Raw genomic sequence first — 72,089 nt, forward strand, 5'->3', positions numbered from 1 at the left:
GGTAATGTTATGATGGCTTGCACTGGAAAATATGGTGAGAACACCATAAAATTTGTGGAAGCCATGGGACTATTCTGGGAGGTCAAGTCTACTAGCTCAATCCAGATTCAAAATTTAATTATTGAGGGAGACTCTTAGGTCATCATTGAGCTAATTAAGAGACAAAGTGAAAAAATAGAAAATTTCCTTAATAATCAATGATTTACATGCCCTCATATCAAGATTTTGGGAACTTTCCATTCAACATAAATTCCATGAAGGCAATCAGGTCGTTGATGCGCAACAAACGATTGGTCATGAGATTGTTGACACATGTAATTGGGTTAATATTGACAATCTATTAGCTAACATACATGCCCCTATGAAAAAAGAAATAAATTAACCTTTATGGTTAGAATTAATGAAATAGAAATAATAATTACATACACATATGACCAATATCAAAAAATATTAAACCACATAGAAGAGAACACAAGACACAAAGATTTAACCTAGTTCACCCAATCTCTGGGCTATGTCCACCAACACTGAGTCCAATATTGTTATTATTCAATGATTACAATCTAATTACAATTTGTAATTTCTAATAAATCAATACTATTGCAAGAAGCTACAGTCTCATTATACATAATGAAATCTGTATTCCTAAGCCATTTTATACAAGCTTTTTTGTTGCTTACAAATGTAGGCCTAGAATAATCCTACCAATAGAAAAATATAACTGTGCTAAATGAAGTAGGAAAAAATTAACCTCTGAGTCTTATTAGGCTCCACATCACAATATTGTGGGTCATCATTATTATGAGTGCATTTTTAAAAGGTGATATGGGTAGGAATAACTCTAATAAATTGGAAATGGCTATGATTGGTCCTAGAAATAACTAATTAAACTATTGGGTAATAAAATTAAGATAATAAAATATGATTTCTTACAATTTTATTTTGAGGACACTCATCAATGACCTTTAAGAGAGTACCTTGAGTGTGTTTCCATAGTAGTGTGATGGCCTCCAAGGGAGTACCTTGAATTTTTCTTTGCACTAGATTTAGCTTGGGAGTACTAGGCACATTACTCCCTACTATAGCCCCTACATCGTGACCCATTGAGTGTCTAACTAGGACTTGATCCACTTGCATTGTCTCATGATCTTGGTTGTAGTCCTCTTACTATCTAGCATGCGTGATAGCCATGGAAATTTACTTTATGTGTATTTGTTGTTGGATCATTATCTCCATCAACATGACGGGAGTAGACCTATAGGTTCCATGTGGTTGGAAGGTGTAGCTACCTATAACACTACTGGGGATTGGTGTAAAAGATGGTCTATTTTCAAGTTGAGACCGATGCTTGATGTTCACTTGGTATTTTAGGTTTTCAGAGTATGTTTCCTTGTGATTTATTCTTTTATTGGAATGTATGGATATCACGTTTAGATGATTTTAGTTTCATTGATGCATTCCTTTATTATGATGTTATAGCATATGGTTAGATGATGTGATTCACTACTAGTTGGAATATCTATGCTTTGTTGGATTAGCATGTTAGATCTTCTTGTTCTTATGATGTTAGTTAATTTTGTAGTAGTAACGCCCTCATAAGATAACTCTGAATATCTAGTTGGTAGTTTGGGATGTTACGTGCAAGGAATGGGTAGGGCCTTTGAGGTCTCATGATGCTATTATGGTTGGGAGGAACTGCACATGAGTTTTGGTTGTGTTGGTGCTTAGATGCTTATGTTTTCCTTTATATGATGTTTAGTTTATGAATCATGTATGTTAATCGTGATGTTTCTTTCCACATGTTCTTTCATATGCTATTATGCATTAGATGGATAGATGTTTTCTCCTTCCTATTGGATGGTGTCTTGTCTTTTATGCTCTTGAGTAATCATTCCTCGATTTATGTGGATTCAGTACTCCTTGGTGTCGAGGTTTTATATTTTATGCATTTTTGTCTTGTCTCCTTTTTGCACTATTGCTCAGATGGGAAAGGTAGTTCCTAATGTGATAATGTGATAGTGTATTGTCTTGCACAGACATTCATTCTCCCTTGTGCGAGAATGTACTTCCTCATGTGGAGTGTGTACTTTCTCATGTGGCATGATGGGAATCCTCATGTGGAGTTATGCACTTCCTCATGTGGAGTAATGCAATTCCTTGCATGCAGTTATGCAGTTCCTCATGTGAAACTAGACACTAGTGTACTTCCTCGTGCGAGATAAAAGGGGCATTGAGGCTTTGTTGAGCAAGGTTTGAAATTTGGTTTTCGACACCTTGTTGGATTTCACACCTTTCCAGTTCAAAATAGTCTTTCTATGGGGTTTAAACTATATCATTTAAGTATATTTAATTCCTTATACTTAAGATATATATTAATATATGTGATGCTTCATTTGAGATAAGTTCCAGACCTCTCTGAGTTAAGATAAAGATTCTAGGAAATTTTAGGGCCTTAGGATTTTAGACTTAGCCAAATTTTAGGAATCAAAAATTATCTTTCATCATGGTGTTTAGTAGATGAGTGGTTGTAACTTGAGCCCTTTCCTTCTACATGACCATTGTTGGTCTCTACTTGTGAATTCTTGATTATGTTTTGTTTAGAAAATATAGACTTGTATGTCTAACCATGCTAGGAGCTTTTACTTTCGGTTTGAAAGAGAACACCCCATTAGTATTTTCCCATGAATCTTGTGGTCTTGGTTCATGAGTTGTGTTTTAGAGCTTGAAGATCTTTGGAAGTAGTTGTAAGGCTTCCAATGGTATAGGTGAACATGTGAGTCTTTCCATGTTCCCTATCTTCATCACCTTGTCTGGTATGAACCATTGCACCAAAACCTCGAGGTGCTGGTGAAGGCCACCCACTAGGATCATAACATCCCACCAATCTCTGTAGTCTAGACTTTGAGGTATATGTGCACCCATACGATGGTCCCTCACTTTGCCATATGAGCCCTAGATGAACACTGCAATGCTGACATTGCCACCTGCTCTGAGACTCAAACTTGGACAGAGGCTCTGATACCACATGATATGAACCATTGCACCAAAACCTCGAGGTGTTAGTGAAGGCCTCTCACTAGGATCATAACATTGGTCCTAATTTTTTCAAAGGTGTGAAGTGGTCAAGTCTATAATGTTCACAAGGTCACAAAGTTAGAGGCTAAAGTGATTTTTGACTGCAAAGCGACAATATGACATGAAATAGTGACATCGTAGTTTTGCATGGCCAAATAGTTAAAGAAGAGAATGAGTTTTGAAGATGCAAACAAGTGCAAGTCAACATAATGGATAGATGTTGGGTGAGGTCGAAAAATTATTAAAAGATATAAGGCCACGTATTGAAGGTGGATCGTTGAATTCAACTAAATTGGCATGGTTGAGAACACAAAACAAAGTAGCTCTTTGATAGTGAATAGGTCCTTTTGATCGTCTAGAATCACTTTTTAGCATTCCCCATTCTTGGTAAATGTAGTTTTAAATCTTTTGCTACTTTTTTTATCTGTCTACTCAATCAAAGCATTTATGGCTGTCATTTCTGCCTCTACAAGACCATGATTTACATGCAAAGATAATATTTTTAGCATGGAAATGTGTATCCGATCAGATTTCTTTCCAATTCTCAGTTATTGGTCTCCTTCACAATCTCAATTCCACCTAGTTAGGGTTTGAACTCAATGTAATATTAGATTTATGCCTGAACTCTATAAAAGGTAGTTGTAAACATGTTTCAAGGGTTCTTCCATGTTCTATCATGTCTACTTGCAGTAGCTTTATGCTCTACAATTATATTCCTTGCTTTCCATTAATGAAATAACTCTCTTCTTTACCTCTTCTTGTCATTCATTATTTGTACATGTATCTATCCTTGTTTTGAATGTCTCCTAGTTTTTTAAGTTTTTATGTTGTGTTCAAACTACTGATCATTGTTGTATTATGGAGATGTATTTCCATTCAACACTTGATTAGTTCTAAACCTGCATGTGATTCTTTAGGAGTAGAATAGAGTTAGGATCTATGTATTTGTTAAATACAATTGATTAATTATGTGTTGTCTTTGATGTTACAAAAAAATTGTATCGTTATCAGTTAGTGCATACCGAGCTCACTCAGATAGTGAAGACAATTTTTTGTGTCTACTAAGCAATCTTGTTCTAAAGACAGTGTCTACCAAGTTCACTCGGGCATCGAAGGAAAGTCTGTAGAAGATGAGTGTTAACCAAGCTCACTCGGTCAATGAAGGAAAGGTTGGATGGAATTAGTGATAACCAAGTTCACTCAATTACTAAAGAATCATTGTGAGTTTGTAGTGTTAACCGAGCTTCTATTGGTTAACACATGAAATCATTTCTGGGCTAGTGTCTACCGAGTTGGGTCGGCTAAGAAAAGGATTTCTTATTTTGACATATTAAGCTTATTAATTTATCTAATGATTCCAACTGACTAATATGATGAATGTTAATTATTCTAAGTTGTATTCTAGCCAACTTGACAATAAGAAGGATATAAGTATAAGGTCAAGTTGTAAAATAGAAAGTGTGTATGAAAAAAAAAAGGATAATTAATCAAGACTTGAAGATTTCTTTGAGAAAGAAAATCTAGAGGTTAGAAAGATGTGTTTAAGGAGCTGAAATGATACATTCGATCAAGATGGATCATGTACAAGCCAGAATAGAGATCAATAATCTATAATTCAGTTGTATCTAAATTAGGTCATCTTATTGTTACTCTCTAACCATTGTAGCAATGATCTAAATCTCTTAACAAAGTTGGCTTAATAGCTATTTGTAAATCCTCTAACAAGGTGGCAGTTCTATTGAATTGTCTAAAGACCTCTAACAAGGCCACTCCTAAAAAGGTGATTAAATCCTTTAACAGGGGTCACACTTAACAGTGTGTTTTGTAACCTTTAACAAGGTAGGCTCTTAGGAGGGCTCACTTCAGAAGAGTGAAAATACACTAGTTACAATTGGTAGTTTTTTCCAAATTGGGTTTCCACGTTAAATCTTGGTGTCATATGTGTTCATGCTATTTCTTTCATTCTTGCAAATAAGATTAAGTAATGATAATTATTGATAAAATTTTAAGATTTGCAAAGTTAATTCATTGCTGAGTACATTTAGTATTTACCGAGTTACACCATTAACTGTGTGTATGACGAGCTTCAACATTTTAATCATTAGAGTTTATTTTGTACTGACATCTAAGGGATTTAGAAAATATTTTGTAGTAATTGATTCACCCCTCCCCTCTCAGTTACTCCTCTTACATTTCCAATAATTGGTATCAGAGCATTTGGTGCTTGCAAGGAAAGTTTCAAGGACCTAAGCTAAAGATTAGGATGTCTTACAAAAGAGAGATTCTCAAGTTGAACAGAGATAATTTTACAGCATGGCAAGGACTTATGAGGTTACATCTGGCTACTATCAGTGATTTAGGTTGCAAATATCTTGATACTAAATATAAAAACTCCCTCTGGAACATTATCAATTGAAGATATTGTTGAAAAGAAGAATCATAACATCATGGTGATTGATAGTGCATCTACTCTCAGTTATACTAAATTTGATGAGGTAAAGGACTGTAAAATTGCTCATGCAATATGGATCAAACTGAAAGATATCTATGGAGGAGATGACAATGTAAGAAGAGCCAAAGAAGCAAGTTTTAGATGATAATTTGAGCAAATGAGGATGAGAGAAGATGAAAACATTGCAAATTAATATGTGAAAAGAATCAGGGCGAGTGTAAGTGCAATCAAAGCATCTAGAGGAGACATTCAAGAGGAAACTATTGTAAGGTACTCATAACTCTTCTTCCTATCTATGCAATTAAAGTATCTATTATTCAAAAAATGAGATGTGATCCAAATAACAAATTAACCTTGGATGTTGTAGTTGGAAGACTGATAGCCTTTGAATTAGAAAACTATGATAACTATGTTTCTGTTTCAAAGAATATTGAATCTGCATTTGAAGCCAAACTCTCACTCAAGGAAAAGAGCAAGAAATCAAAAACCAATCAATCAGGAAGTGAGGAAGAAACTAAAGAAAGTTCTAACAATGATCTTGAAATTGTTGAAGCCCTACTTGCAAAGAAATATTCCAAAGATAGAGGAAAGTACAAATGTAAAATTTCTCTAATCTATTTCTCTTGTGAAGAAGTTGGTCATATTGCTGCTAGGTGTCCAAATAGAGAAAGAAAGGATGAAAAGAAAAGCCACTAGCATAAATGAAAGAAGGAATTCAAAAATCACAAAAACTACAAGGACAAAGGTAAGAAAACTTGTTTTATGGCTAAAGATTTTGATAATAATGAAGATGAAATGGTGTATATTGCTGTCAAAGATGAATCTGATGATGAAGGAGATAAGATGGCACTTCTCTATCATGTTAGCAAAAATGATACATGGATTATTGACAGTGGATGTTCACACCATATGACTAGAGATAAAACAAAATTTGAACATTTTGAATACTATGATGGAGGTAGTGTAAGGTTTGGAAACAATGAACCTTGTTGCATAAAAGGAAAAGGTCATATTTCATTAACCAATAAACTTATATGTGATAATGCATATTGGGTTGAAGGACCAAAGCATAATCTATTGAGTGTGGCATAGTTGAACAACATTGGATTCAAGGTAGAATTCATGAATGACAAGGAAAAATTGCTGGATGACAAAGGAAATTTGATTGGATCAGGCAAGCAAACAAAAGGTAATCTATTTTATCTTGATCTCAGTGAATGCTCATGTTTTATAAGTAGAAGAAAGTTGGTTATGGCACATGAGAGACTATGTCATGTAAACTTTGATAATCTGGTCAAGATAAGAAAACATAAAAGAGTAAGATGTATTCTTAGTTTAAAGAAACTTGATGTGGGTTTGTGCAAGAATTGCCAAATTGGTAAAATGGGAAAGACTAGTTTTAAAAGAAAAAACTATCAATCAAAAGAAGTCTTGAAAATTGTACATATTGACTTATGTGGACCCATTGAAATAGAGAGTTACAGTGGAGAATTTTTTTTCATTCTTTTTCTTAATAATTATTCTAGAATGATGATTGTGATGTATCTAAAATAAAAATCAAAAACTTTTGAGAAATTCAAATAGTTTATGGTAAGAGTAGAAAAAGAAACTGGAAAGAGATTGAAATGTTTAAGATCAGATAGAGGTGGTGAATCCATCTCTAATAAATTCAATAATTTCTGCATGGAAAGAGGAATCAAAAGATAAGTATCAGCCCCTGGTACACCTCAGCAAAATGGTATAGTTGAAAGAAGAAATAGATCCATCTTGGATTGTGCAAGGACACTGATGATAGAAAAGAATGTTGCTATCAAATAGTGGAAGGAAGCTATCAGCATTGTATTTCATACTTTGAACCGAGTTTAGTTGAAGAAAGACTCAAATCAAACTCCCTATGAACTATGGTATGGCTACAAACCCAATGTAAGTTATTTGAAAGTATTTGATAGAAAATGTTATATCTTGAAAGAATCTAGAAAAGGAAAATTTGATGTAAAAGGTGATGAAGGCATATTTCTAGGATACTCCTACAGAAGTAAAGCATGCAAATGTTTGAATTTGTCTACTCATAAGATCATAGAAAGTGCACATGTGAGAATTGATGAGTTTGCAAAAAAGAGTGAAAAAGAAAGCAAAAAGGAGCTAGAGGATTAAAGAAGATTTTCCTACTATGTACCTGATACATTTCCAAATCCATTTGAAAGAAAGGAGACTTCATCTCCCAAGTTCCATAAATCTCCAATGATTATCAAGTTATGGAAAGTACAAACTAAGTCACAGTCAGAAGCTACCAAGCTAGTTCAAACTGAGTTTGAAGGACCCAAGTCATAGATAGTGGAACCCGAGCTCAATACTAAAGTTCATAATGAATATAGTGGAACTCACACCAAAACCAAGGAACCTATTTTAGCAAGATATGTCAGAAGGAATCATGCACCTGATCAGATCATTGGAGACAAATTTGATGGAACAATGACAAGAAGCAAATTGAAAGGTACATGTTTAATTGCTAAAGTTGAACCAAGAAATATTAAAGATGCTTTAGACAATGAAAGTTGGGTTGAAGAAATGAATGAAGAGATAGAATAGATAGAGAGGAACAAAACTTGGACTCTTGTTCCTAGACCCAAAGATAAAAATGTAATTGGTACAAAGTGGGTATTCAGAAACAAGATGAATGAAAATAGAAAAGTATCTAGAAACATAGCAAGACTAGTATGTAAAGGTTATTCTCAAGAAGAAGGTATTGATTATGGTGAACCTTTTGCACCTATCGCAAGATTAGAATGTGTTAGAACTCTACTTGCATATGTAGCTCACATAGGATTCAAAGTGTATCAAATGGATGTTAAATGTACATTTTGAATGGAATTCTTGATGAGGACGTCTACATAGAACAACTAGAAGGCTTTGTAAATCCTAGCAAAAGAGAAATGGTTTGAAAATTAAACAAAGCACTATATGGTCTCAAAAAAGCTCCCAAAGGCTGGTATGAAAGACTACAAAACTATTTGATACAGATTGGTTTTCAAAGAACAAATGATAACAATAATGTGTATATCAAAGAAGGACCAGACAAAAAGGTTGTGTTGGAAAAAATATTCATTGATGACATATTTATTCATAGGAAATGAAGACTTGTGCAAAAGATTTTCAAAAGATATGAGCAAGGTATTTGAAATGTCTATGTTTGGAGAAATAAAATTCTTTGCTGCATTACAAATTCAATAGAAAAAAAATGGCATCTACAACATTCAATCCAAATACATCAAGGAGATACTAAAGAAATTTAGAAAAGAAGATTCAAGACCAGTTGGAACCCTATGTCTACTGGACATAAGCTTTCCAAAAATGATGATTCCAAAGAAGTACATTAGACCACATACAGATCAATGGTTGGGAAATTGCAATATTTAGTACATAAAAGGCCTGATATTGCATTAGTAGTTGGTATGGTGGCAAGATTTTCAAAAAATCCTAGAGAAAACCATATGATGGAAATCAAAAGAATCATGAGATATCTGAAAGGTACTAAAGACTATGACTTATGGTACAAACTTAGAGGCAATCTGGACTTGAAAGTGTTTACTGATGTTTATTGGGCAAGAAATCTTGATGACAAAAAAAACACTAGTGGTGGAGAATTCTTTCTTGGCAAAAGACTAGTGTCCTGGACAAGTAAGAAAGACAATTGTATCTCTCAATCCACAACAGAGGAAGAATATGTGGCAACAATAGTCAATTGTTCTAACATTGTTTGGTTCCAACAACTGTTGAAGGAATGAAGGTAGAGATCAAAGGTCCAATAGTCATATACTGTGATAACACCAGTGAAATCAATATATCAAAGAACCCAGTGATGCATACCAAAACAAAGCAAATTTCTATAAAATATCACTTTGTAAGAGAATTGGTGCAGGAAAAAGAAGTCAAATTGGAATATGTAAACACAAAAGAGCAAATTGCAGAGATATTCACCAAGCCATTACCTAAAGATGCATTTATATATCTAAGAGGTAAGCTAGGGGTTTTTCCCCTATCTGAAGCTCACTAAATGAAGATTTAGTGATGCATCAACCAGAGAAAGTTGAAGATTAAATAATTGATGCAACATTGGCAAGGGCACATTACAAATGAATTAGTACTTTAGGTACATTGATATAATCATAATTGTTCTCTTTGGAATGTGTTGTAAAAGAGGGAGAAGTTTACTATCATATCTCTCATAGATATTTGTTATTACAAAGAGGGAGAAGTTCTATGAAGAAATATCAAAGAGGGAGAATGAACTTGGTAGAAGACTGTTGTAGATAAAAGTTTTTTGATAGAGGGAGAATGCTGAAGAATTCACACTGATAGAGGGAGTCTTGTTCTAAAAATTTCATTATGCTATGACATGTTGTGTTGCTATCAATGCCAAAGAGGGAGATTATTGGATATAATTGATTAATTATGTGTTGTCTTTAATGTTACACAAATGTCATATCATAATCAGTTAGTGCATGTTGAGCTCACTCAGACAGTGAAGACAATTTTTTATGTCTACCGAGCATTCCCATTCTGAAGACAATGTCTATCGAGTTCACTTAGACATTGAAGGAAAGTTTGGAAAAGATGAGTGTCAACCAAGCTCACTTGGTTAGTGAAGGAAAGGTTGGATGCAATTAATGATAACTGAGTTCACTCGGTTACCAAAGGATCGTTGCGAGTCTGCAGTGTTAACCAAGCTTCTATTAGTTAACAAAAGAAATCATTTCTAAGCTAGTGTCTACCGAGTTGGGTCGGATAACAAAGAAATTTCTTATTTTAGCATATTAAGCTTAATTAATTTACCTATTGATTCTAGCCAACTAAGATGATTAATATTAATTATTCTAAGTTGTATTCTAGCTGACTTGATAATGAGAAGGATATAAGTATAAGATCAAGTTGTGAAATAGAAAGTGTGTGTGAAAAAAAGGGAATCATTATTGAAGACTTGAAGATTGCTCTAAGAAAGAAAATTTGGAGGTTAGAAAGATGTGTTTAAGGAGTTGAAAGGATACATTTGATCAAGAAGGATCATGTACAAGCCAAGACAGAGATCTATAATTTTCAATTCATTTGCATCTAAATTAGGTCATCTTATTGTTACTCTCTAACCATTGTAGAAATGATCTAAATCTCTTAATAGAGTTGGCTTAAGAGCTATTTGTAAATCCTCTAACAAGGTGGCAGTTCTATTGAATTGTCTAAAGACCTCTAACAAGGCCACTCCTAACAAGGTGATTAAATCCTTTAATAGGGTCATACCTAATAGTGTGTTTTGTAACCTTTAATAGGTTAGGCTCCTAATGGGGCTCACTTCAGAAGAGTGAAAATAGTAACTAGTTACAATTGGTGGTTTTTTTCCAAATTGGGTTTCCACGTTAAATCTTGGTGTCATATGTGTTCATGCTATTTCTTTCATACTTGCAATTAAGATTAAGTAATGATAATTACTAATAATATTTTAAGATATGCAAAGTTAATTCATTACTGAGTACATTGAGTATTTACTAAGTTACAACATTAACTGTGTGTATGTCGAGCTTCAACATTTTAATCATCGGAGTTTATTTTGTACTGACATCTAAGGGATCTAGGAAATATTTTTGTAGTAACTAATTCACCCTTGACCTCTTAGTTACTCCTCTTACATTTCCAACAGTATTTGGCCTTCTCATTGATGTTTTGTGCATCCCTTAGTAGAGTTTTAACAATTTCTATCTTGGGGCATCACCCCTTTCCCTTTAGCAATTTAATTTTTATGCATTCCTTCTACCTTTTCCTCTCAAATGGTAGTTTAGGTGCATCTTAAGAGTAAGGAATTCAGCCTTCTCTAGAGACTCAATCTCACAATTCAAGTCCCATAGCTTTGAGATTGTTTCCATGTTACACAAAGGTCACTTGAGGGTCATTCCTCAAGTAAGGGTGTAGACTCTTTTGTCAGTAGTAACACTTCTTGTGTGTATGTGAAATTTGTATCTACCATGAAACAAATGTCTTCATAGTAGTGATCCACCACTGATTGTGGGATCCTCATTCTATTCTTCATTTTCTCCTTAAATTCATCAAATAGTTATCCATTATGGTCTCAAAATGTTTTACCAATTATTCAATGAAACCATTGATATGCTCAGTAACTAGTCTTGTCCTATCTCATACAACTATACCAACATTAGGAAATGAATTTTGCACATAGAAAAATATATAGACTCGTGAGGATCCAAACTTACACAAAGTATTCTTGGCCTTTCAAATTGCTCCAAACTTTTATGATAATTGTTGTAGTTGCAACTCGGCTAGGTCATAACTATGATCTTTATTTACAATTTTGTAACCTAGGTCAACTACAATGCACATAACATTTTTCAATCGACTTGACTAATATATTTTCTGTGTAATTATACACACTAAAAACTCAATAACTAGATCTTCAATTCCATCAATGAACATTCTTCAACCATTCCATTTTGCCTTTGTTTTATCCTCAACAAGATTCTTTGTTTCACATATCATCATCTTTACTTTGTCCAAGGTGGGATAACCATTAACTCAGTGAAAGATTGCTTTATTGATCTGTAACCTTCCACCTTCCAACCATAATTTCATGTCACGCACTTATCTTAGTAGAATATTTATCCATTCCACTTTGAATACCTTAGGAAATTCTAGGACATGAGTAAGCCCTTTCTCAACAATAATCTTATTTTCATCTTTCAAAATTCTATTATCACATAGCTTATCATAAGTAGCTCATAATTCATAGTCTTCAATCTCTATAATCTTGCACATGTAACATGATTGAACATTGTGAACCATCAAGAGTTTAGGTGGAATCGATGACAGGGCACCAGATGCATCTCAAGTCATCACAATGTTAGGGTACACCATAATTTTGGACAGAGGACATTGGTCATTCCTCATAATCTATGCATTGATTTCCTTCAACATCTCTTTCCTAGATATAGATGTAGTAGATGCATTTCAAAACTTGGGCTTAAACAACTTCACTTCAACAATTTCAAAATCAAACAAACTTGGCACTTTAAATCTTTCTTACTTAGTTCTCCAAATATTATTGATGGCACCCTATGATTCACTTATTCTTTCACTGAAATCACCTTTAACTGCCTTTGAATCACTTGTGTCCACTAAAATTTATTGGTAAACGAAAATGAACATCAAAATTTGATTTATACCTTCAATCTATCAAATTAGGTCTACAATAAATGTGTAAAACTGAAGTAGGTGCATTATAGTTGTTTCAACCTTCACATAGCAATGTGTTCACACTTATTTCCTTCAAATACTTGATCTTCATTACTTGGATCAATCATCATATTCCTTGGTTTTGTATGAATGCTCACCTCAGATGACATAATTCGGTCTCTATAGGCTATAATACTAATACTTGACACTAATTATGCATTGAATTATTATTTTTAATTCTTCCCTTAGATCTATCCTAGTGCGTCTTGATTCATGCATATATGGACTTTCAATCCCATTTCTTATTAGGAAATGATATGCAATTTTTCATTTAATTGTACATTTCCTCACATACATTATTTTCTTAGTTAGATGTGGCGTAATCCCCTGATCCATTAGATTGGGTTATCTCAACTTTGCTTGATCCACTACCTCTAGCTTCTACTTTCTTTTTCTAAGTTTGATTTATCTCCTTCTTTGTTTTTTCTATGTATACTTTGCCTTTTCCTTTGATGTGTCCATTTCTTGGTGCTGTTTCTTGGGTCCTATAGTTCTTACTAACATGTCCAACCTTGTGACACCTAAAGAAAACTAAGCTTTCATTCAACCATTTCTTGTAATTACCTCTAAAATGTATCCTAATGCAATTTTCTAGAATGTGACAATATTCTCCATAATAATGACAACTATACCATGTGTTAGAATCCCAATTGTAAGAGTCACCTTGCTTAGGTGCATGTGCTTGCTTCTTAGATGTGTAGATGGATATTGTCTTAGATCTGCATTCTTGAGCTCCATGTCCATATTTTTGACAGATGTAGCAATATCCTTCAAATCTAGGTGCAATAGGTGCTTCACTTGCCTTTGACCTGCACTCACATGCTTGATGTCATTATTTCTTGTAGTTAAAGCAATTAGCAATAAACTTAGGCTTAGGATTTTTCTTACCATTATTTCCTTAGAAAAATATTTTCTATGTGTCCTTTTCGACAATGATGACATGTAGGTTTACCTTTAGGTTTTGTGTTTCTTTTCTCCACTCTTGGATGACTCTCCTTCTTTAATATATGAAGAGTGCTTGATATTTCCTAGACTAGAAGTATCATTAGATGACTTTGGTGATCTCATCAGTTCTTCAAAGTACTTTATAGCTTCACTTGTCTTATTCATCATATTTAGAAGTTATTTCTCAAATCTTAACTTATTCCTCAAGTGGTCACTTTGTGATTTCAAATTTGTAATCTCTATATCCTTTCTGTTTAACTCCTAATTTGTAAGTAACAATTGATTCATCATGTCTATCTAATTATTTGTATGCTTCTACACATTAGATAACCTTTCTTCAAGTTTGGTAGTCATTTTTCTCTTTTCTTCTTCATTCATGGTTCTGTCTTCTTCATCTTTCTTCTTATGTTCAATCACTTCACACAGTCCTACTGATTAGATTTCATGTTCTCTCTTCAATCCTTTTACTTCTTCACTCAAAATGTTGTTCTTCTCCAATAGGTCTACTATTATTGCATCACTTTCACTTGAATTCCCATTGTTAAGAAGTCCTTTAGTATCTAATTCTTTATAAAGTATATCATTCTTCTGAATTGACATATCTTTTTTTTCTTTAAGGATATCCTTAACTCCTCTTTTTTTGATTCAATTTGTTGTAGTATGATCTTGATGTCAATCATTTGATTCTCAATAATCTTTCCCAATTCATAATCCTCCATCTCCAAGATTGGAACTCTCAAGTTGTTAGACTTCTTTTAAGAGGACTTGGCTTAGATACCAATTGCTGGAAGTCTTATTGGGAAGAAAGACACTGAGATGTGGAGGGAGTTGGGGGGGTGAATCAAGATCTAGAAAACTTATCACTTCTTGAATAAATTAATTGAATTCACTCCTAATCCATCTCATATCTAGATCATATAACTATGTACTGTAAAACTGAAATAAATCAAACTATGTATGACATCCATCAACATTAAAGTGTAAACACATAAAAAAAGATTTTGGCTACCCAAAAACCCTCCAAGGTGAAGGTAAAATTGGGGTGGGGATGACACCCATAAATATTCACTGTTGCAACAACAAATTTTATCTATTAGGGTTATAATTTTCACCACTTCTAATGATCTACCTTGTGAGGGATCTGATCGTTAAAATCATTACAAGACTTTTAAGTCTACCTTGATTAAAGGATTTAAACTTACAATGAAGTAAGCACTATGCCAAGAGATTTAATTAGCTTTCTTAAAACCACTCTCTTAAGAAATTTTCCCTAATATACTAGGTATAATGTCTCAGTACCTAATCCTTTGGTTTTCTCTCATTAAGATGATTACATATCTTCTCTCTTCAATATCTAAATTTGAGCTCCTTATTTGATTTTCTTTATTATGCCCTTCATTTCTAGATTTCTTTGTTTGATCACTTTATCAAACTTAGCCTTCCTTGTTATATCCTTAGCCTTTTTGCACATCCACGATCTTCCTTCACATACATATTGATTTAGGCTTTCATCCCTTCTTAAATAGACAATCATGGAAGGATCAAGATAAAAATCAATGATCCAAAATTCATTTTTTTGCTGCTATCCTTCTATTTTTTTGATTGGTTACTCTACCTCTCTTGGGACTAATGTCCTCTAACAAAATGTGTAATTATCTCCTTAACTATTTCTAAACTCCATAGATATAGTATAGAATTCAGCCAAAATGATTTACATAAGTGTTTATGCCATTACAATCACATATTCCAAAATTGGTTTACTCGTCAATTGAATGTCCTAATGCTCAGACATAACTAACATTCATGTTGTCCCTCAGCTTCTATAAACTTGGCATGTATTGACTCACTTGACATAAACTAAATTTACATTGCTCAGTCTCCATATGTTTCACTCGACGTATATTCTGACTTAGTCTATATTGGGATGCTCGATAACCTTTGACTTGTTCAACATGTAGTAAAGATATAAACAAGTTCATGTAGCTTAGCCTTAATTGGATGCCTCGGTTGTAGTGATGACCAAACAACAGTGCCTAAGAAATGACTAAGTGTTGGACATTAATAGGAAACATGGCTTAGAGATGAACATTAGATGGATGAGAAAATAAAAATAGAGATTAGAATGAGAATTTGAACATTACAGATTTTATAAAAATAGAATAAGTATGTAAGAAAAATGAAAGAAACTATATCGTTAGAAAAAACATAAAATATGTAATTTAAAAACATAATATGTTGATCACACATGAGAAAAATAAGTGTTCCCATGATGTTTTTAATAACAAGTCTGAAAGGAAAAAAATCAAATTGGGTTCCTTACAAAGTTTTTCCATGGTAGGTACAGTTGTGAAGAAAATCAAATTCCAACATCTACCTTTCAAACCCTTCAAACTGTAATTCCTGCTTAAAACCCAAACTGTAATTCCTGCTTGATACCCAAACTATAATTCCTCATTCACCATTTTCACGTGATCAATCCACATGAAAAAGAAGAGATGGACACCCAACTACGTGGAGCTATATGTATGCAAAAGCCTCTCCCCCGATTTTGATCTGTGGGTGGCTTTACTGGCTGGTTGAGGAGGCTAATGTGGGGGGCTCCAGCCAACAGTGGGCCATTGGATTTGACACTGGTAAGAAAATTTGGATGGAGCCCATCTATGTTTCCAAAGGATTTGACACCCTTTGTCTTGGAAAACTTGATGGGAAGCTTGTTTTTCTTACAGTGAAGGAGTCCGAATTATCAGGTGAATTGGCGTTTCACATAAAAATGAAATAGGGTGACCTGCGACCTTTTTCATTTTAACATTATGAAGCCCATTTTGGTCAAAATTTTGACCAACATGGGCATGGATTTTAAAAAAATAAAAAAAATTCTTGCATATTGTGACCAATCTAAAACATTTTAATAGATGGTTGAAAATTTTGGTCTAAAAATGGGGTCAAATGTACTAGTGAGATTCTCTTTGTTTTAAGAATAATTTAACATTATATCCTTAATAGGGCCAACCATGTGAAGGTGGAAGTTCATTTTCCCTCCTCCCAACACCAACATCACTCTAAATTACCCCTATCAGCATACAACATTCATTATCATACAAAATATTCATTCATTAACAAATAAAATTCATTCATTAATATTCAATAACACATAACATTAATTAGAATTCATTATCATATATAATATTTGTTTTTTAACACATAAAATTCATTTATTTTAGATCACTTCTATTTTGGTCTTTTTTTATTTAATGAAAAGACAAAGGGGCATATCATGTTCTTCATCATCTTTCTCCTCTTTTCTTGTTGTGCCTCTTGCTCATGTTCTTATCCTAGTGATACAATATGGAGGATGCCTAGGCAAAGATAAGTATGTTGCAACAAAAAAGAAATGGGTTAAATTGATCAAATTTTTAATTATTTCTACAAGTATTTTATTAATTAAAAGAACATTAGAGAGATTCTGTTTACCTGAAGGGCCCATAGAAACTTCCTGATCATGTTGTATAACCTCATCCTTAATAGGTTGAACACCACCTAAATACTATGAAGGTGAAACACATAAGTTTATATTAATCAATACAATATTTGCAATATAATTTATTTAATAAACTACATTAGTCCTTTTCACCTAGTGGGGACACATCACATTCTTCATGTAGTTACCTAGCCTAGGCATCCTCAATCTTTTCATCATGCTCTACATGCTCTAAAGTAAAAATAGAAAAGGTTACATTAATTACTACACTAATTACGATGAAAGATGTTTAGTTATTAATACAAAATTTTTTTATAGAAAATAAATACCATTATTATTAGGATGCACACCATGACCTTCTTCATGTATAGGTTGCAATCAACCTCGGTAGTTTAAATTTCAACGTCATGTGCATTTTCATCATTGCTTTCATATTTAAAAAACATATAGTAAGGTTAAGATGGAAATCAATATCGAATAGATTGTTTCTCAAGTATTGAAAATTGAATAATAATACTTTAGGTTATTTAGCTACACATTGGATGCACTGGTAGCTCATGATTCCCTACTCAAGGCTCTCACGCATTCAACCACATCTCCATAGCCTTGTTGGATGTCATCTTGTGTGAGTACTCTATTGCTTTAGAGCCCTACATTTTTATATAATATCATATTTTTTTCTTGTATAATGTGATTAGAGAAATTTTGTTTGCAATTTATTATTTTGATGCAATACTATACTTATTAATACTTATATTTCATGTTCTAAATTTCATGTAACCACCAGTGCCAAGTTTGTATTGCCTATGTTTTTCTAGTCTTTCCTTTATTGCCTTTGATGTGTCTTGCAACCTATGAAAAGTTTCAAGTATATTGGCTTATGAAAAAATAAAGAGTAACTATGACATTGTTACATTTTTGATAGTATCATTGATGTAGGGGCACCTAAGAAAGAACTTGGTCATATGAAGACCTTAGGAAATTTGGAAGGTGAAAGAGCAATAATGAAGATTAATTGGAGTTTTTTAATGCCAATAATGGCCATGTGAAATGATCAAATCAATGTAGACCTTAGAACCTAAATACTCATATGGGGGACCAATAGTGCAAATAGGTATTAGAATAGGCTTATACAATATTTTATATATTAAAGGGATCCAAAACTAGTCATAATCCAAAGTTTTCCATGTTAGTTTTCATAAGAAAATAAAGATACATTCAAAATTCAAATTCCAAATCAAAACAAATAGTGCCAATTAGGAGGGAAATAATGTGTAATGCCTTCATAAGGGAATATTTTTTATGATGGAAATAGTTACAGTATGTTAAAAAATGAATGTGACTCAACCACTATTTGGTTGAAATTGAGTTCAGAAGGGCAACATTGAGAAGGCCCTAGTTTTTTAGGGTTTTGTGAGGGAAAATTGGGGCTTTTGCACTTAAGAAGCTTGTAGAATAAAATTGACTTCATATTCCTCTGATCAAAGACATATTAATGCTATTGAATCTTTATAAATTATAAATGTATATTGACAAAAGAATCTTTGGAACATTGCTTAAAATTTTAATGAAAGGGGGATTCTTAGATAGACAGTCTTGGGATAGCTTGGGGATGTTGATATACCACACAATGCCTAGGGGTTATTAGATTTTCCTTACTCCTAAGGAATAGTTGGTCATTATGATGGCATCTAAAATGAGACTAAGAAAGCCATATAAATAAAAGTTACATAAAGGATATCAATAGTCACGCAAGTGTTATTAGTATCCTATCACTATTATCTAACATGTCAGATGATTAATGATGGCTATGAATTCCATGGAAACAATCCTTGTACAAGAAATTAGTAAAAACTCTAATGCTAACACATCTGAAATGTACTCTTGGGCATCCATACATGCATAGTAACACGTGTATGTACAATGAAAATATTTGTAATGTAATAGTAAGAGTGGGTAGTACAAGATGTTGACATCCTCAAGTAATTCCATACTCAACACATGCTACACCAACTCCAAAGAATATTTTTTAATGTAACTATGCATACTCATCTTGGTGAATTGATGTATAACTATGCATACTCATCTTTGTGCAATTCACCACTAACTGAGACATGGTCTATTGTGATTAAGATAGACCAAATTTTGGAAACAATATCTTCACAAATCTTTTTTATGCTTATGCAAAGGGTAGTTAGAGAGGGTACACTCCCACAATATCATGTCCCTAATTATAAGTGTCAAGGTGTTTGAATCACTTCTTAGCCTTGGGTGGGATCTTTCTCATATTTTCATGTCTTTCTTTAATTCCCCACACCCTTGCAATCCCACTTTTTCCCTTAGGCATCTCCAAAGCCTAATCCCCCCTCTTGGGCACCTCCAAAGTCTAATTTTTGAAGCCTAATTCTTTCTCTTCTGCTCTACCTATTTGGGCCCTAAGGCCTTTTATTGTGTCCCCCACCTTCAATTTCAGACTTCAAAAACTAAATAAGAACAGTCCAAATGAAATGCCTTAAAATCTCTATATTTCTTGGGATTTTTTCTTTTCCAAATCTTGTTGCCTAGTATTAAGTCAAGTCACCCTGGGTCTAAGAAGAGGTCGAGTCTTGGAACTATGATGTATATGAGACACACACATACATGTCTACATTTCTATTTAAGAGTTGTTTTAAGTTGATCAAATTTCCTTTCAAACATATTTTATGGGATGGTGTACATACACTTCAACCTTAAATGAATTTGCACCTTACACAATGGAAGATTTGAGCCACATTAGGTGTGGGATAGGAAACTATAAGGAACATAAAATTTCATCCTTATGAACTACAAAGAAATTGATTAAAATTTCAAATTGTCCAAGTGAGAATTTAGATATATATTCACCTGAATTGAATTTTGTGCATAAGATTTGTGAAATATTTGGTGATTGGAAGTGGTGCTTGCAACTACATTTGAGAAAACTCTACCAACGCTAATGCTTTGATAAATGGAAAATTTTCATAAACATGGAGGATGCTAGCAAAGGTCGAAGAGTTTTTACACCTACCAGCTACATTTTCTTAAAAGTTTCTAAGAACTTTACAACAAAATCATTTTTAATGCATCCTATAATCATGTAAAAAGCAAGGAAACAAGAATTGATAAATGTCTCAGATAAAAAGCTAATGTGCTATTAATTCTAATTTTCAGCCTCTTCAATCTTCAAGTGACTAGAAGTTGGTTCTTTAGCCTTCTATAGAAAATATGATGTCTCCTTTGATATTGAATTATTTGAAACAAATGTTGGCACATCTTCCTTATTAATCTTATTGGTGACTGGTTTTTTCCCCTTAAAATCTAAAGAATCCATAGTGTCACTAGAATTTTTTTGTTCAACCACAACCTCAGTCTTCACATTAGAATCATCACCCTTGAGCCCATGAATTGAATCAAGGGAGTTCCTTGCTTGCAAAGCCAAATGTAGTTGCGAGACAAAATGATGCTCCTATTGTAATACCTACATAAAAGAAGGAATGAGCATCAATCTTCAAATGAAAAGTCAAATGCCAAAGAAAAACCAATTCAGAGTATGCAAAAAAAGTATGTTTAACTAATCACCTCTATCTTTTGTCTTAGTAATAACTGTTGAATGTTCAATATCCTAGAGTAGTTATTGATAGATTTATCGAGAAATTGTGAGCTCATGGAAGGACTCTGTCAATTGTCTTCAACAATACCCCTAACATGAGATATCTAGCTAGAATGGTTCATATTGAAAGGATTAAGGCCATATAAAGGCACTTGAGGGTAAAGTTGATTGCTTCCAATGACTATTGAAGTCCTTTGGGCTATCAATATCAAAGATAGAAATTCTAACCATCTTTGGAACTCTAGATGCATTGCTATAAAAATCAAGGTATTTTTTTAGTGGCTAATATTTGTAAATTCGTGGTAAATTTGCTAATAATTTAAGATTTAATGCAACCTAAATCACCATATTTTTATAAATTTTAGCTTTAAAATATTTAAAATCTCTCAATAATTTATTTTATTGAAAAATTTATGTTCAAAGATTTGCCATAATTTTCAATATATGATTAGATTTGATTCACCTAAATATTATATATTATTTGAGAAAATAAAATTAATTCACCAATAATTATCATAATTATTCGTTACTTAAGGGATATATCACCAATATTTAGTTTTCACTATTGATTTAAAATATAATGTAATGATCCTCATAATAATCCATGACTTAAAAAATATTCAATTTTCATTTGTAATATTCTATGGTGATTAATGAAATTTCTATTATTATTGAGATCAACCAATATTTTCCATACAAAAATTATGATTCCAAAATAATTGCCAATATAAATAATATTTAAAATAAAAAATTTGAAATATTCATGAATAGAATTTTTTTTTCAAAATAATGAAGGATTCACCAATATTTAATATCTTTTTTTGGAGGGAGGTTTCTTAAAGATTACCCTATGTAAAATTCTCTTGATATTCACTGTTATCCATACCTCTGGGAATATTATTTGGAGTAGCGAGTCCTGCCATGTATGGCTAGGGTACAAAAACATACCCTAGGGACCTTCTTAGTAAAAACATTATGCTAAGATGCCTTATACTATACATGTTTTAAGTTTAATATAATCTTCTAACATCTATGAACACCTCCTATCAACATATAATAACCTATTTTCTAACTATCCATATAAATTGAGCTTTCCATGTGTAGCCCTGAAAAATCCTAACAAGATTTCAATACTTGTCTGAAAAAAAAGAGAGGATGCACAAACATATATGTGGAATCTAGGAAATTAGTCAAATAAGAAAAAAAATTTACCAATTCATTGTGCCAAGTTGGGCTATAGAATATACAAAAGAACTCTTGTACAGGTGGGTAGCCATAGTAGTAGCTTGAGCTCTTTGCTTGATACTGAGCCAAAAATTGATTTGTACCAGACCCTTGAACTGATATATTTGAGGAGCCAATATTTTCTCGTATCCATGTTAATCCATAATAAAAAAAGAGAAGACTATGAGTGGTTGACCACACATCTGTACTTGGTAGATATGAAGCTAACAAAGTTAGAAATGCATAGATTTACACCTGATAGCTAAAAGAGCATATACACAAGATGTATGTTATATCTCTGCATAATACATTTTGAATCCACTACTCCATGAATATTCCCACTCCATAACATACTCGACTCATAACATCATTCTTGACTCAAAACATGTTGACTTTAAATATCATGGCCTGAATGTCATGCTTATTCAACTCCACAATCAAAACCAACCAACAAAAAATGCTCACCAAGAATAGCTAATCACTCCAGAAAGCATCATATTTTCATTAAAGGAGACAATTAAATAACCAAAAGGGGAGTCATTTTAGCCAATAATATGCCCCTTCTTTAGTGTAAAAACCAAATTTCTTTAAATCTAAAGTAAAATGTCATATATCCATAAATTTCCACCACCCAATCATTGCAAGGATAATCATCATTTTACACTAGGTACCATGCACTAACCCTCTCTCAATTATTATTTTTAAATGATGCTACAAAAATTTCTATTCAATAGTGGAGTTAAATTTTTTGGAGTTCTAATCATTAACTCTAAAATTTTATAGTGCAAACTGTGAAGTCTGAAATTCTATAGTACAACTTTGAATTTTGATATAATACAATAGCAGTAAACGTTAAATTCTATGAAGGAATAACAGTGTGAAGGAAAAAAAACATAATGGATATGGATTTAGGATGCCTACACTAGACCAATAACTTGGGGTGCAACGAGCAGTGTTGAAACTGTAAATGGATATATATCGAAAACAACAATCTACACAAAGAAACTCGTACACTAGAATAGTTTTTTAACTAATTAAAAAATACTCTCCATCTTTTAACTACAATCAAAATTATATTTTTTCTTCCATTCATAAGTAGAATTCTCCATGTCCAAGGTGATATCCTAAGTTACCAGTTTGGATCCGGACTCAAAGTTCATTCAAATTGGGTTGGATTTAGAAGGATTTCATTTAATATTTTGTATAAGCACATATAAGTGTAAATAAGTCAAAAATCAAGTTTTTCTTGAACTCTAAACTATTTCTCTAACTATGCATTTTTTAATGAAGGTGTTAATTTGATTAGTTGGAGTAGATGATCTTATGTTTACAAGATACAATGATGCCATGCAATGGTTAGCTCTATAGACTTGCTTGACTTGACTGTAGATAATTTGAGTTTGCCTATAAATATGTTGAACAACTCTCACCATTATAGAATTCTCATGTTTTGTCTCTAGGTAGAAAGTATATTTGGGTCTTTGGGATCTCGATCAAGCTTGATAATTTAGATTGTTTCTTTTGTGTTAAGAAGAGTCCTCCTAAGGTACACACAAATGTAGCAGAGACAATCTATGATATAACTCACTCAACACCTTCTTTTCTTGCTACAAAGCTTTCCAGCCCAAGGTGTGAACTACAACATGGATTTTTGTACTATTTAAATTTAAATTATATTTATTGGTACTATCTTTGATATATTTATATTGATGTGCAACTTTGTGGGAAGGTTTTTTCACCATGCTTTAGAAGATTCACAATCAACATCTGCCCTGGTGTATTCATTGTTTGTTTGTATCTCTGTGTTGGATCCAAAGCGACCAACAACAATTGGAGGAGGTGTTGGTCATCAACATTGTTTTGCCTTGATTTTTTCAATAACTTGATCTATAGTTTTTTAATTAGATATATTTGATATCTTTCATCATATTTTGTTAGGCATGTTGGAGATTGGTGCTCATCTCCCTTATTTTTTTATTACTGAAATCTAATATGCTAAGTTAAACAACTGAGATTATTGTTCTCAAATTGAAATCTAATAGGTTGATGTTAAATCCATAGATCTCTCTACGACTAAAAGAGATCCTCTTAGATTTCTTTGGGTTTGATCAAAATTAGAGACATTGGGCTTAAGTTCTTATCTAGGAGAATGTTTTAAGGTTTTATATCTAGGTGCGTGATTTGATGCTTGCAATGTTAATGTAGATAGGTTGGGCTTCAAGCAGTCCCTATGGAAACATTGTATTGTTGCTCCCATGTTATGAAGAAATATAAATTTTCTTTTGATTTTGGACTCCTTGTTCTAGTGGGAACCACTTACCCAAAGATAGATTTTTTGAAAGCTCATAGACCAATAGCCTTTGTGTTCTGTCTGTAAAAAATCCTATGAGTCTTACAAGATTCAAATGGCTTGTGCTATCAATTATTATGACTTTAGCTTTGAATTCCTTATATCCTTATCTTGGGCTCATTGACCATCCGATCTTACTCACCATGCAAGATAAGACATTGGTACTTTGCCTAAAAAAATTACTTTTGGTAGAAGTCGACAACATGTTGCTTCCACTATGTTGTGATGGACATTGACCTACCCCACTGCCACACTTCTTATCATACCATTGTCCTACTTTTGTACCAAGAATTTTGGTGAAATTACTAGTGGTTGAAGTGGAGGCTAAAGCCTGGTTTGGTGGCATTTTATTCTAAACCTTGATATAGCCATGTTCAAAAGCCGATAGGAAAAAATGCTTTTTAATAGAGAAAGTACTTGTAGGTTACATAATAAGGAAGTCTTATTACCCTTGTAAATGTGGTTGTGACTATTGATGCCTCTCTATGGTTCAGTTTGAGTTCTAATTAATTCCAAAAACTTATTTAATCAAACCCTTTGTATAATAGATGTCGATGTATGTGGAGATTTTTTAAAATTCACAATTGTTTTTTTATTAAAAGAATTAGGAAAGTGTATAGTCTTCACTTGGGGTCAAGATGATGGGGATGATCTTTATGCCATGATTGACTTGTTGAATTTTATTATTGGAGTTTGCATTTTTTGTCTAGTTTCCTTACAGTCTTTAGTATCTTTTAGTTCATCAAGGGTGTATAGTATCTTTTAGCCTCAAGGTGAACATTAATCATTAATAGGTGATCTAGTCCTATACAACACACACAACCAGAACATAACAAAATTATTAGAGTAAAAGGTTATTTTAATTTAATTTATTAAATTACCTTTGCTCCCTTCTTGAGATTTCACTTTATGCACCAAGCCCACCCCAAGATCACCCCATAAAGGGAAACCACTAGGCTTGGGTCATGGGGATACCCTCCGAGAACAAAAAATAAATATAGTTCTCATATTTTCATAGCAAAACCCTTGCCTCTTCTTTTCTTTTTGGTATGAAATTCAATATTATTCAACTCAAAAATCAATAATTTTTGGTATGAAATTCGATACTTTGGTTTGAAAATTGAGAATTTTTGGCATATAAATTGATATTTTTGGTATGAAAATCAAGCTTTTTGGCACACATGTTGAGGTTTTTTGACTTACATATCAAGATTTTAATTGGTACGTGTATCAATATTTTAGGCACACAAATCAACATTTTTTGGCATAAATATTGTGATTTTTTGGCACTTAAATCGATGTACTTTTGCATTAAATTTTGTGATTTTTGGAATGAAAATTGATGCATTTTGGCATGGATGTTGAGGCATTTGGTACCTATTTTTGGCTCAAAGTCAAATGATCATTTCTATCTTTCAAAGAGTGTAACTTGCTTGTTTTTAGCTCTATTTTTGATCCGAAAGAAGCATTGGAAAGATCTTCTCAAGCCCTATCTAGATTCTCTATTATTTTCATTGATTTTAATCAAAGGTGCATATGATTCTCAAATTTAATCTTTTTTTCTCTCTTCTTACTCACATTCCTACTAGCAGCCAGGGTTCAGTTTTTTGCATTGTGGGGGTGTTTTGTGTTATTGTTTCTATTATTTACATTAGAAAACCATAATTTTTTCAAAAAACAATTCAACACCTTCTAAAAATAATGGTTGAGACCTTTTTTTCGTCTAGAACTTCTGACCCCTCATAACTATCACACATGGACAACCTTGATAATATGACTTCTTTGGTCAAAAGGATTGTGGTCTTTTTAAGATGTAATACAAACAATTTTATAGAGACCTTTTGAGGTCATGCAACACAAAAACAAGATGGATGAGGCAATGGAATTGATTGCTTTATATGTATCCGATAGTCTACATTTTCATCTTGATGGGTGCAATGTCCCTCTAGATATGTGTGTATGCACCCAAAAATGGTCGCCTAGACTATGGGCCCCCATTATTCAATTTATCAATTTTTCTGAATCAATGGTTTGTAATATTTTATTAAATCAATTCAAATCAATTTCCTTGATCAAATTCGATTTATTTCATTTCTAAGATTGATCATTTTATTCCAAGTATTATTTAATTAAAAGACAATCTTCTCTTTTAATTAAATAAAATAAAATCTCCATTTAATTAAAAGAAAACCTTTCTTTTAATTAAACAGTTCATCCACATTTAATTAATTAAGAGAAAAACCTCTCTTTTAATTTAATTAAATATCTTCTATTTAATTAAAAAGAACTTGCTCCCTTTTAATTAAATAAAAATCCCACTTAAATATCTCTTTTGATGAAAAAAGGAAATAAAATAAATTCTTTTTATTTAATTTCTCTACACTTAAAAATGTGATCTAAGTGGGATTTATCTTTCCACTTTCTCCTCAACCACTCATTTTTTCTAATTGGTGGAATCTTGTCTTACATGGATCACCACTTTCTTCTCAACCACTCTTATTTTCTCATTGGTGGAATTTTGTCTCACATGGACCAAGCTCTATTATCCCATATTGGTTGTGAGAAGCCTCTCACCTCCATAATTTCCTTTATAAGGGAGAGCCCTCTCCTCATATTAGACACCCATGATTATTCTATCGTTATGCTACAGGTTTGAAGACCAATTTTTTGAAGGAGTTTGAATACAAAAGTTTTTTGTGGAGAACTTCTATTTTTTTGTCTTTTTCTCTTTTGCACCCATCATGGGCTTTTAGCTTAGATCTTACATTTATAGATTAGATTTTTCTTCCATAGATTAGATCTTATTTTTATGCATATTTGAAGATCATGGAGACTAGCATTCTTGTTTTTCCTCTTTGAATCTCTCATCTCATGGTGTACTTGCATGGGCACAAAAATAGGTCAAACTGAGGGCCTCCATTGCAAACCCTTGCACTCTATGAGTAGAGAGCTATGGATCGATTTGTGAGGGCTCATTCTTGAGTTTTCTTACATGTAATGATTCATAGAAGTGTGACAACATTTTAGCACACATTTTTGGCGCCCAAGATGTGGGGCTTGAATCAAGTTTCTAGCTCCATTTGCTTTGATTTTTCATCTCCGATTTTTTACAGCAGCATATTGGATCTAATCAAGTACTTTTGTAAATTTTTCACTTTGGTTTTAAGGCCAACCCATATATAGATTGGTTTGCAGACAAAAAATCTAGTTGGTTTAAAGATTCAATCATATCTTTTAAAACACTTAGAGTTTGGTTCTGAAATTTTTTTTGTGGGTTGGGTATGTGCCCAACATGTTCCAGTTCGATTTTCAGAGCATTTTGACATGATTTTCATAAGTTATGAATTTCTCTTTATTTTTCATAAAAAGCCATTTCTGATCGCAAATCAGTGTATTTTTCAAAAAAATTTACATTTTCAGAAAGCTTTTTGAATTCTAAGGGGGGTTCTTTCTTTGTGTTTTGAATTTTGAGGCCATATTAAGGATCAAAAACTCGATTTGATGAATCCAGCCTATTTTGAAAAATTGGGTCCCTAGGGCACAAATGAAGAGATTTTTTTGAATTTCTTATATTTTTGGAAAGCTCTTTAGTTTTTAGCAGGGGTCTCTTCTTTTCATTTCTATTTTTAGGTCTGAAATCATAGCAAAAAAAAGGTCTAATCATGTTGACTAGGTTATTCATATTTTTTTTGCAGGGATTTTCGTGTTTTTCTGATTTTTTCTGCTAACTACTCACTGTTTTGAGTTTTTCTATGTTTTTTGATTTTTTTGGAACAACATAGCAGCAAGTTGTGATTTCATTAGAAAAACGTGCTAAATTTGTTAAAAATAGGTAAGATCTACTAAGCGTGTTGCGAGGACTTCAGGTATTCTTCTTTGGCTGATAACACTTTGATTTGAAACCTTAAAATGAACCTCTCATGTGTCTAGCTTGTGTGTTTTTCTTATGCTTTTATTTTTCAAACACATGCATGATTGATACTAGGTTGTAATCTCCATTGATTTTTATTTAGCAAGCTTGATTATTAGTGATAGATTTAGATAGCTATATTGGGTTATTGGACTTGCTGAATCTGCCAGCCCCTCATTCTACCCCGTGGTTGCAAGATCAATGCCACATTAAAGGGGAGGGGTCTACAGGATAGAACCGTTAAGTGCTCCACTTGGCAACCCTCTTGTGCTTTCTAGAACTCACTAATCTTTGAGTTGTGGACTCGTTTTGGCTTGTGTGAGGGGTTAAGTGTGCCACATCTTTGGACTCACCTTGCATTAGTTAAAGTGTTTAGTGTACCACCTTGTGCTTTTTGATTATTCTTGAACAGATTTGCTTTTGGGGAATTAACATCTGTACACACATAGTAATTAGGCCCCATGAATACTATTCGTGGATCTTGAGGGAGTGAGTTCCTAGTGAAACTCCTCTCAAAGATGGATTCCTTGTAGGTGGGGAGGATACTTTGAGAATCTCTTAGATAGATGGATCTTCAACTTGGTGATTGAGGCATCCTTTCTTCGGAGAGGTTGATAGATCACTTGAGATAATCTTAGTTAGCATGTCGAATTAATCTGCTTGCTTTGATTGGGCTAAAAGTGAAAAGGTGTCAAAACCTTGGATCTGAAAGCTAAGTCCCCTTGTGGTCCACTATTGTGAGTCGGTCACCTTTAGAGAGGGTTAACAATAGCAAAAAATCCCTATACAGGGAAAACTGCAGACAGAACCTCAAGCGGTAATAGCCACTTCTGCCGTGGTTGCAACAATCGCTATATAAATGTCCTCGTGGAAGAAATCTCCATGGGTATGGTTCATTGTGGGTTGTCAGATCTCCCTAGCAGCTCTTGAAGATTAAGTTCTTAGACTGTGTCAAAACCTCGGTGTGCCGGGATTGGAGGTCACCCTTGTGAATCATAAAAGTTGCAGAGTCAAACCATTACTAAAAACCTTAGAGAGGCCAACTTTTATTTTCTAGGGATGTATGCAATGATTGTGAAACTCTTTGAGAACATACACAATTAGCTCTCCTAGGGATTAGCATAAACTAAGTCACTTGATTGCTCATGCGCAAGGTTGCTTTGCCCCTTGTTCATTGTTTGAAGACTATTTTCTTGAAATCCCTATTTTCTATCTTGCATGCTTGGTTTATGATAAAGAATCTATTGATACATCTAGTTGGATATTTAAAATGAACAAAATTTGAGTTCTTGAGTTGAGACTTTACGATCGAATAACTTTGTTATCCCATTATTTTTAGTCTCCCTAGGTTGGTCCTATTTGGATTAGGCTACTTTTCTCATTGTTAAAAGCCTTTTTGCACCATGGGTTATTGTGCTTTGACCTCTTGAATTAGTAATCATTGATTTCACAAGAGACCTTGTTTGGAGTTGGTAAGTTAGAAACCGTCCTTATTGAGAAAGATATACACTTGGATCCTTTGATATTACACTTGGAGAGTCTTAGTAATCTCTTGTCCATTCACTTTCATCAAAGTTCAATTTTAATTATTTATAATTTGGGTCAATTATCCTCCTGGTCCATATGTGCTAGGGTATTCACCCAAAGTTGTGGGCACCTCTGTGGCAGTGTTGGTTTACACCTATTGCAAAATTCTATCTCATCACATCTCTTTTGGACAAGTGAGAGCTTTTACTATCCTAGTTTGGTACCAACGTTTCTTAGGGTTATCCTATCAACTAGTGCCTTTTCTTTCATGTTGATTACAAGTGCTATTACATGTTGCTCAACATTCAAATGATCTCAAATGGTATCAAATTTTCCAAAATGACTCTTGGTCTTCTTTCTTCTTTATCTTCCATGTCTTTCTAATCTGTCATTTCCACTCTTCCTCTTCTTCATGTCTTCTTGATTCTTTTCCTCCTATTATCATATAGTCTACCTTCTTCTATTCATTCTTTCTCTTCTTCCATACTTGATTCTTCTTCTTCTAGAACCGTGGATCTTGGATATCTTTTTAGGGATCTTCATTTGAGCTCAGATGAAATCCACCTCCTTCTTGAATTTGAAAAGTGTTGTCACTCCAATAGATGCATGGATGCTAACGTTGCAACAAAAATGATTAAAAAAAGGGATAAATTAGACACCTTTGCTAGGATCATGTGCAAGATCAAATCACAATATCCTTCTTCCAAATATTTCCCATCTTCCAAGTCTTATCATGATTCTTCTAAATATCATACAAATTTTCCATCTTCCAAATCTTATCATGATTCTTCTAAATATCGTTCAAATTCCTTATCTTCCAAGTCTTATCATGATTCTTCTAAATATCCTTCATATTCTTCATCTTCTAAGTCTCACGATAATTCTTCTAAATATCATTCACATTCTTCATATTCTAAATCTTACCATGACTCTTCTAGATATCATCCATCTAGGTCTTCACCTACCTCTTTTTCACGATATCATTCTTCTTCTACTTCTACCAAGAGTCTTATTCCTCTTATTAAGACATATGATAATGACCAACATGAAAAGTCTTGTGATATGCCTATCTATAATTCTTCTAGTGACAATGATTATGATGGTGATGATTATTACATTCCAACAGTTCCTAAAAGTCCTCCTAGTCCTATGCTTGTACTTAAAGGGGATGAGTCACGAAAAGATATTGATGGTAATTCACATGAATCAAATCTTGAAAAAAACATTGATAAATTTTTTGAACAATACCTAAATGATAAATCTGCATTTTTTGATGAAGAGAAAGCATTTTTTTGTGCTGAAATACAACATCAATGGGATAAGAGTTCCTCTTCTAAGAACCCTCATGCTGAAAATAAAGATTACACTCTTGAGCAAGATCATGTTAATGTTGAACCTTTGTCTTCTGATGCTCCCCTTCCATCTTCTACTTCCTCCACTATCCATACATCCCTTAAAGATTCCGAGTCTCTCAAATCTTCTATCAATCCTTCATCCAACAAAGATCCTTATGATTTTCATTCAGTTCCTTATAGTTATCCTCAAGGGGTACCTCTTAAAGAAACTCAAGCTAACCTTTACTTGGTTGCAAATATTTTTGATAATGCTAAACCTAAAGAACCTAAGCCTTCATGCACTATAATGCCCACTTTAGCTAGTCCTTCACAATCTCCTCCAAAGTCTTCCATACAATTCCAACATGCTTCCTTCTCCTTAGGAGTGGCTTCATGTCAAGAGGACTCTAAAAATGATAAAGAAAAGAATATAAAGAAAGATCAAGATCAAGAACCTTCCATGTCATCCAATTATTTTTACAATGTCTTTGGTCCATTTCATGGTTCTTTTGATCCCTTACACCCTTCCTCATTCATTCCACCATGTCTTAAGTATTCTCCTAAGCAAGATCAAGATACTACTTACATTACTGAGCTTATTGACAATCAAAATGACCTTAATAAAGTTGCGCCTTCCAAAGATGATACTTCCATTAAGGTTATTAAAAATAGTGTTGTTACTTTCATTGTTGAGCCTATTGAAAATCAAGAGAGAAACTCTACACTTATGCTATCCAAAGATCCTTGTCAAGATCAAAGTATTCCATCTTCTTGTTCTACCACTCCATGTTCCCTTCCACTTTCTACTCTTCATAAGTCTTCTCAAGCTTTAAGTTCTCCTATCAAAGAAGTTTCTCCTATTAAAGATGTTTATGTTCCTATTGAAAATTCTGATGCTCACTCTAAAGATGCTGATGTCCTTGATTGTGATATAGATATTGATGAACTTATTGATTACCCTTTTGCATCTTCTACATCCATCCTTGGACCTCCCCCACCAATACTAAATCCTTCACATTTTCCTTCCATCTTGGGTGCTTATGTCCCTTCACTTTCCCCTCCCAATTCTCCTAGTTCTTCATCCATTTTGGGTCCTTATGTCCCTCCCTCTCCTATCTTTCCTCAAGATCAACGTAGATGCATATCCTTGAATCCTTTTCATCCACCCACTCACCTAAACCAGTCATATCATCCTTCTTCTTCCACAAGTCCTAATTCTTTTGGAAGTAACTTGAATGTTCAATACAAGAAAATGAAGCAATTCAAGAAGCCATATAAAAAGGTAGACCACCATGTCTCATCTAATCGACATGGGGGCATAAAGTCAAAAGAGATATCTAAGAAAAAAATTATAAGACAAGTATGGGTTCCAAAATCCATCATTGAAGATATTATCTCTACATCATCAAAAAGAAATGAAAAGAGGCCTACAGCTATATGGATTCCAAATTCTTTCTTGAGAAAGTCTAATGTTGAACAACAATTGAAGTTGACATTCAAGCTTCCAAAGAATTCTGCTTCATCTTCTTCCAAAAGCATTCTTCCATTCCATGTGCCTAAAATGCAACCTTTTCTATCCACTCACCATATTCCTTCATATATTCCTTCATTCACATTTTCTCCATCCTTTCGCCACCCTTCAAGGTGTGTGTTGACGTTGATCTTGCCTTATTTCCATTTTTCAATCTCACTCACTTCGCATAAAGCCATATCCTACATTTTTGTCTCCCATCTTCCTTTCCCTATTAGCATCTTTGAGCATATCATTTGAATTCCTTTGTATATCATGGTTTAAACATTCAAAGAGCATTATCTCAAAAGCTTGACTTCTTCCAAAAAAAAATTGAAAAAGATTGAAAAAAAAAGAAAGAAAAAAAATGAAAAATTTGAAAATGTGCCTTGGTGAAAACCTGGTAATCAGGCACCTTGGTAGCAAAAGTAAAGAGAAATAAATTCATCCTATGGTGAAAACCACTCCCTTGTGGTGCCTTGGATAAGTACCAAGATGAAAACCTAACAAATAGGCATCATGCGTAGTTCTTCTACATCTTTCATTCATTTCGTCTTCTCTCTTTGATCTTGACAATGTTGACCTATAGACAAACATTTGGCTATCTTGTGAGATATCTTATGATGATCTTGTTTTCATTCCTTTCATGTTTAGCCTTCATATCTATTTTCCTCCATTCATTCTAGTCTTTTGCTACCCTTTTCCCATTTACCCCTTTGGTCTTGATCTAATAAAATAGAGTAAAATATGATGCTATAAAGTCTCTTGACATGTCTACTTCTTTGGATTGCATCTTTCCGACTTTTACATTATGCTTTCTCGAATTATCCTATACTAGCATTTTATTTCTTGTCTAAATGTTCTTTACATGACAAATTTTCCCTAGCTTGGGTACTCTTGCGGAGTCAACTTTCGAAGATCACTTTCACTTGCTTCATACACTCCTTGCTTATCTATAATATCCATTAGCTTATTGCTTCATCATGTCCTCCACCTTGTTAGACATTGAGACTGCATGATGTGATCTTGCTTAAGAGTTTAATGCCCATTCTGTCTAGGGGTATCTTTGTACATATTTATGGATCCTGAAAAAAAAATCCAAAAAAATTGATATATTTTAAAAAATCCAAAAAAATGATATATTGTAAAAATTCTAAAAATTGAAAAATGTCCTGAAAAAATGATCATCTTAGTGACAACCTAGCAAAAGGCACTTTGATGTATCTTCAAAAAAAATTATATATTCCAAAAATACAAAAAAAAAAAAAATTTCAAAAATTCAAAAAAATAGAAAAAAGTGCCTTGGTGAAAACCTAGAAACAGGCGCTTTGGTAGCAAAAATACAGAATTTTTTTTATTATAAAAAGTCCTGAAAAAAAAAATTAAAAAAATTAAAAATTAAAAAAATAAAAAAAAAATTAAAAAAATCCCAGTGGTGAAAACCTGGAAACGGGCGCTACTTGAGGCCTTTTCACCCCTGTTTCTTAACACATGTCCTCAACACTTAGCCTTTCTCCACCATGCCTTGTCCTTGTTACCTTGGTTTGGAATTGGTCTTTGTCTAGGGGGCATAACTATGTTAGCTTTGGTTTCTTAGATGTGTGAGTCTTTAGGACACCAAGCAAATGGTGTTTTTCAACACCCATTGACATCGAGTGTTTTTCAACACTTATTGGTTTGGTCTTACCCAGTATCATCATGTGATCTTACCTTCCTGCAAGCATTTGATCCTTGTCCTCAGAACTCAGTATCAGTTAACACACTTAAATTTTTAAACGCAACACTTAATGCTTGACTTATGTCATGATTTTTTTTCTCTGTGTACTAACTGTTATTGATTTTTGTTGAGTGTCTTTGTCTGATAAGTCTCTCCATGATGCATCGCTAGAAGACTTGGGGCATGAGACATGTTTTTATTTATTTTTATTTTTTTGCTTGTGGGTGTGGTCTTGAAATCTAGAGTGTCTTTTGTTGTCCCCTTGAAACACTTAGGAGATTTGAGACATCATCCTTGATTGTTTTTGCACAACCATTCTTATAGTCATCTTGGCATCTATGCCTTGATGCGAGCATAGTTTTTCTATATTAAATTGGGTAAGCTAACATCGAACTCATCTTGACCTTTATGTCTTTGATGCTTATGTTAGAATCTTTCCACATTTCAATCCAATATAAATCGCATTCATATCTTCATAGTTGCATTTGTAATTAGTGATGATTGTGTGATTTTTCGATGTCCGTTAATAATGGCCCAATGATGAAAATAAGTTCTTTTACATTCTCTAATGAATGATGAACACAAAATCCTATGTTGCAGTTGCTCTTTTGCAAGTACACCATTGCATTTCATGTAGCTTGCATTATTAGACTTCATGTTAGTTTGCATTTTTAGGCTGCATTATGAGTTTGAGAGGGTTCTCCTTTCATCTTTATTGTGGACATTTAATCAATTGTGGTCACATTTTGATCTTCATTTCCTTATTTTCTTTCGTGATCTCAATTGAAATTTCTATCTTAAACAGTTGATTGATTTTTGGAGCATTTTCTTTTCTTATTTCTATTTCTTTCCATATCTTTCAAACTTCTATCTTCCATTTTCTTTTTCCCCACTTCTTTTCTTCTAAATCACCTTTGGGGCATAATATTTCATGCTTGATGATCTACCTTGGTTCTATGATTCTTATATCTTTCATCTTACATCAAGAACCTTATCTTTTGTTCGATTTGATCAAATTTATCAATTTTTTGTTTCTCCTCTATCTCATTTCGATTTCGATCACGAGGGGGCAGTAATTATCAATTTCAATCCTTGATTCAGTTTTATCAATTTTATCCTCGACTTTTTCAAGTTAAAATTTATTTGTATTCTTTGTCCTGATGTGTTCCCGAGTCGACCACACATCTGGGTTGTTTTGTGATCCCAAATTGACCTCACACTTCAATTTCTTTCTTTGACTACATGTGTTCCCGAATCGATCACAGATTAGTCAAAGGGGGGCAAATGTATGCACCCAAAAATGGTCGCCTAGACTATGGGCCCCCATTATTCAATTTATCAATTTATCAATTTTTCTGAATCAATGGTTTGTAATATTTTATTAAATCAATTCAAATCAATTTCCTTGATCAAATTCGATTTATTTCATTTCTAAGATTGATCATTTTATTCCAAGTCTTATTTAATTAAAAGAAAATCTTCTCTTTTAATTAAATAAAATAAAATCCTCATTTAATTAAAAGAAAACCTCTCTTTTAATTAAATAGTTCATCCACATTTAATTAATTAAGAGAAAAACCTCCCTTTTAATTTAATTAAATATCTTCTATTTAATTAAAAAGAACTTGCTCCCTTTTAATTAAATAAAAATCCCACTTAAATATCTCTTTTGATGAAAAAAGGAAATAAAATAAATTCTTTTTATTTAATTTCTCTATACTTAAAAATGTGATCTAAGTGGGATTTATCTTTCCACTTTCTCCTCAACCACTCCTCTTTTCTAATTGGTGGAATCTTGTCTCACATGGATCACCACTTTCTTCTCAACCACTCTTCTTTTCTCATTGGTGAAATTTTGTCTCACATGGATCAAGCTCTATTATCCCATATTGGTTGTGAGAAGCCTGTCACCTCCATAATTTTCTTTATAAGGGAGAGCCCTCTCCTTATGTTAGACACCCATGATTATGCTATCGTTATGCTGTAGGTTTGAAGACCAATTTTTTGAAGGAGTTTGAATACAAAAGCTTTTTGTGGAGAACTTCTATTTTCTTGTCTTTTTCTCTCTTGCACACATCATGGGATTTTAGCTTAGATCTTACATTTATAGATTAGATTTTTCTTCCATAGATTAGATCTTATTTTCATGCATATTTGAAGATCATGGAGACTAGCATTCTTGCTTTTCCTCTTTGAATCTCTCATCTCATGGTGTACTTGCATGGGCACAAAAATAGGTCAAACTGAGGGCCTCCATTGCAAACTCTTTCACTCTATGAGTAGAGAGCTATGGATTGATTTGTGAGGGCTCATTCTTGAGTTTTCTTACATGTAATGATTCATAGAAGTGTGACAACATTTTAGCACACAATGTGTACCAAGCTTAATGGCTTGTTTGGTATGGTGAATGAGTTCATGGCACTTTAGAGTGAGATAGAGCTTACCTCTCTTGTACTGGATTATTTTCCTTCCATTGAGGACTTCGTGATGAAGTTGAATTAATAGAGATCGTTATTGCAAGGTTGTGGGAAAACCAAGACTAACATTGAGTGCATTTACCTTATTCTTTCCAAGCTTCATGGAAACTTTTAGATTTTTGATTCTACCTTCTATTCCACCAAATATTCTTTGGGTAATAGATTTACCATGCCATCCTTTGAGGTTTTTTGTGATCATTTGACTCAAGAGCAAGCTAAGCTCTCTCAGTTGGATTCTCTCACAGGCTCATAGACTTATGCATTGGTAGCGTGACCATCTTCTAGGACAAAGGAGAAGACACAAAAATCACGTTCTATAGAGTCTTAGAATAATTCTAACCCTCATAGTTCATCAAGGCCACCTCCTCCTAAGTCGGGTAAACCAAAGCCAAAAAGACCAAAGTGTGCTTATTATAATAAGCCTAATCATGATGACTCACATTGCTATGAGAAGAAGTTAGATGGTTATTCCAAACAAATTTCAGATTTGATAGCTCTCCTTTAGAAGAGAAACATTGATAATCCTTCTACTTCTCACAGATCATCTTCATCATTATCATTTCAATTAGATGGTAAAGATATAGGAAAGGGTCATGCACTATGTGCAACTACTACTCCACATTCTTCTAGATGGTTATTGGATTCAGGTGCTTGACACCATATGGAATCTTCTTAGGGTTTGTTCTCTTTTTTTAAGTCTTCTCCTACTCCACACATTTTGATGGGGAACAACGCTATTATGACTATATGTAGGAAAGGTTCTAATGGCATTGATGATGATACATTTCATGATGTACTTTGTGTTCCATCTTTTTCCTCTAACCTTCTATCTATTTATCAAATTACACACAGTGGGATAGGGAAGACAAAAGAGTTTGCACAAGATTTAGTGCACATTAGAGATAGTGAGATAAACAATATTTTTTCTATAGGCATTGTTGATCACTCTTCCCTTCTATAATCTTTCTCTCATTTTGGTCCACAATCTTCGACTATCAAAGATTCACTCTCCTTCTTCATGAGAGAATATTGAGGTGAAGTCAGGTTGCTTGAACTCATGTGTTATTCATGAGACCAGTGTTATGACTTCTACACCTCCACCTCCTATTTAGATTCCATCTATCACACATGATTAATCTTCATCATTTCCTACCATTTTAGCTCTCATCATCAAGTCATCTACTATAGTTATTGAGGATATATCAGAGGATAAAACATCTCCTCTTAGATGAAAAATTAGCACACCTGTTATCCCACCTCCATTGAAGATTCCATTTTAAGATTCTCGTGCATTCTCCTTTGAGCATTAGCTAGGACTTCCAAATTCACCTTACATTCAGGGGTTTCATCCTCCTTGTCCACTATCTTTGTTTCTTTTAGATTGAAGCCACATTGGTATGTTCATCAACACATGATTTTTTCCATTCTGGGGGGGCTATGGAGTCTCAAGCCTCTATCATAGGGGGTTTTATTGTACTTATGGTCTTGAAAGAGTCTGTTGAGATATTTCATTTGTGCATCCTTTTCTATCTCTTTTTGGATTGGGGTGGTTCCCACTAGGTTTTCTATATTTCTCCATTTCATAGAGATTTGATTGTGATTAGGTACCTCATTAGGCTTTGTTGATGGGACCCAAGTTTGCTTTCAACATTGCATTATAGTTTCCTTTCTTTTTTCTACATTTTTTGTAGCTGCATTGTTACTCATATTAAGAAGGGATGTTAGAATAAAATTTTAATTTAATTTAATTTATTAAATTACCTTTACTCCCTTCTTAAGATTTCATTTTATGCACCTTGCTTTTCCATTTAATAATCAATTAGTAATTTTTAAATTTCATTTACCTCTTAGGGTTTCCATTTTAGGTTTTCGATCTCCTTCTATAATGATTGGTCTTTTGTAATTATCTCTCATCTTTTTAGTCTAATAATATAGTTCTCTTATTTTTAGAGTAAAACCCTTGCCTCTTTTTTTTTCCTTCTCTATGATAGGTTCTTGCATGCAAGTGCTCTTCAGGTTTTGTGGATTTGTATTGCATATTTCTCAAAAAAAAATCATCATCTTTAAGACAACTGAATGCTCACTATTAACTTTCCAACTTTGTCAAATGTGAAAAGTGTTCCTGTCCATATTCACTATTCCAATAATTACTTTACTCAAATATTTGTATTATTTCATCCTTTAATAATTATAAAGGATTTACTTGTCATTGTATTCAATACACTACTCGATTCCTTGACTATATATTGCCAAACTACCAAGCATTCAAACATTAACTTTGTCCAACATTTAAACAAATAATTATGCTTGCAACTTCCTTATAGAAACAATCACCAACATGTAATTAATCTAGTGTCCCCCTATTCCCAATCACTTATAAACTCTTATACTAAAACATTCCTAATATAAATGGTTTTTATCATTCAAGTTATCAAGTCAGACTAACCTTCAATAGTGTTGTCTAGTCCAAGACAAAAAATTAGTTTTCCCTTTTAATTGGATTCACATTCCATCTAATCCATGACCTCCTACAAACAATATGGAAATATGTTCCATGCATGTGACCAATCAAGTGTATCATATTGTATGTATGGCTAAATGATGCAATTAATATCCCATTGAACTAATACATAGATATGGTGGTGTATTTTGCTATGTTTCTTTATTGCTATCATGGTGATGTGTCTAGACTTAACTGTTGTTGTATATATATACAATGACATACATATTTTAAAAAAATATATGGAGTTTTTATGGATGAATCCAAAATGAATCCAAACCCAATCCCCAAAAAATATGGATGAATTTCAAACTTGAATCTCAAACCCACATCTATATTGGAATCCAAACTGGCAACTTAGCCTGCATGCATAATGCCTTTGTTGGTGAGGGATGTTTTAATTGTTTATACACTTTTTCGTAGCTCTTTCTTTTAGCTTTACAAGAAATTTAGCATGCATTGGCCAATTTTTTATTTGCACACATGCGGATAATAGTAGTGTGCAATGTGGACATGGTTGAAGGTCCAAGGTGGGTTTTATCAATTTCTTGTGGTCCTTCCATTTCTTGGTCCTAGTTGATACACTTCAAATATTTCTTGTGCCATTTTCATGCACTAGAGCTAAGCATCTTTATTTTTTAGTAATTGGATTTGAAATATCTTGGGTTTAAGCACCAGATGCTTCTTCTTTAGTCCAAGATATCATAGCTAGAAAGTCATAAGCCATACCATTCACACTAATTCTATTATTTTTCTATTGCATTCAATGAGGGTACTACTTGAACATAAACACAAAAATTCATAATTTCATCTATTCAATAGCATTAAAATATTAGATTTACTGTAGTTTCTTAGAATTGTTTTTGTGTTGACAAAGTCATAAGCTATACCATTCATTTTAATTATGCTGGAACCATCATGATTTTTCTGTTGCATTCAATGAGGGTATTACTCAAACAAAAACTTAAATATTTAGTGGTTCATATGTTCAGTTGCAATAAAATATTCTAGTCACAACAACATGTAAGTATACAAAATTGTGTTGAGTTACCACATGTATGAAGAAATACTTAGAATTTGTTAGTGTTGACATGTTAAGCAAGTTTTTGATTATTATCATTGGTATTTTTGTTGATATTGAGTTAAAGGGAAAATGAATAGTAGGGTGCTCCATCTTTTTCTTTCTTCTTTGATTATCCTTGTTTTGTCACATTATTCCTATTAATTATTTGCTATTATCAAACATTTAGCCATCTTTAAACTATATTAAGATATATTTTAAGGTCGCACTCCTTTGATTTAGAGAGAGGGGTTTATTCATTTATTAGATGTATGTGTGATAATTCTCTTGTTGCTATATATATATTATATAACTGATGTGTATACCTCCATAACAACAAATGACAGTGCAACAATTTTGGAGCAGATGGATGTAGAAAATCAAATTGGCAAACTGATGGTAGAATTGTCTAAGTCGGGACTATGAGATTGGTAATGGAACAACTAGCATGGTTGTCATGGTAGGTGTACTATTGGAGTAGCCAGAGAAACTTTTACAATGGGGAATTCATCCCATAAGAACTATCGGGGGTTATGAAATGACCTCAAAGATTGCAGTGGAACATTTAGATCATATTTCTCAAAAGTTTGAGTTTAGTTTAAACAACATAGAACCTCTTGTGTAGACATGCATGAATACACTTTCTTCAGAGATGTAAGTTTATTTTAATTGTATAAATATGAGCCTCTTGGAACTTGCCTATTTGTATTTTGGGTACTACACTTACCCTTTTTTGTGTTTAGTTTATGAAAGTGATAGTAGTCAAAGGGTAGTGATAATTTTAGTTTTCTCAAATATTTAACTCATTTGCTAGTCAACAATTGTTGAAGGATTAGATAGTTTTCCCTATTAACATTTGGTTGAAGTGTGTTGGGCTTTTTAAAATCTTCTATTTCATATTCTTGACTCCAACTACTCCTTTCTAGATTTTCCATCTTAGGCCTTTTCTCACTCATCTAATTAAGCAAGTTAAATGAAATCTTGAAGATAACAAGATAGTGATTCACTTTTTTTACATCAGTTTCAAATAATTAATAGTAGTTGCATAAATGAACATACAGGTTGACCTTATTTGATACATAGCCTATACAGTGATACACTTAATAAGTAAGACTAGAAACAACAATTTGGTTTTGACAATAATTGAGTACATACACCCTTTTAAGAAGAATATTGTATCTCATGTTTCTGTAGTGTTGTGTAATAGCTTAGTGAAGTGATATATGAAGGGAAAAAAATGGTATAATATCAATTGTAAATATTTTAATTGCACGCATGTTGTTTAAAAATTTTCTTTTATCAAAGTGTAGAAAAACTTTAACTATATGTTGGATGTGATTCTGATTTTGAATATACTTGTTTTGACATTTGGAGATACTAATGTCTTATCATTTTGTATGCTCATTTCACAAGGAATAAGTTCTATCCTACCTACAACTATGTTAATAACTTATTCTTTAGAGTGTCAAATTTTTGATATTGATTTTTTTTCCCTTTGATGTAGTGTTAACAGATGCAAACACATGTTAGCAGAGATTGTTGTCAAAGTAGTTCTTGTTGTAGCAGATTTGGAAATAAAAGATGTTAACATGGATTTGATTAAATCTGGTGGAAGGTTGAAGGATACAGAGTTGGTTGAAGGCATTGTTATTGACAAAGATATGATTCATCCAAAAATGCCTAAAAAAATTGAAGATGCAAAGACCTAGAAATGGTTGGCAATGTTGTTTCTTCTGCAAGTTTTCGTAGATATATATTATATACCATTTTTTTTCTTTACTATCTTTCTATTTTAATGTTATCAAGATTTGAAATTTTTTGTTCACAATTACTTCATTTCAATTCTATTGTTCTTATATTTGGATGAGAAGCTTTGAAAAATGTTCACAATTCCTGAAAATGGAGCAATTTGTCATTCCTAAGGTGGCACTGGAGACTACAACAACCTTGCAGGTACTAAAAAGATAGAGTTTACTTTAAACTATGGAGGACAAAACTATATCATTTAAAGGTTTATAGAAATGTATCATCTTAAGGTGTACATAACTTCATGAATCATAATAGACAATAATTTCAAAGGGATAGGTATATAATATGGAAACAAATATATATATTATCAAATCTTAAACCTTGTTTGTTCTTATTGTAATTTTCTTTTAAAATTTGCTTCTTGTACCCTATCCTACCGTGTAGTTATTGTTCATTTGCATTAAAAGGTTACAACATGAGATGTTATCCATATAAACTAAGTTTTGAGGTTTTCTTAATTTCTTATATAATTGGTCTAGTCATCAAGTTTTTCACCATCTGATAAAAGATAATATTTGATGTCCTTTGTATTTACTTGGGAAGATGAAATTGGAGCAAGTGACTCACTGGGCTCAAGAATAATTTTAGCTTGTATTAGAAGAAAAAAGTTGATTTTCACTACATAAATAAGAACTATGAAAAATGATGAGCATCAATGTATCAATAAATCATAAGCAATATACATCTTTTTCATATTAGTATATTTAATGAAAAAAATTACATTTACTAGTTCATTTTTATTTTAGGGATTTTTATTTTTCAATTGTTCTTTGAGATTACATTGTCAACAAGATAGTAAGTGATGCTCAATGGTTGTGGATCCAAAGTGAAACTCATAAGGAACACTTCTTTCCACCATTTATTTTGTAAAAATACTCTTGGAACTTCTCAAATAGGATCATTCCCAAGATCCACTCGAATAACCTTACACTTCATACCTATCTTTTAGTTCATCAAGGCTGTATATTTTTTGTCCACTTCTCATTTCCACCTCACTCTAGAGCTAAGTCTATGCCTCCTATCTCTAACCTGCATCTTTACCCCAATAAACCTACCTTGTTAGGCCCCTAGCTTGGATGATAGCTGGGGTCCATGAAACCATTTAGAAAATGGACTCAACGTTATTCCTCATCTTCTAACAACTACAGATAGAGAGTCAATCTATCATTGGTAGTTGGAGGTGGAGGAGAATCACAGGGGAGAGAAATGATTAGAGATGCCCCCATTCAATATAGGGGCCTCTATATATTTGAATTTTTAAATACTTCATACAATCAACTAGTAATTGTGAAACACTCACTGGTGCTACCTTCTTATATAGATAGAGATGACCCTATATAGCTTAGTTGGCTCATATTACGTACTATAAGATTGGTTGGAAATCCAATTAGGTACTAGCAGCAAGAGACTACCCATCCTACCCATTCCCATCTCCATCCTTCTAAGTCATAAAATCTATATCAAGCACAAGAGAAGAATGGGAACTCCCACATTTATGCATCTAGATGAATTTATTGCTTTTCGGAAGGGGTACTTCTACGACCACCACTTTTTGTTTGTTTTTTCCTTTCAACTTTTGAGACCAATAACTAATACATAAGAACTTGAATTGAGGTTTTTTTTTTCTTTTTCTTATTGACGATTGCATTAGGTGGTGTTGGAATATTCAAATGGGAAGAGTACTTCTAAGGTGTGGGGGGGGGGGGGAGGTGAATTAGAAGTAACTAGTTTTTATCCTTTTAAACCTTCATTAATCACATAACTGAAAGTAAAGTACATACATGTAAACATATAAGCAAACATGAAATGAAAGCATGCATCAACACATGACACAAGTGATTTGGTAACCCAGATACCCTCTAGGAATAAGAAGGTAAAACTAGGATGAGGATGACACCCACAAAAATTATTGCAGCAATATGTTCAACCACTTCTGATGGTCTGCCCTGTGAAAGGCCTACCCTGTTAAAGGCTTTACACTGTGTCAATAGTGACCTGGTTAGAGGATTTACAAACACTTTGCATGAAGTGTCACCCTATTAAAGGATTTACAATAGGTTATTAAACCCACCTAATACATAAGTTTTTCATCACCTTCTCCAAAGGTTTTCCTACCTAGCTGTTAAGCTAACCTATCAATATAGGATGTCAACATCTAATACAATGGTGAGAAAGTATTAGAATATTTGACCTGATAGAGTGCAATCCTCAATTGCTGGGTTCAAGTACTAGATTTTATCTTCCTATTTTGATCCATGCTTGATCTAATCTTTGCATGTATCCCCTATTCTGTTCTGATCAACTAGATATGAAACTACTGCACTATTCCTCTAAGTCTTAAGTCTTTCCTTATTCACACTGAAATTTCACTATAATCTCCCCAAACATTGTTCTCTGCCTCTCACCTAATGGAGTTTTCAACCTCCTTTTAAAGATTGTGAAGACTTAGGATTAGGTATGGATCTACGATCCACATTGAATCTCAAATTCTCGCTCATACCTTGCATTTTTCTCATTACTTCCATGCCTTCTCCATTTTTTTGATTGGCTGCATGTAGATCGCATAGGGAATGTAAATGATTCATCCTTATCCTTTTTCTTTTTCAAAATCTCTCTATGTAGGCTCCAAAAGTAGTTTACATATGAGTTTGTGAGGGCACAAACTCATATGTTGATTATGTGTTACTCAGCACATATTATATTGCTGATGCTCAACACATGAATGTTTTTGTATTTCTCAAGACATGTTACATTTTTGGATTGCTTGGCACTTGTTATACTTTGTGTTGCTCAGCACATACTACGCTCTGTCTTGCTTGACATCTATTACTTCCTCGGCACCTATTAAGATTTTGACTCAACAACTACTATAACTCACTCAGCATACATCGTGTACTCGACATTTATGGTGGAATTGATTAAGTGTGTTGACACTTGAATGTCAAGACCATTCTAAGACCAGCAATCTCCCCCTTTGACATGAGTGTCAAAAACAATTAACTATGCATTAATGAATTGATCTGATTGAGTACAATCTTTATTCTTGCTTGATATACCTGCAAAATTTCAAAAAATTGATCAAAATTTTGTGAGCAACATTATACCTTATGATTCCCCCTAAGTTTATTATGCCAGGTCCATTCTTGAGACTTGAAAATCTATGTTGATGTGCCTAATTGTCTCTATCCTTTGTCCTATTCCTATTCCCAATTTCAGATTTGGTTTCCACATGCTTATCAAAATTTTGCATCTCCCCCTCACTTTGTCTTATTTCTTGTCTTTCCCCCTCTTTTTTTTGTTATCTACAAACTTTCCACTTTATTCTCAAAATGAATGAAAGAATGTATGTAATCAAAATGATCAAAATTTGGTATCTCTCCATATATCGTCCCATATATCTTTATATATCTCCATATATACATATCTCCTCCTAATGTATTTATATTTCCCCCTTTTTTGACACTGATGTCAAAGGGTTCTAAGGAGTAATACCATACTTAGCCAAAAATGTACTATTTACCTCCAAGAGTATCTTCAGAGCTGCATCCCAATTTTCCAATGCAATGTCCAATGACTTGTGCTGGATGGTAGTCTCTGCAGCAAGGTGTACAAGTCCATCTAGGGAAGAAAGATTTGGATCATTCTTTAGGATTGTTTCTGTGTATGCTTGCTCCTTGTGGATGACCTCTAAGTGTGGGGTTATGGAGGACTGGATTTGCATCAATTTTTCCTTTATGTTTGCTTCCTCTACTATTAATACAACTATTTCCCTTTGTGTGTGAAGCGTTTGTGCAAAATGCTTCTCACTTTGAGCCGGATTTGTTGGAAGTTGCATGCTAGAAATCTTGAGAGTTCTTTCCAAGCTCATTATTCTTTGGCTAGTCTCCTATGTGAAGTTGGAAAAATCACACAGTTTGGTGTACAATGAGAAAGTGTTCCCAAGTACAATTTTTACTCTTTCTAATTTCTTAGCCAATTCAACTTGTGCTAATGCTATATCATTTGATATTTTCTTATTTACTTTGCCTTGGAATTTTTTTTTTTGACCATTCCATTAATTTTACATTTGTATCATGGTCTTCATTAGTCACCTGATCAACTATATCTGATAGTTGTTCTACTATAGGCCTTGTTTCATTTGGTGACTGCAAGCTGAAGGCATCCATGAAGATGTCCTTTATCTCATTCAATGCTTTCCTATACTTGTATTCTCTTCTTAATACTTCTTGTCTCTTTCTCCTATCCAATGCACCTTGTATTTCATTTATCTTTTCTATGGTGAGGGTATTGGATTCATAGGAGGGACTGATGATATCTTCATCAAGTTCAGGATCTCCATAGTGAAGTATCCTGGCTACCTTTCTAGAGCTTGAGCCTAGTGTTTGAAATTGCATTGATATCATTTATGTGCTCGACTTCTAAAGAGTTTGAGTGGGAGTACCAATTTTTGGTAATTCAACCAATGTTTGTATTGCATCTTGCTCCTCATCTCTTGTCTCTTCCTTCTTTTCTTCTGATTTACCTGTATCACTAATAATTGCTAGGGGTGAACCTATTGACTATTCTTGTTTTCCTGTATCTTCCCCTGTTGCTGCACTTGACATCTGAAGTGCATCACTTATTGCTTTTGGTGGAGATGATGGTGGAAGTAGTAGGAGTTTAGTAGCAGTGTATGTAAAAGGTTGTTCCTTTGGCTTCACCTTTTCTCTTTGAGGTGTTGCTATTTCTCTTTGGAGTTCACCTACACTCACCAATACAAGGCTTGTACACAACTGTGCCTATAGTGTAGATTGGTGAAGGATCTTTGAGAGATCCTCTATAGTTAAAGGATTGATGTTTTGACATGAAGTGTCAATAAAATCCTTTATTTTTATGATCTCTACAGATGCGATAGTGGCATGAGGAGGGCTAGGAGGTGGCATTTTTGTGTCTTGCACACTTTTTTCTTCTTGTCCATCTAATGCCTTTTTCTCTCCTTTAGCTATATTCTCCTCTTCTTCCTCCTTATTTGTTTCCTTTTATATTCTTCCTTCCTCACCTTTCTTCTCCTCTTTCTTTCCTATCTCTTTGAGCTGGCCTCGGCCTTATATTCCTCGTCAAATACATCATCAATTGACTCGTATGTTGATTTCCACAATTTTGTGGATTTATTTACAACATCCTCTATCTTATTTTGGAGAATGTGAAATGCACTATTTTTAGGAGAAAATTTGCTATTATGCCTTTTATTTTCCTTAGCTATTTGACCTTTAGTCAGGTTTGGCAATATTCTAGCTAGGGTTGATTCACTTGTCTCCTTTTTCATTTGCAAACAAAAATGCCACTTATCTACAACTATCTTGTATAACTCCTTGGGAATTGTATTATCTAACTCTAGAGGTGTGTGTTTGTATTTGGCCATCATTGCATACACTGATTCCTCTATTTTATTTTGCTCTTCTTTATTGAGCTTATTAAAGTCTATAGTCTTTAAACCATTCAAGTTTGCTTTTCTAATATTTACACATAACTTATCAATGGTTGACTTTGTGGGATTACTTACCACTTTAAACTGGTTGATATCATTTGACTCTGTTCTTTCTTCATCTAAGTCTGGCTGGGCAACATATTTTCTTCTCTTCCTTGGTTCTTCACCAGTATGCCTTTTGAGTTGCAACCCTTGTAGTAGGCTTCTTTACTTTGACTTCAACGGGCTTTGTCCCTTTCTTTGCCTTGGGCTGAGGTGCAGGTTGAGTTTTGGCTTTCCTTTTGGTGGCTTTGGCTTTAGTGGGTGCTTCCTCGGCTTCTTCTTCCTCAACACCTTCTTCTTTGTCCTCTTCTAGGCCTTATGTCAACTCTTCTAGCTCTTGCCCTTGCTCACCTTCTTCCTCACTGTCACCTTCTACTTCCTCTACTTCTTCTTCACCTAATTCACCTTCAATATCTGCCCCAAATGTCTTCTTTATCTTTCTTACCATTTTATCTTTTTTCTTGACTGTAGAGGCTATCTTCAAATCTGTTGCCACCTTGGATTTGACAATATCATAAGTTCCAAAATGAGGTGCATCCTTATCAATTTCTTCTACAAGTAAAGCAGTGATTGCAACTAAAGCTTGGTCTAGATCAAGCTCATATCCAAGTGGCCTAAGCCATCTTACTCTAGGTATCACTACTTGGATGTAGGTGTAATCTATTTCAACCAAGAAACAAATATTATTTACATGCTGCTCAACCAATGATATTGGTATCCTCATCCTTTGTTTCATGGACTTCTTGAAGTCCTCAAAGTAGCTTGTCATCTGAGCATCAAAATTGTCTCCCATTTGTTCAATAAACTCATTGACTTGTGTAACAATTGTCTTGTTAGGATCCCATCTTACCTTTCCAATTGAAGGAAATTCTTTCATGACATAGAAAAATATACAAACCAATACTGATCCAAATTTGCATTGAGCTCCTTTAGATTTCCTTATGTCTCCCAAATTTTCATTGATTTGTTGTAGCATGAGCTTTGCTAGATCATAAGTGTGGTCCTTCTTCACAAGTTTATATGCAACATCTACTGCTATACATGGCACGTTGTTCAATCTGCTTGATTGATAGAATTTGTGGGATATGACTCTGACAATGAAATCAAGTAGGGGATCAGTGATGGTGTCAATGGTCATTCCCCTATTGTTTCATTTGGCACTAGTGTTCTTCTCTTTGGCATCCCTTTTGTCACTTCTTAGGGTCTTGGGCCAATCTAGGGTTGGGAATCTAGTAACCCTATGAACAATTTTCTTTGTGATCTTCACTGCCCCTATTTCTAACCAAAATGATTCATCATGAATTCAGCTTAACACTATATGAATCCATTTAGTCTTAAATACAATGGGGAAAACTAGGGCTTTAGTTAAACCCTTCTTCTCAACAATTTGCAACTTGTCCTTCAATATACCCTTGTCACACAGCTTATCGAAGGCATTGAAAATTTCTAGGTCACCTATGGCTCCAATCTTACAGTTATAACACTTCCTGATATCTTGGACCATTACAACTTTGTCTTGAATGACTGACAAAGCACCAGCTAGGTCATTTTTTTAGGCAACTTCGGGTATTGGCCTAAATTTAGGCTATTCAGCTTCATTGCGAATAAGTTGAATCTCATGATCATCCTTTCCCTTTGTGGTTTTAGACCCAGATGTCATCTTGACCAAACTAGGGTTTAATATTAAATAAACTTTCAAATACTACGTAGCTCAGCACTTGATGAAATACCTTTGAATTGAAGAGTTTGAGTTGAATTGTTGTTGGGATCGGTGCAAATCACTGCTAAATCACTCTTTGGTTGTCTCTTTGCTCTTCTCATTTTTGCTTTGTGTTCAAATGGCTTGAAAATGAGTGATTTTCAACTTTATTAGGTTCAAAACCTAGCATTTATTGCATAGTGCTTACAACTGTACACTCGACACTTAAAGGTTTCAGTATAACTCAGCTCCCATTGTAATTTATTTACTTGGCATCAACTAACATATCTCATTTGGCATCAACTAGACTTTCCAGCTTGGCATATACTAGAGTTTCACTCGGCATCCAAGGGTAGCTCGACATCTTCTATAAAATTTTAATTTTTAACTTGTCATCTTTTCTCATGTAGATTTCTTCTTGGCATCACTTCTTTGTTCTTTTGGGCTGATGTATGATATATCTTTATATTTATCAGTCCCATGTACCCGTCTTGTGCTTAATTGGATGAAATGTGATCACTTGACCTCTTGGGTGAAGTGATCCCTCCATTGGATGTGCTTGATCCATCTCTTCTTTGCCATGTCTTTTTCATTTCTGTCCTAATGTGTTCCACATCAACTTTTTCTTTACCCTTGCTGACTTTTGACTTGGGTGCTTTAGCCTTTGTTGGACAGTTCCTGCTGACATGTCCTATCTTCAAGCAACTAAAACATGTGGTTTGGCTTAACCATCTATTGTAATTTCCCTTGAAGTGTATTCTTATGCAATTTTGAGGAACATGACCATATTCTTGACAGTAGTGACAACTTTTCCTGGTGTTGTAATCCCAATTGTAGTGGTGTGCATAGTTCTTTCTCCTTGTAGGCTGATTAGGTGTCCACATAGGCTTTGATCTGCACTCAAAAGCTCTATGTCCATACTTTTTGCAGTTGTAGCAGTGACCTTCAAATCTTGGTGTCCTCATGGTTTTCGTTTTGCAGTCTTATGTTTAGTGTCCTTGCATGTTACAATTGTGACAATAACCTTTGTTTTTGGATGTGTCCTGTTGATTGATCTTTCTACTCCTACAAACATTAGCAGTGTGCCCCCTTTTATTACAGAAATGACAAGTGGGTTTAGTGTTCTTACCTTCGTTGATCCTTTCTGCTACAATCTTGGATGATTCTCCTTGTTCAGTGTTGTTGTAACCAAGTCCTGAAGTATAATTACTAGCCCTTGGTGATTTTAGTAATTGTTCAAAATACTTGATAGCCTGATTTGATTTGTTGTAGCTTTCTACTATCTCCTTTTCTCTCTTCAATTCATTCTGCAATTGTTCATTCTGCATCTTTAGGGTAGAGATCTCAATGTCCTTCATGTTTAGCTCATGATGAGCATTCATCATTTGGCTTAAGGTGTCTAGCTACATGTTTGAGATCTTTTCAAACTCAATTGTCTTCTCCTCCAGTCTATTGGTGAAATTCCTCTTGTCATCTTCAAGCATGGCTCTATTCTCAATTACTCTCTTCCTTTGTTCAGTTATTTCACATAACATGATGGCTTGTGATTCTTGTTCCATTTTAAGAGATCTTATCTCTTCTACTTGAGCTCTATTTTTCTCCATCAATTTTGCTATTGCTGCATCAAACTTCTTGGAATCTCCATTGGAAAATACTTGTGTGGTATCAATCTCCTCTTAGTGTATGTCATTCTCAACTATGGCTATCTCCTTTCTTCTTTTTAAGGATTTTCTTAGTTCCTCTCTAGCTTCTTCTACTTTGTGTATAGCTAAATGCACATCAATCACTTGATTGTTAATAATCTTCCCAAGTTTGAAGACTTCCATCTTCTGATCTTTTTCTCCAAGCTGTTAGGCTTCTCCTTCTGAGAACCAATGCTCTGATACCAATTTTTGGAATATTCAAATGGGAAGAGTACTTCTGAGAGGGGGGGGTGGGGGTGGGGGGAGGGGGGGGGGGGGGGGGGGGGGGGGTGAATCAAAAGTAACTAGTTTTTATCCTTTTAAACCTTCATTAATCACATAACTGAAAGTAAAGTACATGTATGTAAACATATAAGAAAACATGAAATGAAAGCATGCATCAACACATGACACAAGTGATTTGGTAACCCAAAAACCCTCCAGGAATAAGAAGGTAAAACTGGGGTGGGGATGACACCCACAAAAATTACTGCAACAACATGTTCAACCACTTCTGATGGTCTGCCTTGTGAAAGGACTTCCTTGTTAAAGACTTTACACTATGTCAATAGTGACCTAGTTAGAGGATTTACAAACACTTTGCATGAACTGTTACCCTATTAAAGGATTTACAATAGGTTGTTAAACCCACCTAATACATAGGTTTTTCATCACCTTCTCCAAAGGTTTTCCTACCTAGCTATTAAGCTAACCTATCAAAATAGGATTTCAACATCTAATACAATGGTGAGAAAGTATTAGAACATTTGACCTGATAGAGTGCAATCTTCAATTGTTGGGTTCAGGTACTAGATCTGCTCTTCCTATAATGATCCTTGCTTGATCTAATCTTTGTATGTGTCCTCTATTCTATTTTGATCAACTAGATATGAAAGTACTGCACTATTCCTCTAAGTCTTTCCTTCTTCACACTGAAATTTTGTTATAATCTCCCCATACACTATTCTCTGCCTCTCACCTAATGGAGTTTTCGACCTCCTTTTAAAGATTGTGAAGACTTAGGGTTAGGTATGGATCTACGATCCACATTGAATCTCAAATTCTCGTTCATACCTTGCATTTTTCCCATTGGTTGCATGCCTGCTCCATTTTTCTGATTGGCTGCATGTAGATCACATAGGGAATGTAAATGATTCATCCTTTTCCTTTTCCTTTTTCAAAATCTATCTATGTCAGCTCCAAAAGTAGTTTACATCTGAGTTTGTGAGGGCACAAACTCATATGCTAATTCTGTGTTACTCGACACATATTATATTGCTCATGCTCAACACATGAATGTTTCTATATTGCTCAACACATGTTACATTTCTAGATTGCTCAACACTTGTTATAATCTATGTTTCTTAGCACATACTATGCTCCGTCTTGCTCAACATCTATTACTTGCTCAACACCTGAAGTTACTTAGCACTTGTTAAGATTTTGACTTGGTAGCTACTATAACTCACTCAGCATACATCGTGTACTCGACATATATGGTGGAATTGGTTAAGTGTTTTGACACTCGAATGTCAAGACCATTCTAAGACCAACATGTGGCGTGTTGTCTTAGTGTTGATAGTCCTCTCAATTGCCTCTAAGTATTTAGGAATCATTAATTGGTAAGTTGGTACAAATTGCACAATTGGAGTGCATCATTTTTCTTTTTTCTTTTTTGCTTCTATAATTTGAGTTTAGTCATCAAAGTCTTCTTAGAAGTCCATAAAGGTTTCTAATGAAAAATTACTTATCTACAAGGCATATCAGTACTTGAGGAATTTGTGATTATTTTACGGTCCATGGTAAATAAAAAAGATCCAACAATATAAAATGACAACCACCTATCCACCTAATAGAGTTCCATCATCTTTACTTATATTCATGATTAATGAGTTGCAACAAGCAATACCACTTGTTGCTATTTTGTTTTTAATGGTAAAAAAAGAACATTTCTCCTATATGGATAGGTTGATAATGTTGTTTCTAATTTAATTTGCATTAGAAATTTTGAATCATTATTTCAAATTCCAATCAATGATCTATCTAATGATAGATAAATAGAAACTATGAACACTACAATTTAGGCACATCTTTATTGACTGTACACTTATCCTAATTGGGAAGTGAAACATATTACAAATAGGGAACATGGATAAAGTGTTATGGAATTTAAATATATCAATTTAGGGTAATTAGAGTATTTCTTGATATCAATAGAAAGGTCAATTTCATGCACAACATATAATAGGTCCCTAACTAATGATATACCCTCACTAACAATGCATCACGCTATAAATCAATTACAATTATGATCATTGGAATATCTCAGATTGGTTAAATGCTTTGTTTTCTTGGTGGAGTTTATGTATCTATAGAGCAGGTCATCAAAAATTATTGGTACAATATAATGGATTAGGTAAAATGGATCTTCATACAAGGTAGATAGAACATGTTGTAGATCTAGAATTTTTTCCACTCTTATTCTTGATATAGACGCAAGTCAAGGTAGGCTTATGGTACTCTTCATGCCCTCTTAAGTTTGTTAATTTCTTTTACATTTCTTAAACATGCATTTATACCATACTTCCTTTCAATTTTTATTTTTATTTTGATATTTAAGCCTTTATAACATTTCATTTATCCTTTATGATGGTTTTCCAAAATTAATAATAATTTGGAGTTCTCTTTACTTCCTCCAATTTTAAAAAATAGTTTTACATGATGTATAATCTTTTATCATTGTTACAAATGGTATAAATGGATATAGTGTCTTGATATAATGTCATAGTGATTCATAGATAATATTATAGTGTCTTGATATAATGTCATAGTGATTCATAGATAATATTTTAATAATGTGTTATAGTTTAAAATAGTGATGTAAAAAACTATACACTGCATCTTTTCATTTTTGTAAATACTAATGTAATCTTGTTTGGAAGTGATTGCAGATTCAATACTTGGTTTGTGTTTGTGTCTTACCCAAATAAAATCCTACTTCAAAAATTCAACTTCAAGGCATAAATCCTACTTCCATAATGTGTTTTTGTCTTACCCAAATAAAATTTCAAATGGCTAGCACTTCTTCTCTCTAAAACACTAGTACAGTTCGGTGTACCCATTGCACCCAGAGGTGTGATCACTAGTTAATAGATCTTCTTCTATGTTCATCTCTCGATGTTTATATCTGTTCTGCTACAATTGCTTGAAGTCTTCAATCCTAATCCCTTCTAATGACTCTTTGATAATGATTTAGATATTGGGATGTATAGAAGTTATTTGTTGAGCTTCAATTCTAGGTATATATCTAACATTATTGTTTCTTGACCAATAGAGTAATGTGCTTCCATTGTCCAGTGTTCACCGTAAGATTCCTATGATTTCCTTTCAATCTCCATAATCACAGATAAACCTTCTCCTATCAGACGTAGCTCTTGACTATTTCATGTGTGACTACCAACTCCTTCCTTTATATCCATTAGCTATCTCCCCTTCAATGTATCCTTCCTATTATCCCCTACCTCCAATCTAAACCGTTGCACCTAATTTATATAGCCCATACCCAATGAAGAGTTGTGACTGTTTGGTTTTTATTGTAAATATTATTTTGATATGACCTCTATTAGCTATGCTCTGATTGTAATATCACATAAATTTTTTTTAATATGAATATTTTTAGATATAATATTTTAGATATTTCTCTTGATGTATAATGTATATTAAAAATCAATTATTTATTATCATATTTCAATTTCATTTTATTATAATTATAATTATAATTATATATTTATAATAATAATAAGTATATTCTATTGTTTATATAATTGTCATTCATAATATTTTATTCTTACTTATGAGTTATATAATTATATTATATTATTTATATATTATCATGATATGATTTGATATAATACTATATTATATCTATTTGATATTAACAATAAATTGTTATAATATTATTAATATTATTAATTAATTTAAATTTGGAAATGGGGATATTACAATGATAATTCTTTAAAGGGTGCTAGCTCAATGGAAGAGCACCTACTTTACAAGTAGATGGATGGTGGTTTGATTCCATTATGCTCTATTATGAACAAACACACTATTAAATATGCTACTAAATATTTGATCAAATATACTACTAGATATGATACTAAATATATCACTAAACATGTGACTAAATATACTAAATATGTGGCCAAATATATGATTAAATATGCTACTAAATATGTGACAAAATCAACTATCAAATATACAACTAGCCACATGATTAAATATAGTACTAAATCAATTACTAAATATACCACTAAATTAGTGATCAAAATTAGTGATCAAATAAATGACTAAAATTGCTTAGTAGTAAATTTAGTAGTGTTATAAATGACTGGATATTAACTACTATTAGTCATGTGACTACATTTAGTCAAATATATACAAATTTTACTGATTTTTTTAGTCACATATTATTGTTTTTGTACCAGTGGAAGAAGTAAGATTTTGTTCAAAGTGCACTCTGCTAGAGGGAGGAACCCAAAAGATCCAGTGAAAGTTCCTCTAAGAAGAGGTAGTAATGGTAAGTTTTTTCTAGCTGAAAAGAAGAAAAGTAATAAACATTTATCCCTTAAATTTATTTGTAGAAGAACATCAGTTCATTAAGGAAAAAAAAATCTCGAGTACACTCCCAAGAAGAGGAATAAAAATGGAAAATAAACCATTGATATGTCATTCACTAGGTACAAGAACTTTTCTGATAGAGAAAGAGAATTCTATGTAGATGATCAAGCTAATAATGGTGAACATGGAGAGGAGAATCCATTTCACAATATAGGTTCATTTCTTAATAAGGAATAGCTTGAAGCTCATCAAGTAGATGATGAGACTGATGATGAAGGATATGATGATGAAGATGAAATTAATAAAATCTCACAAAAATTCATAAAAGCTCTTCAAATATTATTATGCCCAAAAACCAAAAGCCCTAAGAAAGGTTCCCAACAAATTGCTAGAAAGAGTAGGCCTCAAAAAGGATGAAATCATTGATCCAAAACGAATTGGAGAAAAGGAAAGAAATGAAAAAGGTGAGTCACCTAAATACACTCCTCATAAAAATAAGAATTCTTCATTTAATACTATACATAAGAATCATTTATACAATAAGAATGGAGAAACATGTCATGAGAAATATATTGTACCTAATCAAAATAAGAACTAGAGGTATAAGATTAATGATGATTGGAGAAAATTTCTTGCTAATAATCATAATAATATGGTGTATAATCAAAGAAGAAAAAACTTTCACCATGTAAATCAAGGAACAAAGGCTCCAATAGTAATTGAAAGATATAAACAATTAGATTGCACTAGGATATTGGGTTATCCAAAGCATGTATCAAGTGATTTGAGAACTACTATACCAAAATTTTCTAGAGGAGAAAATCAATTTGTTGAAACACGTGTGATTAATCTAAAAACTATTGTTAAAGAATTTGAAGAACATAATGAAGATGTGTTTATGAAATTGTCTATCCAGTAATTGACCAATGATGTAGAATGATACATAGGACTTCCTAATTAATCTATATCAAGTTGGCAATAATTTGTTGACTTATTTCTTAAGAAATTTGGAAATCATAATGATACCTCCTTTTTCTCACATGAATTAGCTCATATCAAGAAAAATGAAAATGAATTAGTTTTTGAGTTCAATAATTTTTTTAATAAAGTCCTAGATAGAATACCACAAGATATTAGACATGTTGATTCATTCCTAATAAACTTTTACTAAGTTCTTTTGAAGTAAGACTCACTACGAGATAAACTTGTTTAGGCAAAGAATATTATAAGAATCCTTTAAGGTTGCAATGACAATTAAGAAAGATAGAAAGGTTGCTTTTAAATTTGGTAAGAGGGATGACTCAAGATTATTTGATCCTAAAGCCCCTAGATAGAATAAAGATGAATATAAGATTGAAAAACTTTTGGTTATGATCATGGATCTGCATATCAGATATAATAAGAATGAAGGAACAAGGTCTAATAGAAATGATAAACCTTAATATAAGGAAAAAAGGAATAGATTGAAAGATATGCCTTATAACACATCTTGGAAAGATAGAAAAATAATAAAGAACAATGAAACTCCTGATACTTTGAAGAAGAAGAAGAAGAAGAAGAAGAAGAATTTTGTTGAAAATTGTCCTTGGTGTGAAGCTTGTAAACTACCTCATATGCCATAACAATGTTTAGTGGCAAGAAGCATGTTAGAGGAGGAAACTCACCCATGAGAAGAACAATAAACAGTAAATATATTACAATGCAAACCCTTTTGGAGAGAAGATGAATCTTCTAAAGAAAAATACTTTCCTGATTTCCAAACAAAGAGAATAAGATAATAGTACACCCAACAAGTATTTTTTGGTAGTGAAGAAAAACCTATGATGAGACTATCAACTGAAGAGGAAAGAAGAGCTTGTATATTGTAGTAATTGAACAAGCAAGGAGTAATTTTAAACTAAGAAACATAACTATAAATCTGGATATGAGAAAAAAATGATTAATTTCTCACTTTACATATGAAAGATAAAGAAAAGGTGATTCCTAAGGATCAATAACAAACTAACCCATGGGTAAATAATCCTTCTGTAGGTAAGCAATTGGTAAGTAGTAGCTCATTCATTTCTAATGCTTTATCACAATTGAAAGTTTCAGTTCCATTTTTAGAAATTGATAGAATTCTTGAATATGGAAAAGAGGTTTTGAATATTTTGTTTGAAACTAACAAAGAATGATATGTCAAAGATCACAGTGTTGAGGAAACATTGGTTATTTATCTTGGGACAAATATTAATTAGAGTTCCCCACAGGTAGATCCTTTTCATCTAACTCTATTGATTAATGACAAATTGGTGATTGCATGGTGGATTTAGGAGCGGCTATCAATATAATGCCAGAAAAGGTTATGAAATAATTAGGATTGAAAGTAGATATTCCTTATGGGAAGTATTATGTCATGGAAAACAGGTTAGTGCATTTGGTTGGCATAATAAAAAATGTTGATTTCATATTCCTCGCTTGTCTTGATGTCTCCTATAAGACATTTATAACTATGATGGAGGTTCCTGCCTATTATGGCATGTTACTTTCAAGACAGTGGTAAAATTTAGTTGGAGGAAAAATACAATTGGATTTTTCTTATGCAACTATTTCAATAAATGGCCAAAACATTAGAGTTGATAAGGAACTGAGATTTGAATATGCTTTTGAAATATTTTATCCTAATATTAGAGTCAACATCTGCTAGACAAATATTGATAACTTCCAAGTCAGTATAAATAAACCTATGCAAATTATAAAGAATGCTAATGAGGTTCCTACATTGGAAGAGAACAATGAGATGTGGCATATGCATTTTGATGGAGCTTGTAGCAAGGAAGGTAGTAGTGCTAGGGTAATCCTTACATCTCCATTAGGTAAAGTGTTCAAGAACTCCTTTTTGTTGAATTTTGAATGCACAAATAATATTGTTGAACATGAGACTCTAATCCTAGGACTAAATATGGAAAATTTTCATAAAACTAAGTTGCTTTCAGTATTTGGAGACTCTGAATAATAATATATCAAATTAGATATAACTTTATGATAAAATACTCAAGGTTGAAAAGATAGAGATATTATGTGTGGGATATACTAGAGTTTTTTGATGTATTTTCAATTAATTAGATTGATAGAATTGATAATTTTTTAGCTAATATGATGGATAATTTAGCCATCAAACAAATTGGCATTCTATTACAAGAAAGTGCAGCTTAAAGTGAAAAGCATACCATTTTTTCCAAATAACGTACATAACTGGCAAGTTTTTAAAGATGATAAAAATTTGCTACAATTCTTGACATGTGAAGAAGATTATCAAGATGATGTTATTGATTGGAATTGTCTTACTGAAAATCAAGATGGCAAGAACACCTATTTTTGGAGAGGAGATTTAACAACTTAGGTCTAACAAGGTACCAAAAGGATTAGTGGCTCTAGAGTGCATCTTTGATGAACATGAAAAAATTAAGACTCAAACTCTTGTTTCTATATAGGAATAGGTTGAGAAAATTAATCTTGGGAATGAGAATTCTCCTATGGATGTTTTTATCAAAAAAAATCTATCAAATAAAATAAGATTAGAATTAATTGCTTTATTAAGAAAATGTAGGCATGTGTTTTCCTAGTCATATGATGACTTAAAAGCATATAGAGAAGAATTGTTCTAGCATGAAATAATTTTGAAACCAGATGCCAAGCCTTTTAGGGAGAAGCAAAGATCAATAAACCTCGTGCTAGCCCCTAAAATGAAAGAAGAACTGATTAAAATGAGGGATGTTGGTATAATTAAGCCCATCAAATATTCAACATGGGTTTCTAATTTGCTTCTTGTTAGGAAGAAAAATTGAGACATAAGATTGTGTGTTGATTTTAGAAATCTAAATATACCATCATTAATAGATAGTTATGCTTTCCCAAACATGGAGTTTTTATTGCAAAAGGTTACAGGAAATGAACTCTTGTCTACGATGGAGGGTTTTTTTGGTTACAAACAAGTGAAATTCAAAGGAATAGAGCAATATAAAATGAAATTTAATACCCCATGGGGAACATATGTCTATGCTATGGTTTTTGATATTTGGATTGTATCTCTTAGCATGGTTAAAATTGTGATGAGCACAATTAGATAGTGATACTAGACAACCTGATGATAATATCAACAAGTGTACAAGGTTAGAGGTCCCACATGTGAGAAGTTGTAAAGACTGTGAGCCGGTAGTGTTTTGTAATTATAAAATAATTGTAATATCTTAATGAGATCCTATTATAATTAATTGGGAAAGCCTCAAGGCTAACTCAAGGAATTATTTTGAGGATATGGTATAAAGGAAGGTTATTTTCCTTGTGCTGAAGTGTGTGATTTATGTTTGAAGTGTGAATTGTACAAGTGATATGCGAAGTTGATAAATGTGTATAATAAATCCAAGGGATCATTGGAAGCGAGTTGAAAGATCTGGTATTGAGATTTGAAAGTGGATTGGTCTGGTCAAGAGGATAGAGAAGTTCAAGATTATTCACTTCGATTATTCTACAAGGAGTAATATAGAGACTAGTTGGATAGTGAGTTCGGTGAAGTTGTTTGGACAACGAGTCTTTCTGCCTTGTACAACTCTTATCAAGGTTGGCACAACTCCTAACAGGGTTAGAATCTCCTAATAGGGATTCAAAGTCTCCTAATAGGGATTGATATGTACTAAATGTATTTTATTGGATCTTATCAAAGTCCATCCTCTTACAAGGAACTTTTATATTAGAAAATCATTTTGTGGGTGCCATCCCCACTAGGGTTTTCCCTTTCATCAAGGGTTTCCCTAGTTAACATATCTAGTGTTATTTTGTATGTGTATCTTCTTATGATTGCTAATTGTATTTGCTCACATCGTTAAGGATTAATAAGGTTGATAAAAAAATTTAACGATTGGATAACTGATTCACCCCCTCCTGCCTCTTAGTTATCTTGGTGGACTTTACTTTCTAACATTGGCCACATCATTTCAAGGACTATTGCACTTATATTAGATAGTGTGAAGCATGTCATAAATTTTTAGGAAAGTTGAGATATAATGGAGCTTTTCATCTTTGAACCTTGCAAGTAGGAGAACCATTCCATATGTGGGGAATAGACTTCATGTGTGAGATCAGTAATAAATCAAGTAGTGGGCAAAGTTGGATTATGGTTGCCACATATTATTTCACTAAATGGGTAAATATATAACAACTAGATGCTCCACTAGCATGGTTGTTAGATACTTTCTTATGAACAATATAATGACTAGATTTGGAGTCCCTCAAAAGATTATTGTTGATAATAATACGTACTTTAGATCAAAGGAGTTTTCAAAATTTTGTAGTAAATATGGTATATTTGTCTCTTATTCTTCTCCTAATCATCCTCAAGGGAATGGCTAGGCTAAATCTAGTAATAAGAGAATACTCAAGATCATCAAAAGGATGTTGGGTAGTAAAAAAAGGGCTTAGGATTCAAAGTTGCAAATTGTAGTATGGACAAACAAGATTACAAGAAAAAATCTCATCGGATTCTCAACATTTGAAATTGCGCATGGAAAAGAAGTTAGGCTTCCTGAGAATAACTTATTACCAGTTTACAAATTCATCAAGAAGGAACAAATAAAGGACATTGACTTTATGGATGAAAGGATGAATACATTAGAAGAATTAGATGAGAAATGAAGAATAGCATTAGAGCATAACATTGAGAAACTAAAAAGGGTCAAATATCTTCATGACAAAAGATCAATGGGAAGAACATTAGATGTTGGTTATTGGGTTTTGAAATGGAATGTAAAGGATCAAGATAAAGGAAAGAATGGAAAATTTGATGTTTTATGGCAAGGTCCTTTTATAATATTTGAGAAGGTAGGAGAGCAATCATTCTTTTTATAGGATATTAATGGGAACATACAAGAGTTTCGTATTCATGGTCAATATCTTAAACCCTTATTCTCTTAAAAATAGAATGTTCACTACTTATACATTATTAGAATAGGATTTATTTTACTTGTTTTTCTTCTTTTTGTTGTAAACATAATTGGATTCTTGTCACATTTTGAAGTAATATGTGTCCCCAAAAAGAGCCATTGATGGTACTCCAGAAAATATTTTTTCACAATGAGTCATTTCTCATTTTTAGAGTCTTGGATTGAGCAAGATTAGGAAATAACATTTTTTTTGTTGTTTTTGAAGTACAACATTTGTAGGGTATCAAAAATCCAAAATTTAGAATATCTAGTAGGTGATATAAAGAGGGCCTTAATTTCACAATTTTGCGATTTCAAGTTTGAGATAACCTTCTATGTCTGATTTTGCTAAACATTAAACTTTGATCATCTGATTTCACGATTTTGTACAAGGCACAATCTTACTTATCTAATTTTGTGATCTCATAGCTTATGATTTCCTAATAGTCTGATTTCATGATTTCATGAGTCATGAAATGGTGTTGTCTCGATTTCACAACTTCCCAAGATGAAGATTTCTTCAAGGCCACAATTGTGCAAAAAATGAAAAGGAAAAAATGAAAAAATGAAAATATGAAAAGGTAAGTATATTTGTTGATCTTAAGTTTACACTTAATTAGATGTGACAATAACGTTACGCTGGCGTGTGTGGAAGCTATTAGAAGCCAAAGTTGTTGCACCAAATGATCAACTTATTAATGTCCGATACAACTACTAGACTTATAGAACACAAGAGGCAGTTAAGCCATGTCATGAATCCCAAAGGGGAACATTGGTGGTTAGTCCAAGAATCCCCCCTCAACATTACCCGAGGAGATTTGAACTTGTGGCCAAGCTTTGATACCACTTGTTATTGATGAGAGCCATTTACAACCCATTTTGTGTCATTTTAAAATCTATTTCATGCACTTTCATACTTACTTCCCTATTCCATATCCATCCCATTTTACTATTTTACATTGCACATGGTTTAATATATATAAGTAGTATTTAATATTGTTTTGGGATTAAAATAGGGAAATTTCATTATTGGTTTCTTTTTACTAATCTTTATTATTGGAGTATGTTGATTTGTGGAATAGATCTTCCTATCGCCTCCTTGATGAGAACTTTATGTCATATTTGAGACATAAATTATTGTGGATAATGTTGGCCTAGAACTTATTCATTCTATTATTTAAAATATTACTCCAGTTTTTATGGTGGTATTACCTCTTCAAAATAGACTATGTTGGAAAACGTGTGATAGTGCAAATCCTCATGTACTTTATTATAACAGAATTGTTTCAATGTGGAAGGTAAACCATTGAATAAGACTTCTAGATAGAAATGTGGGAAAGAGGCACGCAAAATGGGGATATCAATGTTATTGCATTCTACCACAAATGTCATGTCTACCACTGTGCTCTCAAGCCTGGAGAATTGTTAGTTGATGAGAAAATGGGCTATAATACCATCCATGCATTTGGTGTCATTTCCTCTGTTTTTCTCATGGATACCTTCAATTTCATACTACCAATATAATGACACTATGCAACAAATCTCCAGAATAGATACAATGTTGTTTTTGTTGTTGTAGCAAAGTTTTCTATAATATATAGCCAAGAAATAAAGGAATTATGTGGGTCATTCTTGTGAACAGTTTGTTTGATATAGGAAAAAAAATAAACTATCTATTTTTATGCATCTATTGTATGCATAATAGTATAAATAATACATAATGTACATTTTTGAAGGCAAATTTTCATATACATCTTTTTGCAAAAGAAATTGTTGTATAGTCGAACCATCATTCTAAAATATAAATTTATATCTGCATGATCACATAGGTGTAAACCCATTACTTTTTTTCATCACCAAGTAGTTGAGGAGACAGGGCCCACTCCAAAGTTACCTAGTGATTTTTTTTAATGTATGGGGTGCATTGAGTTCATTTTCAATTATGTTTTCATTAGCTCGACATTGTATGTTATGCATTTAATCATATTATATTAGTTTTTATGTTCAATATCCATGTTTGATTATGCAATAGCATTTATTTCAAGTGAAATAGATGATGAATTAAATAATGATTTGTTGTTAGTTGTATCTATTTTCATTACAGATTATTTTTGTTGAGTTGTTTATTTTTCTGATGTCCCTGCCACCAGGAAGTGACAATTCCTATTGATGGGATTTATTTGGTTTTTCATAGATTTGCTTTTGTGTGTTGTAGTTGCATTCATAATCCCTCATCTCATAAACAACATCCCTTGATGGCATATTGCCTAGACACCTTTCACAAGCTTACGCTCTCAGATTGACACGATTAGACCAAGATGAAACTCCTTTTAAGGTATTAATTATTTCTTAATTATTTTCCCTAGTGTTTGCCTATCATTTTGGCATCATTGCCAAGGAAAGGTGTCAAAGGCATGTTAGTTTAATCAGTTGAGTTAGGAACAATGTGTTAGGATGAAACATTTTGCAAATGCTAGCCTTGCATAGTAACTAATCTTAATTTGCGTTGCATAAATCATGTAGATGCATTATTTTAGAGTTTGCAAGTAATTCTTAGAAATTAGATTCAATCTAACATCATCACTAGTTGTTGTGAGTTATTGTTAGAAGAAAGGATATTTTGAATATTTTTTTTTAAAATGATGCATTGACAAGGTTGTTCAAGTACATCAATTTTGGGTGAAAATTGTTTTAAAAATGCAAAATTTGAAGGGAACGCATGAGGCAAAATGTACTTGGCGTTGCCCCTTGACCTCACCGGGGGCTACTGCCCCTAGACCCTTGCTTTCTATTGCCTCACTTTTGTTATTCAGATCTCTTTCAAAAGTGATCTCTATGTATCCTAGTAAAGACTAAAGTTCATCCTTGTACACATTCGAGTCTAGGTCTAGTCCCGATAGGTAGGTGGTCTTCATCAGGTTTTCCTTAAGTCCCTCCTCTATTTTGGAAGCCAGGAAATTTGTTGTCAAAATCCATGTAATATATTAGTTAGTTTTAGTACCCAACCCAATGAAGCCCAAGATTTTCTCATTCTCAATGAATCGTGTTCACAAAATGGTTTATAATGCTCTGTAATTCTTGGAGATTTTTTATTTCTATAATACCTGCAAAGTAAGAGTATATCTCTATGATTTTAGTGACTATCGATGGATGATTTAAATAATTTAAAGCTATACTGATGGTTGATAAAATGATACATTGGCAGAAAATTTCATGTTGCCTTCTCGATGGATTTTCAACCCATAAAGGTGATTTTTTGCAGGAGTTCAATTGAAGATGCATCTAGCTTAAAGATATTCAAAATTCATAGATTCCAAAGTAAATTGATAGTTAAATCTTAGATTAGGTCCTCAAGCATAATCTAAAATCACTAGAATTGAAGTACAAAGCTTCGGCGAAAAATATCATATCACCTTCTCCTCGGTGCGTTTTCAACCCATGAAGGTGATTTTCTGCAAAACTAATATAAGTAAAATTCAAGATGCTAAGTAACCTCTGAGGGAATAATTATACCTTCTTTAGGAATTCTTAACAATAAAAATCATGCTTTGTCAAAGATTCAACCATATAGAAGCATCGGCGTAAAATCTCATATTGCCTTCTCTTCGGCAGGTTTTCAACCCATGAAGGCAATTTTTCGCCTCATCAAGGAAATTAGGGAAATGAAGAAGATTTGGTTTGAATGAAGAGTTTGATATGCAATAGGATGAAAATGGAATGGAAATGGGCTTTTTACAAATGAAAGATTTGATTGGGATCTTACTCGGTGGATTATCATTGACGGAGTACTCCAGGAGTCATTGTTTGAAACTAAGGAGAAAATGAAAAAATAAATAACAAGTTAATATAAAGTTACCATTATGACCAATAGACTGGTAAAAACACTTTTAAATACCATTGAACTTTTGCATTTACTTTTAATGGATATTTCCTTAAATTATCACTCATATGGCACGAGTCATGAAGTTTAACGAATGAATTAGGGTCATTTTATAAAAACACATAGACAGTTGAATAAGTTACATTTTTACTTGATCCCTCATTTTTACCAGTGCAATAGATTTTGAAAGCTAGTGATTGTAGAAGTCTATTGTCTTATCCACCTTTTTATTCAAAATCCTATTTGTAAGCTATGGCCACTAAGTTCGTAGGTTTTGACGGTTTGACTAGGATCAAGTCTCAACTGTAAGACTTCACAAACATGTCCCTCTATCTCTATTGTATGATAGATTTCCAAAATAGGTTGGGAGCTAAACACGTTCACCCTATTACTAAGAAACTATGGGAAAGTGGTTTAGTTGAAGCTGTTAGTTTCCCAGTCGCAGATGAAACCCCAAAGCTAATTTATGAATGTGTTCACCATTACAATCTAGAAACAAAGCGCATAGTTATACCTAATGACACCATGTTGATTTTGGTTGAGAAACAAATAGTGGTGAATTGCCTTCGTGTGCCAGAACGAGAGGAGTTTTCTGACCTAATTGTCAATGGGGCCATTTTAGAATTCTCAATGAAGAAGATGATTTGGAGGAAGGAGATCATGCAGACATGGTTACAGAAACCATGGAGCGACAAGAGAAAAGTCCCCAAAACCTTGTTCGAGTCCAACCTCAAACTGGAAATAATTAGCATTTTGGTTCTTTCGCACAGATTGAGAGGTGAAACAAGAGCCCTGAATTTTGTTGAACAATTCTTCTTTTTGGTTTAGGTAGTATGTGTAGACACATAGTATATTGATTTGGTGTAGGAGGTAAGCAAGATTCTATCCAATACCCTCCAAATGGCCAAGTTTTATAATTCCTTCTATATGTCTTCTTTCTTGATATATATGTTGGCCTCTTTATAATTATGGCCTAGTCTTCCATGTTTGGATAATTTCCTAGACGATGTTAAGTCATATGATTTTTATCCTTGCCTTTAGATAAAGAATAGCTACGTAGAATATGTAAGAGTAAATGATGTATTTACTATGAGAATTTGCAGGGAATTGCAAGGGTGCCCATCATGGAGATTCTCCCCTAGATCCATGGCCACCATCAGCCAATTTGGATGTTATTTTATCTAGTTTTCATCTTTTTCTTACCTATGTCTTGCAACCTTTGACAGTTTTCTCCTAAAGCTGCCAAGATATCCAAGTGACATGATAGTTTTGGTCAAGATTATCTGCAAAGCTCTATAGGCGAATGTCCTGAGTGCGAGTCTACGAAAGAAAGGGTATGAATTTCCAATGAAGATTGGAGCATTAAGCTATGACTCCAAATCTTATGCTAAGAACATGATGAATATTTTTGAGAAGAAATATAAGCTGGATATGTATGAGGTCTTAAGGCCTATTTTTAACCCTAATAGGTATGCCAAGGATGTTCTACAGATTGGGAGTGTAGTGAAACACATCAACACTAATGAATACTACTAGGTCAACCGTAAAGATGTGTTTGAAAGCAATGATCGTGCCTTTGCAAGATTAACTATATATAAAATTAAGTTATAAAAGATAGATATCAATGTAGAAGGAATTGAAGATGATGATAATAACATGTACAACACAACCTATCTGACCAAGTTAAGAAATATCCCTATAAGATCTAAGCCAATCGGAGAGGTCATAGAAGACCTAGACATAATGATGGCTAAAATCTACAAGAGGATTGGGAAGTGGGTCGAGTGGACCATGACATGACAAATAAGAAGCAAAGGTACATCCACTTAGCCCTCCCCAAGTGTAGCAACAACATCATCTTTCCCTGGCAGTGCTTCAAGCATAATTCCATCCCTTGCTCAAGGACTAGCTCAACTATCCAGTGGAGGTGATCAACCTCCTACCAAGAACATCCTGTTAGAAAAAACTTGTCAAGATGGTTTAGTACCTCTTATCAAGACAAAGGCAAAAGCTGAAAAGAAGAAGGCAGAAGAATCAAAGGACACTCTAGTTCTAGTGGCTTTGCAATCGCAAGGCAGACCAATCCTATCTATAGGAGCACTACTACCCTCCCCTAGTAGTCCCTCCATTCAGGTAGTCGACCTCAGTGATGGGAGAGCAGAGAAAGAGAATCCACCAAATTAGATTAAGCAATAAAGAAGACATCTAAAGTGGTGAAGATTAGTGAGGCTCCAAAATTCATTTATCCTATTCTAGGAAATCCTTTCTCCTCATCTTCAAAGGTCTTGACTCCTGTTAGGAGAAAGATATTTAGTGTGGATACATTAGGAATTGCATCCAAAGTAATTGGCACTGAGTCATGGCTTGAAAACACTTTGGACAGGAAGATGAAGAGGATAGAAGATGGGGCTCCGAACAAAGAGATTCTATCTTTGGCCATCCACTATGGGTCAACATTAAGTAAAGTGAAGAATCCAAAGAATATTTCTATCCTCGATTGAGATCCGAACATGGGACACCTCACTATGGAGATGACCAAGTGCACCAAAGAAGGTAGGATTGAGGATCTGACTACAAACAACTTCATATTACAATCTCTAGACCTAGGAGAGGTTAGGCATGACACCAAAGTGGGCTTATGGAAAGCACCTACCAAAGTGATAGAAGAAGAACTTGAAGACCTCAAACTTGCTAAGGTTAGGTTGAAGGTAGAGACCCATGAGCTCAATTGCTTCATCAAGCAATTAGTTGCCCCGTTATAAAGCATTTCAAAGATACCATCTACTAGTGATCCCACAACTACAGATATTCAAACCATTATCTCTCAACTACAGGAGGACAAGCATTTTGGAGAAATTGGCAGAGGTTGGAGTGAAAAGCTCAATTCTAAAGGACTTGCAGTTATAGAACAACTAGGCAATGTAGTGTTGAGGCTTGAGAAAGAAAAAGATAACATCTTAGCTAACCAAGCAACTTTGTCCATGGAAAGCGAAAAATGTGAAGATTGCATCTCCCTTCTACATATGACCATCCAAATTAAGGCCAATGAAGTAGTTGAAGCCAATATTTTACAAAAGGGAGATGAGCCTTTATTTGAATGGAAACAGAGCTTGCAATTCAAAGCTGACATGATCTCCTTAGCAGAAGGACTATGGAATACGAAGAGAAAAGTTAAAGAGGAACAAAACAAAGAGTACGAGTTGTTGAAAGGCCTACACATTGAAACCCAAACAAGTGGGTGGGGAAAGGGAGTAGTTGGAGTCATTGTTATGAAAAAGGCCTTCTCCAACTACTTGGATAAGTTAACAAAGAGATCTTCTAGCCTCCAAGACAAAGTATCAGATCTCTAATAGCTTAGTGGATCTATACATGTGGGAAAAGAAGAAGTGATAGAGAGGTTGAATGAAATCAAAGACATTGGCCAAAGAACACTCCAAGTGGCTTATTAGATATACCAATTTCCATGTCAATAGACACAAGGAGCTCATTCTAATCATCGTGACTGCCAAGGCCTATGAATTGAAATTGGAAAAGGGGAAAAAAGTGAAATGATTTTTCTCTTGCTCTTTTTGTATTTTGATATGATTTTGTAACTAACAATTGGCTTCTTGTCATTTTTCATATTTGAGAAGAAGATGAACCGATTCAGTTACTTTTTGTAATGGTTCATCTTAGAATCCTATATGTACTCAATTGAAAATTAATGAAGGGGTCGACTAAATTTTGGTGTGAAATACTTTAGATTGCAGAGACTAACTTGATTGTGTTTTATATCAATTATTTACTATTCCATTGCATGTCTTAGTTAGAAAGTCTCTTTGAGTTGAATTAAACTAATGTAAATAGAATTTACTATTGCATCGCCTGGTTTGTGGGTTCACAAGATGTGTGGAGTCACAAATTTGATTAGTATTAAGACTCAAATTTTAGCCTAAGTTAGTTCCTATCTAGGCCTAACTTGGTTATCCTCTCCTATTCTCTGGCCAAGAACAAACCCCATATTAGAATTAGAAACAAAAATATTCATTGCAAAACATGAACTGTACCTATAAATCCAAAGGGAAATTAGTCACTTAGTTATGGGTTTCCAACTGTTGTAATCAGTCGTTGTTCATAGGATATTGGGCATTTAAAGAGTTAATTGAAAAGGAACAATTTTTTTTCCAATACTTTCAAATTTTAAATTTAAAAAAAAAAAATTGGTGGGGAAATTGCGTCAAACAAAGGTGATGTTTTTATACACTCTCTACCTAATGAATGCAACTCAGCATTGTATGTTATGTATTTAATCATATTATATTATTTTATATGTTTAATTTCCATAGTTGATTATGCAATAGTATTTATTTTAGGTGAATTAGATGATTCATTAATTAATGATTTGATGTGAGTTGCAACTATTTTCATTAAAAATTATTTTTGTTGAGCTAGTTTTGATGTCCCTATCACCAGGAAGTGACAGTTCCTGTCGCTAGGATTTATTTGATTTTTCATAGATTTTCTTCTGTGTGTTGTAGTTGCATTCATAATCCATCATCTCATAACTAACATTCCTTGATAGCATATTTCCTAGACACCTTTCACAAGCTTACACTCTTGGGTTGACATGACTAGACCAAGCTAAAACTCCTTTTAAAGTGTTAATTATTTATTAATTATTTGCCCTAGTGTTGGCCTATCAGTTATAAGCTAGAGTTGTTGTACCAAAAGATCGACCTATCAATACCCAATACAACCACTAGACTTATAGAACATAGGAGGCAGTTAAGCCATTTCATGAATCTTGAAGGGGGATGTTGGCAGTTAGTCCAATAGAAGGATGGTTGAAGTTAATGCATTTCTAACTGTTGTGTAAAGAACACCATGAGGTTGCTCATCAACAACATTCTTCCAATATAGTCTTTGTGTTTTTATTTGTAGGCTTTGAAGGACACATAGCCATGAGACTACCAATTCAAGCTTACAATGAAGAAGATGACCCAAGGCTTGTTATGCAACTAGATTTGACTCCTGTCTAGGAAGGCCATTTGGATGTTCTCAACAATATGACCATTGTTGCTTGGTAATTGTGAACTAGTTATGCAAGAGTTTCCTATGACAACCATGAATTAGAGCTTGAGGAGAAAAAGGCCACGGTTCATGCCATCGTTGCAGAGTTCCAAGATCTTCATGGCAACTAAGATTCTAATGAGATTTTCGACATGATATGAGAATTATAGTTTTCTTGAACTTTTTAGGTTTTGTTATTGTAAATTTTGGTGAATGGTTGTAATTATTTTTTAAGTTAGTTTCTTTTTGTAAATGTCTAAATATTTTCACACCTTTTCATTTTATATAAGAAAGGGTACCAAAACCTTAGAAAAGATAGAGGATAATAGAAAAAAAATAACAAGCTATAAAAATATTGAAAAATGTCTTTATATGAAGCATAGGATAGATATTGTAACCAGTCACACCCCAATTGTACTCTTCTTTTCTAAATAAATAAAAATACTCTATTTTTTTTCCAAAGTCCAGGAATTGATAATCAATATTTTTATTTGTAAATTTTCCTCTTCGATTTATATCATTGTCGATAGATTGAAATTGGGGAAAACCCTTGAATAAGAAAAACTCACATGCTTGTGTGTGTGTAATGTGTAATCGGTCTTCATATATTGAAGTTAAATACAATTAACTAGGTTTTACGATTTCAAGTTCTTTTTCTAGCAATTGATGGTAGTGTGCCTGTCTCCAAGAAGTTTGATATTTATAGTAAATGTTGAAATTCACTCTATTCTCCCAATGCAAAAGGATTGGTCTTTTGTTTGTTTTGAAGAAAATTATAGTTTTGTGGAAGGTGATATTCTTTATCTTATCCATCTACATACATCATACAAATACTTTATTACATTCCATTACTTGATAACCCTCATACATAGTCAAAGCATTCACATTTTTTATTTCTCCTTGAGAAGATACTTGTCGACTCAAGAGTATCAATTATAAAATTTTACAAAAGTCGGCCTCAACCTACCATTAAGGATTGAGATAAAGGTATAGCCACCTAGATCTGCAAAGCTTGAAGTGTGGAGATTGAATTATTAAGTTTTAGTCTCTGAAGTTGGCCAAGATTGTTTTGAGATTCCCAACACCAAGCAGGCAAAGGCTCGTAGGAACTCAACCATCAATTTTGAGAACCAATAGGTCCCTTATTTACTTTAAATATATGTCATGTTTATAAAGGACCTTGGTTTTGTTGAATCTGTCATTTTCAAATAACAATACTAAACGGTTTAGGATTTCATCTTTTAATTTTTAATTTTGGGCATTCCACCATGTACATAAAGTGGGCCCAAATACAAGTAGAGGCACCCTCTACTTCTTCCATTTGCTTGGGACAACTAGTGGTTGTTGTATTAGCTACTGGGTCAGACCATAGTAATGGTTCCCACTTTTCATCACAAAAAAGTTTAG

Source organism: Cupressus sempervirens, chromosome 10 (genome assembly GCF_028749045.1).
Source record: "Cupressus sempervirens isolate cs-2001-9-10 chromosome 10, ASM2874904v1, whole genome shotgun sequence".
Taxonomy (NCBI): domain Eukaryota; kingdom Viridiplantae; phylum Streptophyta; class Pinopsida; order Cupressales; family Cupressaceae; genus Cupressus; species Cupressus sempervirens.